The sequence below is a fragment of the Microtus oregoni genome, unplaced genomic scaffold, assembly GCF_018167655.1.
Source record: "Microtus oregoni isolate MIOR12 unplaced genomic scaffold, Mior012 000005F_ref0000423, whole genome shotgun sequence".
Taxonomy (NCBI): domain Eukaryota; kingdom Metazoa; phylum Chordata; class Mammalia; order Rodentia; family Cricetidae; genus Microtus; species Microtus oregoni.
This window is the reverse complement of record NW_024543064.1, coordinates 57,099,600-57,171,688: the sequence shown is the minus strand read 5'-3', so window position 1 is coordinate 57,171,688 and position 72,089 is coordinate 57,099,600.

The following is a 72,089-nucleotide window of genomic DNA, read 5'->3' as shown; positions in this document are numbered from 1 at the left end:
TCCATGGCCGTGGCACCTGGTGGGGCATAAATGTCAGTCAACACATTTTGCTCAAGCACTGTCGCCCCAAGAAGTAACAGCAACCCACCACGAGTTAAAGAAATGTGTGTAAACTCTGAGTACTAAAATGTAAGTCAGTCAGTCCTAGTGGCTTACACCTTTATTCGCAGCCTACAGAAATGAAGAGGCTGGACGTCATGAGTTGCAGGGCTGCCATTCTTCCCTAAATCGACACGGTCTGCATCAAACAAACAAAAGAGGAATGAGAGACTTAAGAAAACCCCAGTACCTATGCGAAATAATTGGTCTGAAATCACTTGAAAGCGTTTCAAAGCCTCAGTGTTTATTTAATTTTTCATCTAAAAACAACAGTAACAAACAGTTCTTGTTGACAATGTTTAGAGTAGGAAACAACCGAATTTTACGAGGTAAGATACTCTTTGTGTGCAGTCAGGTTCCAGGATTTGATAAGGCTCCAGGACACACCTTCTGGTGTTGCTTGAGATAATTCAATCTGGAAAAATTCTTGTCGCACTTGGCACAAGGGTGAAGACGCTGTCCCCCATGCTTTCTTTTGTGTCTTTGGAGGTCTCCAGAGCGGTAAAATTTCCACTGGCATCCAGGCTCACTGCACACATAGGCCTTCTCCCCAGTGTGCTTCTTCATGTGGTCTTTGAGGTGGAAAGACTTTGTGTAAGATTTCCCACAGCCCTGGTAGGTACACAAGAATCTCCCAGTGTCAGAATTCTTCTGGGTCCCGGGACTCTGAGTGTCCAGGTGTGACTTCTCCTGTGGAAGCTGTTCCAGGCCCGAAGGGATTTGTGAAAAGCTCTCTTGATTTTGACCTTTGGCCACAAAGGAACTGGCAGGGTATGTAGAACCATCCACATGTAAGGTTTGGTTTCCAGATGAAGTCTTCTCAACACTGTCACTTCTTCCTCCAACAGTGGGTGATGGCTTCTGACCTGAGCAGACATTCTCATCTACTGAGGTGGTCTTCACCTGACCCAAGGAATTGTCTTTCCATCTGGGAGTATTGTCCAAACCCTGGAAGAGGTTGCATGCCTCACTCCGTCTTGGGGAGGTGCCTCCATGTTGAATGATGTCCAATCCAGGAGTTTGAAGAAGATCGTCCCAGAGAGGCTGGCTACCCACTGGACTTGTCCTGTGTTGATGCGCCCAGAAATCCTGGTCACCTCTGTAGGCTGACATCTCATTCCTACTGTGGCTCTTTTCACCATCCTGGATTGACATTGGACCCCAGGATGGCATCTGGGCATAGTGGTTCATCTGGACATCGCCGTCTTTCTTCTTCAGTTCATCAAAAGCCTGATACCCTTCGGGAGTTACCATCTGATTCCCAGAGAACAGGATATCATGGGTAATCTGAGGATTCCAGGATCCTTGCTGAAATCCAGACAGGCTTTGCTCTACTTTCCACATTACGTAATACGCATCCTCGAAGTCCTGATCAATTTCCTCAGTGGTCCTGGGATAGTCGGACATCTTGACGAGCAAGTAGCTTTTCAGTCCTGGTAGCTTAATGTTCTCCTGGGTATTCCAGTATAAGACCCAGACAGCTACTTGGTGTTTGACCAAACCACACTGAGAAACCTCAGCTGGGTATTATTAGGACTTCAGACCTTCAGGGTGGCTGAAGATGTCGCTGGGTGAAAACGAAACCCAGCTCCAGGGCTCTCTGGCCCCCTTTTTATAGAGTTTACCCAGCAGTGGCCAGGGATTAAGAGAAGGAGCTTTGGCTGGCCACGCCCTTGTAGGGTGGAGCCACCATGCTAGATTTCTTAGGTAATAAGGTCTTTACCTAGGCTCTTAGAAGTCAGAGTGTCCTCTTCTTTAGCCAACTTCTCAGGGTGTTTTGACCGCAGGATATTTTGGAAATTTCCTGGAATCCTTGGCCACCCCAAATCTGGTCTCTCCCTTCTCTTGGAGGGAAGCCTGTTTAAAGGACCTGACGTTTTTTGATAAATCGGTTAGAGGCTGGAAAAGGGGAACTACTTTGGGCAACTCATCCAATGAATGAGTGCAATTCAAGAAAGAGTTCAAAGGGATTTGCTCCTCACTGGGTCCCCGAGTAGACACACCCAGAATGTGCTTTGCATGTCTAATTAGGACAAGGTCATGCAGTTTCCATTGCCATGACAGCTGTGATTAATAAGAATTCCTTCTGGTGTGAAATTCTCAGAATACAGCTGGGTCACATTGCATTGATAATAGAATTTGTCTTTGTTGGTTGATCTTATTTTTTTTAAAGAGGAATTTCTCCCTCTTTAGGCCAGGCTGCCTGCAAATTCACGCAGCACATGGTGCCCCAAAGTTGTACAACTGCATCCACAAAACTTGAGAGAGCCTGGGATCTAATTCCAGACAGAAAAAAAAAAAACATCATTAAGCATGGCTTCTTGGTGGCAGCCATTTCCTGGGTTGGCTCTCTTTGCTAGAGCGGAGCCCAACTCATTCAAGGGAAAATTCCTGACTCAGCTTTAGCTGCTAAAATCTGCAGCCCTTTTAAGAGACCCTGCCACAAGACACTTAAGTTTGCTTATGAATTGTGGACAGCATGTATCTTAGAGGTTTCAGGGACCTGGAATCTCCATGGAGTTGTGGCAATAAACATGGCTGTAGCTACTCCCTCTGTCATGAAGTGAATCTCTCAGAAACCTGAGGATGGTGTTGGATCAAGCCATCAAGCTCCAAGCTCTGATGCCAGCCATGAGGTTTATCAAATTAGAGACTAATGTGGTCAGAAAAAGAGAGACATACAGGAAAGATAGATTCAGAATATTTAACAAAGCCTCATTACAATTTACAGCTCAAAAATAGGTATAGGCTTGGGACAGAAAAGAAGAATGGTAAAGTGTTTAAAATTTAAAAGAAAGAAGTAGAGAAAGCAAGAAAGAAAGACAGAAAGTCATTGTTTGAGTGTGCTAGCAAGCACATCTTTCAGCCCAACACAAGAAAGACAGAGGCAGGCAGATCTCTCTGAGTGAAAGACAGCATGTTCCATAGTGTGCATCCCAGGACAGCCACAGAGGCACAAGCCCAATCCTGCCTCGAAAAGCCAAAAATTAAAAAATAAAAAAAATAAAAGAAACACAGTTTAAAATAAAGACACGTAAGCTATAAAATACCCAGAGAGTAAGGATACTGTATGCGATTGTGTTGCCTTGAAATTGTGCGATGGCTTTGGAAGGAGCAGTAGTTGCTAAAAGATACCTGATTATACACAGTGCTGCATTAGGTCAACATAGATATTTGGAACAGGACTTGACTTCAACATTTAAGTAAAAACGTATGTTCCAGCGAGGAGAGGTTTTGTTTTTGCTTGCGCAGGAAATGAAAGGCTGTAGATTCTTTCTGTGTTAGAGAAATCAGGTTTGTGATAGGAAGACCCCTTGAAGACCCTCTAAGAATATCAGATGGTCCAGATGATGTAACATTTCAGAGGATTTCTGCCGCGTTTTCCTCTGAGTTCTGCATCCAGAGCTCTTTCAAGATGGTGGGCTGAGAAGATCAAGCCTCACAGAATTTTCCCATCAGGATTTGACCATAATCTTAAAGGGTCTTTAGGTCCCCCTAAGTTGATCAGTGTCCCCAATCATCAAGAAGAAGCCTGCAAACCTCCATCCACGTTCCCAAAAACTGGATTATGGATGTCTGCCTTTCTTTAGAATCTTGGTTACAAGTTGTTATGGATTGTGGACAGCAGAAAAGATGACCATAGAGATTTGATTTAGAGCTCTTGGTTTTTTGCTATATTTTGTTTTGTTTTTTACATAAGTAATGGGTGGGGGAAGTGCTGTGGGACAATGCTATGTACCCTTTCAATTGTATTTTTTATTCAATTTTATATTTAAAAAATTCTGATTGGCTTGTAGCCAGGCAGAAAGGTTAAGCAGGCTAACAGTCAGGAAGTAGAGGTGGGACAGAGAGACCAGGAGAATGCTGGGAAGAGTAAAAACTCAGATTGAGGTCCTCTCCCAGATGCAGAGGACAGGGATGCTACTGCCTCGCCGACTTAGGTACCAAGCCACTTGGCTCACAGAGAAGAGAACAATGGGTAAATGGAAGATGGAAGTATTAATTAATAAGAATCCTGAGATTCAAGGCCAACCATTTTATGATTTATGCAGCGGTCCCTATGATTATTTGGGACTCCATGGCCGTGGCACCTGGTGGGGCATAAATGTCAGTCAACACATTTTGCTCAAGCACTGTCGCCCCAAGTAGTAACAGCAACCCACCACGAGTTAAAGAAATGTGTGTAAACTCTGAGTACTAAAATGTAAGTCAGTCAGTCCTAGTGGCTTACACCTTTATTCGCAGCCTACAGAAATGAAGAGGCTGGACGTCATGAGTTGCAGGGCTGCCATTCTTCCCTAAATCGACACGGTCTGCATCAAACAAACAAAAGAGGAATGAGAGACTTAAGAAAACCCCAGTACCTATGCGAAATAATTGGTCTGAAATCACTTGAAAGCGTTTCAAAGCCTCAGTGTTTATTTAATTTTTCATCTAAAAACAACAGTAACAAACAGTTCTTGTTGACAATGTTTAGAGTAGGAAACAACCGAATTTTACGAGGTAAGATACTCTTTGTGTGCAGTCAGGTTCCAGGATTTGATAAGGCTCCAGGACACACCTTCTGGTGTTGCTTGAGATAATTCAATCTGGAAAAATTCTTGTCGCACTTGGCACAAGGGTGAAGACGCTGTCCCCCATGCTTTCTTTTGTGTCTTTGGAGGTCTCCAGAGCGGTAAAATTTCCACTGGCATCCAGGCTCACTGCACACATAGGCCTTCTCCCCAGTGTGCTTCTTCATGTGGTCTTTGAGGTGGAAAGACTTTGTGTAAGATTTCCCACAGCCCTGGTAGGTACACAAGAATCTCCCAGTGTCAGAATTCTTCTGGGTCCCGGGACTCTGAGTGTCCAGGTGTGACTTCTCCTGTGGAAGCTGTTCCAGGCCCGAAGGGATTTGTGAAAAGCTCTCTTGATTTTGACCTTTGGCCACAAAGGAACTGGCAGGGTATGTAGAACCATCCACATGTAAGGTTTGCTTTCCAGATGAAGTCTTCTCAACACTGTCACTTCTTCCTCCAACAGTGGGTGATGGCTTCTGACCTGAGCAGACATTCTCATCTACTGAGGTGGTCTTCACCTGACCCAAGGAATTGTCTTTCCATCTGGGAGTATTGTCCAAACCCTGGAAGAGGTTGCATGCCTCACTCCGTCTTGGGGAGGTGCCTCCATGTTGAATGATGTCCAATCCAGGAGTTTGAAGAAGATCGTCCCAGAGAGGCTGGCTACCCACTGGACTTGTCCTGTGTTGATGCGCCCAGAAATCCTGGTCACCTCTGTAGGCTGACATCTCATTCCTACTGTGGCTCTTTTCACCATCCTGGATTGACATTGGACCCCAGGATGGCATCTGGGCATAGTGGTTCATCTGGACATCGCCGTCTTTCTTCTTCAGTTCATCAAAAGCCTGATACCCTTCGGGAGTTACCATCTGATTCCCAGAGAACAGGATATCATGGGTAATCTGAGGATTCCAGGATCCTTGCTGAAATCCAGACAGGCTTTGCTCTACTTTCCACATTACGTAATACGCATCCTCGAAGTCCTGATCAATTTCCTCAGTGGTCCTGGGATAGTCGGACATCTTGACGAGCAAGTAGCTTTTCAGTCCTGGTAGCTTAATGTTCTCCTGGGTATTCCAGTATAAGACCCAGACAGCTACTTGGTGTTTGACCAAACCACACTGAGAAACCTCAGCTGGGTATTATTAGGACTTCAGACCTTCAGGGTGGCTGAAGATGTCGCTGGGTGAAAACGAAACCCAGCTCCAGGGCTCTCTGGCCCCCTTTTTATAGAGTTTACCCAGCAGTGGCCAGGGATTAAGAGAAGGAGCTTTGGCTGGCCACGCCCTTGTAGGGTGGAGCCACCATGCTAGATTTCTTAGGTAATAAGGTCTTTACCTAGGCTCTTAGAAGTCAGAGTGTCCTCTTCTTTAGCCAACTTCTCAGGGTGTTTTGACCGCAGGATATTTTGGAAATTTCCTGGAATCCTTGGCCACCCCAAATCTGGTCTCTCCCTTCTCTTGGAGGGAAGCCTGTTTAAAGGACCTGACGTTTTTTGATAAATCGGTTAGAGGCTGGAAAAGGGGAACTACTTTGGGCAACTCATCCAATGAATGAGTGCAATTCAAGAAAGAGTTCAAAGGGATTTGCTCCTCACTGGGTCCCCGAGTAGACACACCCAGAATGTGCTTTGCATGTCTAATTAGGACAAGGTCATGCAGTTTCCATTGCCATGACAGCTGTGATTAATAAGAATTCCTTCTGGTGTGAAATTCTCAGAATACAGCTGGGTCACATTGCATTGATAATAGAATTTGTCTTTGTTGGTTGATCTTATTTTTTTTAAAGAGGAATTTCTCCCTCTTTAGGCCAGGCTGCCTGCAAATTCACGCAGCACATGGTGCCCCAAAGTTGTACAACTGCATCCACAAAACTTGAGAGAGCCTGGGATCTAATTCCAGACAGAAAAAAAAAAAACATCATTAAGCATGGCTTCTTGGTGGCAGCCATTTCCTGGGTTGGCTCTCTTTGCTAGAGCGGAGCCCAACTCATTCAAGGGAAAATTCCTGACTCAGCTTTAGCTGCTAAAATCTGCAGCCCTTTTAAGAGACCCTGCCACAAGACACTTAAGTTTGCTTATGAATTGTGGACAGCATGTATCTTAGAGGTTTCAGGGACCTGGAATCTCCATGGAGTTGTGGCAATAAACATGGCTGTAGCTACTCCCTCTGTCATGAAGTGAATCTCTCAGAAACCTGAGGATGGTGTTGGATCAAGCCATCAAGCTCCAAGCTCTGATGCCAGCCATGAGGTTTATCAAATTAGAGACTAATGTGGTCAGAAAAAGAGAGACATACAGGAAAGATAGATTCAGAATATTTAACAAAGCCTCATTACAATTTACAGCTCAAAAATAGGTATAGGCTTGGGACAGAAAAGAAGAATGGTAAAGTGTTTAAAATTTAAAAGAAAGAAGTAGAGAAAGCAAGAAAGAAAGACAGAAAGTCATTGTTTGAGTGTGCTAGCAAGCACATCTTTCAGCCCAACACAAGAAAGACAGAGGCAGGCAGATCTCTCTGAGTGAAAGACAGCATGTTCCATAGTGTGCATCCCAGGACAGCCACAGAGGCACAAGCCCAATCCTGCCTCGAAAAGCCAAAAATTAAAAAATAAAAAAAATAAAAGAAACACAGTTTAAAATAAAGACACGTAAGCTATAAAATACCCAGAGAGTAAGGATACTGTATGCGATTGTGTTGCCTTGAAATTGTGCGATGGCTTTGGAAGGAGCAGTAGTTGCTAAAAGATACCTGATTATACACAGTGCTGCATTAGGTCAACATAGATATTTGGAACAGGACTTGACTTCAACATTTAAGTAAAAACGTATGTTCCAGCGAGGAGAGGTTTTGTTTTTGCTTGCGCAGGAAATGAAAGGCTGTAGATTCTTTCTGTGTTAGAGAAATCAGGTTTGTGATAGGAAGACCCCTTGAAGACCCTCTAAGAATATCAGATGGTCCAGATGATGTAACATTTCAGAGGATTTCTGCCGCGTTTTCCTCTGAGTTCTGCATCCAGAGCTCTTTCAAGATGGTGGGCTGAGAAGATCAAGCCTCACAGAATTTTCCCATCAGGATTTGACCATAATCTTAAAGGGTCTTTAGGTCCCCCTAAGTTGATCAGTGTCCCCAATCATCAAGAAGAAGCCTGCAAACCTCCATCCACGTTCCCAAAAACTGGATTATGGATGTCTGCCTTTCTTTAGAATCTTGGTTACAAGTTGTTATGGATTGTGGACAGCAGAAAAGATGACCATAGAGATTTGATTTAGAGCTCTTGGTTTTTTGCTATATTTTGTTTTGTTTTTTACATAAGTAATGGGTGGGGGAAGTGCTGTGGGACAATGCTATGTACCCTTTCAATTGTATTTTTTATTCAATTTTATATTTAAAAAATTCTGATTGGCTTGTAGCCAGGCAGAAAGGTTAAGCAGGCTAACAGTCAGGAAGTAGAGGTGGGACAGAGAGACCAGGAGAATGCTGGGAAGAGTAAAAACTCAGATTGAGGTCCTCTCCCAGATGCAGAGGACAGGGATGCTACTGCCTCGCCGACTTAGGTACCAAGCCACTTGGCTCACAGAGAAGAGAACAATGGGTAAATGGAAGATGGAAGTATTAATTAATAAGAATCCTGAGATTCAAGGCCAACCATTTTATGATTTATGCAGCGGTCCCTATGATTATTTGGGACTCCATGGCCGTGGCACCTGGTGGGGCATAAATGTCAGTCAACACATTTTGCTCAAGCACTGTCGCCCCAAGTAGTAACAGCAACCCACCACGAGTTAAAGAAATGTGTGTAAACTCTGAGTACTAAAATGTAAGTCAGTCAGTCCTAGTGGCTTACACCTTTATTCGCAGCCTACAGAAATGAAGAGGCTGGACGTCATGAGTTGCAGGGCTGCCATTCTTCCCTAAATCGACACGGTCTGCATCAAACAAACAAAAGAGGAATGAGAGACTTAAGAAAACCCCAGTACCTATGCGAAATAATTGGTCTGAAATCACTTGAAAGCGTTTCAAAGCCTCAGTGTTTATTTAATTTTTCATCTAAAAACAACAGTAACAAACAGTTCTTGTTGACAATGTTTAGAGTAGGAAACAACCGAATTTTACGAGGTAAGATACTCTTTGTGTGCAGTCAGGTTCCAGGATTTGATAAGGCTCCAGGACACACCTTCTGGTGTTGCTTGAGATAATTCAATCTGGAAAAATTCTTGTCGCACTTGGCACAAGGGTGAAGACGCTGTCCCCCATGCTTTCTTTTGTGTCTTTGGAGGTCTCCAGAGCGGTAAAATTTCCACTGGCATCCAGGCTCACTGCACACATAGGCCTTCTCCCCAGTGTGCTTCTTCATGTGGTCTTTGAGGTGGAAAGACTTTGTGTAAGATTTCCCACAGCCCTGGTAGGTACACAAGAATCTCCCAGTGTCAGAATTCTTCTGGGTCCCGGGACTCTGAGTGTCCAGGTGTGACTTCTCCTGTGGAAGCTGTTCCAGGCCCGAAGGGATTTGTGAAAAGCTCTCTTGATTTTGACCTTTGGCCACAAAGGAACTGGCAGGGTATGTAGAACCATCCACATGTAAGGTTTGGTTTCCAGATGAAGTCTTCTCAACACTGTCACTTCTTCCTCCAACAGTGGGTGATGGCTTCTGACCTGAGCAGACATTCTCATCTACTGAGGTGGTCTTCACCTGACCCAAGGAATTGTCTTTCCATCTGGGAGTATTGTCCAAACCCTGGAAGAGGTTGCATGCCTCACTCCGTCTTGGGGAGGTGCCTCCATGTTGAATGATGTCCAATCCAGGAGTTTGAAGAAGATCGTCCCAGAGAGGCTGGCTACCCACTGGACTTGTCCTGTGTTGATGCGCCCAGAAATCCTGGTCACCTCTGTAGGCTGACATCTCATTCCTACTGTGGCTCTTTTCACCATCCTGGATTGACATTGGACCCCAGGATGGCATCTGGGCATAGTGGTTCATCTGGACATCGCCGTCTTTCTTCTTCAGTTCATCAAAAGCCTGATACCCTTCGGGAGTTACCATCTGATTCCCAGAGAACAGGATATCATGGGTAATCTGAGGATTCCAGGATCCTTGCTGAAATCCAGACAGGCTTTGCTCTACTTTCCACATTACGTAATACGCATCCTCGAAGTCCTGATCAATTTCCTCAGTGGTCCTGGGATAGTCGGACATCTTGACGAGCAAGTAGCTTTTCAGTCCTGGTAGCTTAATGTTCTCCTGGGTATTCCAGTATAAGACCCAGACAGCTACTTGGTGTTTGACCAAACCACACTGAGAAACCTCAGCTGGGTATTATTAGGACTTCAGACCTTCAGGGTGGCTGAAGATGTCGCTGGGTGAAAACGAAACCCAGCTCCAGGGCTCTCTGGCCCCCTTTTTATAGAGTTTACCCAGCAGTGGCCAGGGATTAAGAGAAGGAGCTTTGGCTGGCCACGCCCTTGTAGGGTGGAGCCACCATGCTAGATTTCTTAGGTAATAAGGTCTTTACCTAGGCTCTTAGAAGTCAGAGTGTCCTCTTCTTTAGCCAACTTCTCAGGGTGTTTTGACCGCAGGATATTTTGGAAATTTCCTGGAATCCTTGGCCACCCCAAATCTGGTCTCTCCCTTCTCTTGGAGGGAAGCCTGTTTAAAGGACCTGACGTTTTTTGATAAATCGGTTAGAGGCTGGAAAAGGGGAACTACTTTGGGCAACTCATCCAATGAATGAGTGCAATTCAAGAAAGAGTTCAAAGGGATTTGCTCCTCACTGGGTCCCCGAGTAGACACACCCAGAATGTGCTTTGCATGTCTAATTAGGACAAGGTCATGCAGTTTCCATTGCCATGACAGCTGTGATTAATAAGAATTCCTTCTGGTGTGAAATTCTCAGAATACAGCTGGGTCACATTGCATTGATAATAGAATTTGTCTTTGTTGGTTGATCTTATTTTTTTTAAAGAGGAATTTCTCCCTCTTTAGGCCAGGCTGCCTGCAAATTCACGCAGCACATGGTGCCCCAAAGTTGTACAACTGCATCCACAAAACTTGAGAGAGCCTGGGATCTAATTCCAGACAGAAAAAAAAAAAACATCATTAAGCATGGCTTCTTGGTGGCAGCCATTTCCTGGGTTGGCTCTCTTTGCTAGAGCGGAGCCCAACTCATTCAAGGGAAAATTCCTGACTCAGCTTTAGCTGCTAAAATCTGCAGCCCTTTTAAGAGACCCTGCCACAAGACACTTAAGTTTGCTTATGAATTGTGGACAGCATGTATCTTAGAGGTTTCAGGGACCTGGAATCTCCATGGAGTTGTGGCAATAAACATGGCTGTAGCTACTCCCTCTGTCATGAAGTGAATCTCTCAGAAACCTGAGGATGGTGTTGGATCAAGCCATCAAGCTCCAAGCTCTGATGCCAGCCATGAGGTTTATCAAATTAGAGACTAATGTGGTCAGAAAAAGAGAGACATACAGGAAAGATAGATTCAGAATATTTAACAAAGCCTCATTACAATTTACAGCTCAAAAATAGGTATAGGCTTGGGACAGAAAAGAAGAATGGTAAAGTGTTTAAAATTTAAAAGAAAGAAGTAGAGAAAGCAAGAAAGAAAGACAGAAAGTCATTGTTTGAGTGTGCTAGCAAGCACATCTTTCAGCCCAACACAAGAAAGACAGAGGCAGGCAGATCTCTCTGAGTGAAAGACAGCATGTTCCATAGTGTGCATCCCAGGACAGCCACAGAGGCACAAGCCCAATCCTGCCTCGAAAAGCCAAAAATTAAAAAATAAAAAAAATAAAAGAAACACAGTTTAAAATAAAGACACGTAAGCTATAAAATACCCAGAGAGTAAGGATACTGTATGCGATTGTGTTGCCTTGAAATTGTGCGATGGCTTTGGAAGGAGCAGTAGTTGCTAAAAGATACCTGATTATACACAGTGCTGCATTAGGTCAACATAGATATTTGGAACAGGACTTGACTTCAACATTTAAGTAAAAACGTATGTTCCAGCGAGGAGAGGTTTTGTTTTTGCTTGCGCAGGAAATGAAAGGCTGTAGATTCTTTCTGTGTTAGAGAAATCAGGTTTGTGATAGGAAGACCCCTTGAAGACCCTCTAAGAATATCAGATGGTCCAGATGATGTAACATTTCAGAGGATTTCTGCCGCGTTTTCCTCTGAGTTCTGCATCCAGAGCTCTTTCAAGATGGTGGGCTGAGAAGATCAAGCCTCACAGAATTTTCCCATCAGGATTTGACCATAATCTTAAAGGGTCTTTAGGTCCCCCTAAGTTGATCAGTGTCCCCAATCATCAAGAAGAAGCCTGCAAACCTCCATCCACGTTCCCAAAAACTGGATTATGGATGTCTGCCTTTCTTTAGAATCTTGGTTACAAGTTGTTATGGATTGTGGACAGCAGAAAAGATGACCATAGAGATTTGATTTAGAGCTCTTGGTTTTTTGCTATATTTTGTTTTGTTTTTTACATAAGTAATGGGTGGGGGAAGTGCTGTGGGACAATGCTATGTACCCTTTCAATTGTATTTTTTATTCAATTTTATATTTAAAAAATTCTGATTGGCTTGTAGCCAGGCAGAAAGGTTAAGCAGGCTAACAGTCAGGAAGTAGAGGTGGGACAGAGAGACCAGGAGAATGCTGGGAAGAGTAAAAACTCAGATTGAGGTCCTCTCCCAGATGCAGAGGACAGGGATGCTACTGCCTCGCCGACTTAGGTACCAAGCCACTTGGCTCACAGAGAAGAGAACAATGGGTAAATGGAAGATGGAAGTATTAATTAATAAGAATCCTGAGATTCAAGGCCAACCATTTTATGATTTATGCAGCGGTCCCTATGATTATTTGGGACTCCATGGCCGTGGCACCTGGTGGGGCATAAATGTCAGTCAACACATTTTGCTCAAGCACTGTCGCCCCAAGTAGTAACAGCAACCCACCACGAGTTAAAGAAATGTGTGTAAACTCTGAGTACTAAAATGTAAGTCAGTCAGTCCTAGTGGCTTACACCTTTATTCGCAGCCTACAGAAATGAAGAGGCTGGACGTCATGAGTTGCAGGGCTGCCATTCTTCCCTAAATCGACACGGTCTGCATCAAACAAACAAAAGAGGAATGAGAGACTTAAGAAAACCCCAGTACCTATGCGAAATAATTGGTCTGAAATCACTTGAAAGCGTTTCAAAGCCTCAGTGTTTATTTAATTTTTCATCTAAAAACAACAGTAACAAACAGTTCTTGTTGACAATGTTTAGAGTAGGAAACAACCGAATTTTATGAGGTAAGATACTCTTTGTGTGCAGTCAGGTTCCAGGATTTGATAAGGCTCCAGGACACACCTTCTGGTGTTGCTTGAGATAATTCAATCTGGAAAAATTCTTGTCGCACTTGGCACAAGGGTGAAGACGCTGTCCCCCATGCTTTCTTTTGTGTCTTTGGAGGTCTCCAGAGCGGTAAAATTTCCACTGGCATCCAGGCTCACTGCACACATAGGCCTTCTCCCCAGTGTGCTTCTTCATGTGGTCTTTGAGGTGGAAAGACTTTGTGTAAGATTTCCCACAGCCCTGGTAGGTACACAAGAATCTCCCAGTGTCAGAATTCTTCTGGGTCCCGGGACTCTGAGTGTCCAGGTGTGACTTCTCCTGTGGAAGCTGTTCCAGGCCCGAAGGGATTTGTGAAAAGCTCTCTTGATTTTGACCTTTGGCCACAAAGGAACTGGCAGGGTATGTAGAACCATCCACATGTAAGGTTTGGTTTCCAGATGAAGTCTTCTCAACACTGTCACTTCTTCCTCCAACAGTGGGTGATGGCTTCTGACCTGAGCAGACATTCTCATCTACTGAGGTGGTCTTCACCTGACCCAAGGAATTGTCTTTCCATCTGGGAGTATTGTCCAAACCCTGGAAGAGGTTGCATGCCTCACTCCGTCTTGGGGAGGTGCCTCCATGTTGAATGATGTCCAATCCAGGAGTTTGAAGAAGATCGTCCCAGAGAGGCTGGCTACCCACTGGACTTGTCCTGTGTTGATGCGCCCAGAAATCCTGGTCACCTCTGTAGGCTGACATCTCATTCCTACTGTGGCTCTTTTCACCATCCTGGATTGACATTGGACCCCAGGATGGCATCTGGGCATAGTGGTTCATCTGGACATCGCCGTCTTTCTTCTTCAGTTCATCAAAAGCCTGATACCCTTCGGGAGTTACCATCTGATTCCCAGAGAACAGGATATCATGGGTAATCTGAGGATTCCAGGATCCTTGCTGAAATCCAGACAGGCTTTGCTCTACTTTCCACATTACGTAATACGCATCCTCGAAATCCTGATCAATTTCCTCAGTGGTCCTGGGATAGTCGGACATCTTGACGAGCAAGTAGCTTTTCAGTCCTGGTAGCTTAATGTTCTCCTGGGTATTCCAGTATAAGACCCAGACAGCTACTTGGTGTTTGACCAAACCACACTGAGAAACCTCAGCTGGGTATTATTAGGACTTCAGACCTTCAGGGTGGCTGAAGATGTCGCTGGGTGAAAACGAAACCCAGCTCCAGGGCTCTCTGGCCCCCTTTTTATAGAGTTTACCCAGCAGTGGCCAGGGATTAAGAGAAGGAGCTTTGGCTGGCCACGCCCTTGTAGGGTGGAGCCACCATGCTAGATTTCTTAGGTAATAAGGTCTTTACCTAGGCTCTTAGAAGTCAGAGTGTCCTCTTCTTTAGCCAACTTCTCAGGGTGTTTTGACCGCAGGATATTTTGGAAATTTCCTGGAATCCTTGGCCACCCCAAATCTGGTCTCTCCCTTCTCTTGGAGGGAAGCCTGTTTAAAGGACCTGACGTTTTTTGATAAATCGGTTAGAGGCTGGAAAAGGGGAACTACTTTGGGCAACTCATCCAATGAATGAGTGCAATTCAAGAAAGAGTTCAAAGGGATTTGCTCCTCACTGGGTCCCCGAGTAGACACACCCAGAATGTGCTTTGCATGTCTAATTAGGACAAGGTCATGCAGTTTCCATTGCCATGACAGCTGTGATTAATAAGAATTCCTTCTGGTGTGAAATTCTCAGAATACAGCTGGGTCACATTGCATTGATAATAGAATTTGTCTTTGTTGGTTGATCTTATTTTTTTTAAAGAGGAATTTCTCCCTCTTTAGGCCAGGCTGCCTGCAAATTCACGCAGCACATGGTGCCCCAAAGTTGTACAACTGCATCCACAAAACTTGAGAGAGCCTGGGATCTAATTCCAGACAGAAAAAAAAAAAAACATCATTAAGCATGGCTTCTTGGTGGCAGCCATTTCCTGGGTTGGCTCTCTTTGCTAGAGCGGAGCCCAACTCATTCAAGGGAAAATTCCTGACTCAGCTTTAGCTGCTAAAATCTGCAGCCCTTTTAAGAGACCCTGCCACAAGACACTTAAGGTTGCTTATGAATTGTGGACAGCATGTATCTTAGAGGTTTCAGGGACCTGGAATCTCCATGGAGTTGTGGCAATAAACATGGCTGTAGCTACTCCCTCTGTCATGAAGTGAATCTCTCAGAAACCTGAGGATGGTGTTGGATCAAGCCATCAAGCTCCAAGCTCTGATGCCAGCCATGAGGTTTATCAAATTAGAGACTAATGTGGTCAGAAAAAGAGAGACATACAGGAAAGATAGATTCAGAATATTTAACAAAGCCTCATTACAATTTACAGCTCAAAAATAGGTATAGGCTTGGGACAGAAAAGAAGAATGGTAAAGTGTTTAAAATTTAAAAGAAAGAAGTAGAGAAAGCAAGAAAGAAAGACAGAAAGTCATTGTTTGAGTGTGCTAGCAAGCACATCTTTCAGCCCAACACAAGAAAGACAGAGGCAGGCAGATCTCTCTGAGTGAAAGACAGCATGTTCCATAGTGTGCATCCCAGGACAGCCACAGAGGCACAAGCCCAATCCTGCCTCGAAAAGCCAAAAATTAAAAAATAAAAAAAATAAAAGAAACACAGTTTAAAATAAAGACACGTAAGCTATAAAATACCCAGAGAGTAAGGATACTGTATGCGATTGTGTTGCCTTGAAATTGTGCGATGGCTTTGGAAGGAGCAGTAGTTGCTAAAAGATACCTGATTATACACAGTGCTGCATTAGGTCAACATAGATATTTGGAACAGGACTTGACTTCAACATTTAAGTAAAAACGTATGTTCCAGCGAGGAGAGGTTTTGTTTTTGCTTGCGCAGGAAATGAAAGGCTGTAGATTCTTTCTGTGTTAGAGAAATCAGGTTTGTGATAGGAAGACCCCTTGAAGACCCTCTAAGAATATCAGATGGTCCAGATGATGTAACATTTCAGAGGATTTCTGCCGCGTTTTCCTCTGAGTTCTGCATCCAGAGCTCTTTCAAGATGGTGGGCTGAGAAGATCAAGCCTCACAGAATTTTCCCATCAGGATTTGACCATAATCTTAAAGGGTCTTTAGGTCCCCCTAAGTTGATCAGTGTCCCCAATCATCAAGAAGAAGCCTGCAAACCTCCATCCACGTTCCCAAAAACTGGATTATGGATGTCTGCCTTTCTTTAGAATCTTGGTTACAAGTTGTTATGGATTGTGGACAGCAGAAAAGATGACCATAGAGATTTGATTTAGAGCTCTTGGTTTTTTGCTATATTTTGTTTTGTTTTTTACATAAGTAATGGGTGGGGGAAGTGCTGTGGGACAATGCTATGTACCCTTTCAATTGTATTTTTTATTCAATTTTATATTTAAAAAATTCTGATTGGCTTGTAGCCAGGCAGAAAGGTTAAGCAGGCTAACAGTCAGGAAGTAGAGGTGGGACAGAGAGACCAGGAGAATGCTGGGAAGAGTAAAAACTCAGATTGAGGTCCTCTCCCAGATGCAGAGGACAGGGATGCTACTGCCTCGCCGACTTAGGTACCAAGCCACTTGGCTCACAGAGAAGAGAACAATGGGTAAATGGAAGATGGAAGTATTAATTAATAAGAATCCTGAGATTCAAGGCCAACCATTTTATGATTTATGCAGCGGTCCCTATGATTATTTGGGACTCCATGGCCGTGGCACCTGGTGGGGCATAAATGTCAGTCAACACATTTTGCTCAAGCACTGTCGCCCCAAGAAGTAACAGCAACCCACCACGAGTTAAAGAAATGTGTGTAAACTCTGAGTACTAAAATGTAAGTCAGTCAGTCCTAGTGGCTTACACCTTTATTCGCAGCCTACAGAAATGAAGAGGCTGGACGTCATGAGTTGCAGGGCTGCCATTCTTCCCTAAATCGACACGGTCTGCATCAAACAAACAAAAGAGGAATGAGAGACTTAAGAAAACCCCAGTACCTATGCGAAATAATTGGTCTGAAATCACTTGAAAGCGTTTCAAAGCCTCAGTGTTTATTTAATTTTTCATCTAAAAACAACAGTAACAAACAGTTCTTGTTGACAATGTTTAGAGTAGGAAACAACCGAATTTTACGAGGTAAGATACTCTTTGTGTGCAGTCAGGTTCCAGGATTTGATAAGGCTCCAGGACACACCTTCTGGTGTTGCTTGAGATAATTCAATCTGGAAAAATTCTTGTCGCACTTGGCACAAGGGTGAAGACGCTGTCCCCCATGCTTTCTTTTGTGTCTTTGGAGGTCTCCAGAGCGGTAAAATTTCCACTGGCATCCAGGCTCACTGCACACATAGGCCTTCTCCCCAGTGTGCTTCTTCATGTGGTCTTTGAGGTGGAAAGACTTTGTGTAAGATTTCCCACAGCCCTGGTAGGTACACAAGAATCTCCCAGTGTCAGAATTCTTCTGGGTCCCGGGACTCTGAGTGTCCAGGTGTGACTTCTCCTGTGGAAGCTGTTCCAGGCCCGAAGGGATTTGTGAAAAGCTCTCTTGATTTTGACCTTTGGCCACAAAGGAACTGGCAGGGTATGTAGAACCATCCACATGTAAGGTTTGGTTTCCAGATGAAGTCTTCTCAACACTGTCACTTCTTCCTCCAACAGTGGGTGATGGCTTCTGACCTGAGCAGACATTCTCATCTACTGAGGTGGTCTTCACCTGACCCAAGGAATTGTCTTTCCATCTGGGAGTATTGTCCAAACCCTGGAAGAGGTTGCATGCCTCACTCCGTCTTGGGGAGGTGCCTCCATGTTGAATGATGTCCAATCCAGGAGTTTGAAGAAGATCGTCCCAGAGAGGCTGGCTACCCACTGGACTTGTCCTGTGTTGATGCGCCCAGAAATCCTGGTCACCTCTGTAGGCTGACATCTCATTCCTACTGTGGCTCTTTTCACCATCCTGGATTGACATTGGACCCCAGGATGGCATCTGGGCATAGTGGTTCATCTGGACATCGCCGTCTTTCTTCTTCAGTTCATCAAAAGCCTGATACCCTTCGGGAGTTACCATCTGATTCCCAGAGAACAGGATATCATGGGTAATCTGAGGATTCCAGGATCCTTGCTGAAATCCAGACAGGCTTTGCTCTACTTTCCACATTACGTAATACGCATCCTCGAAGTCCTGATCAATTTCCTCAGTGGTCCTGGGATAGTCGGACATCTTGACGAGCAAGTAGCTTTTCAGTCCTGGTAGCTTAATGTTCTCCTGGGTATTCCAGTATAAGACCCAGACAGCTACTTGGTGTTTGACCAAACCACACTGAGAAACCTCAGCTGGGTATTATTAGGACTTCAGACCTTCAGGGTGGCTGAAGATGTCGCTGGGTGAAAACGAAACCCAGCTCCAGGGCTCTCTGGCCCCCTTTTTATAGAGTTTACCCAGCAGTGGCCAGGGATTAAGAGAAGGAGCTTTGGCTGGCCACGCCCTTGTAGGGTGGAGCCACCATGCTAGATTTCTTAGGTAATAAGGTCTTTACCTAGGCTCTTAGAAGTCAGAGTGTCCTCTTCTTTAGCCAACTTCTCAGGGTGTTTTGACCGCAGGATATTTTGGAAATTTCCTGGAATCCTTGGCCACCCCAAATCTGGTCTCTCCCTTCTCTTGGAGGGAAGCCTGTTTAAAGGACCTGACGTTTTTTGATAAATCGGTTAGAGGCTGGAAAAGGGGAACTACTTTGGGCAACTCATCCAATGAATGAGTGCAATTCAAGAAAGAGTTCAAAGGGATTTGCTCCTCACTGGGTCCCCGAGTAGACACACCCAGAATGTGCTTTGCATGTCTAATTAGGACAAGGTCATGCAGTTTCCATTGCCATGACAGCTGTGATTAATAAGAATTCCTTCTGGTGTGAAATTCTCAGAATACAGCTGGGTCACATTGCATTGATAATAGAATTTGTCTTTGTTGGTTGATCTTATTTTTTTTAAAGAGGAATTTCTCCCTCTTTAGGCCAGGCTGCCTGCAAATTCACGCAGCACATGGTGCCCCAAAGTTGTACAACTGCATCCACAAAACTTGAGAGAGCCTGGGATCTAATTCCAGACAGAAAAAAAAAAAAAAACATCATTAAGCATGGCTTCTTGGTGGCAGCCATTTCCTGGGTTGGCTCTCTTTGCTAGAGCGGAGCCCAACTCATTCAAGGGAAAATTCCTGACTCAGCTTTAGCTGCTAAAATCTGCAGCCCTTTTAAGAGACCCTGCCACAAGACACTTAAGTTTGCTTATGAATTGTGGACAGCATGTATCTTAGAGGTTTCAGGGACCTGGAATCTCCATGGAGTTGTGGCAATAAACATGGCTGTAGCTACTCCCTCTGTCATGAAGTGAATCTCTCAGAAACCTGAGGATGGTGTTGGATCAAGCCATCAAGCTCCAAGCTCTGATGCCAGCCATGAGGTTTATCAAATTAGAGACTAATGTGGTCAGAAAAAGAGAGACATACAGGAAAGATAGATTCAGAATATTTAACAAAGCCTCATTACAATTTACAGCTCAAAAATAGGTATAGGCTTGGGACAGAAAAGAAGAATGGTAAAGTGTTTAAAATTTAAAAGAAAGAAGTAGAGAAAGCAAGAAAGAAAGACAGAAAGTCATTGTTTGAGTGTGCTAGCAAGCACATCTTTCAGCCCAACACAAGAAAGACAGAGGCAGGCAGATCTCTCTGAGTGAAAGACAGCATGTTCCATAGTGTGCATCCCAGGACAGCCACAGAGGCACAAGCCCAATCCTGCCTCGAAAAGCCAAAAATTAAAAAATAAAAAAAATAAAAGAAACACAGTTTAAAATAAAGACACGTAAGCTATAAAATACCCAGAGAGTAAGGATACTGTATGCGATTGTGTTGCCTTGAAATTGTGCGATGGCTTTGGAAGGAGCAGTAGTTGCTAAAAGATACCTGATTATACACAGTGCTGCATTAGGTCAACATAGATATTTGGAACAGGACTTGACTTCAACATTTAAGTAAAAACGTATGTTCCAGCGAGGAGAGGTTTTGTTTTTGCTTGCGCAGGAAATGAAAGGCTGTAGATTCTTTCTGTGTTAGAGAAATCAGGTTTGTGATAGGAAGACCCCTTGAAGACCCTCTAAGAATATCAGATGGTCCAGATGATGTAACATTTCAGAGGATTTCTGCCGCGTTTTCCTCTGAGTTCTGCATCCAGAGCTCTTTCAAGATGGTGGGCTGAGAAGATCAAGCCTCACAGAATTTTCCCATCAGGATTTGACCATAATCTTAAAGGGTCTTTAGGTCCCCCTAAGTTGATCAGTGTCCCCAATCATCAAGAAGAAGCCTGCAAACCTCCATCCACGTTCCCAAAAACTGGATTATGGATGTCTGCCTTTCTTTAGAATCTTGGTTACAAGTTGTTATGGATTGTGGACAGCAGAAAAGATGACCATAGAGATTTGATTTAGAGCTCTTGGTTTTTTGCTATATTTTGTTTTGTTTTTTACATAAGTAATGGGTGGGGGAAGTGCTGTGGGACAATGCTATGTACCCTTTCAATTGTATTTTTTATTCAATTTTATATTTAAAAAATTCTGATTGGCTTGTAGCCAGGCAGAAAGGTTAAGCAGGCTAACAGTCAGGAAGTAGAGGTGGGACAGAGAGACCAGGAGAATGCTGGGAAGAGTAAAAACTCAGATTGAGGTCCTCTCCCAGATGCAGAGGACAGGGATGCTACTGCCTCGCCGACTTAGGTACCAAGCCACTTGGCTCACAGAGAAGAGAACAATGGGTAAATGGAAGATGGAAGTATTAATTAATAAGAATCCTGAGATTCAAGGCCAACCATTTTATGATTTATGCAGCGGTCCCTATGATTATTTGGGACTCCATGGCCGTGGCACCTGGTGGGGCATAAATGTCAGTCAACACATTTTGCTCAAGCACTGTCGCCCCAAGAAGTAACAGCAACCCACCACGAGTTAAAGAAATGTGTGTAAACTCTGAGTACTAAAATGTAAGTCAGTCAGTCCTAGTGGCTTACACCTTTATTCGCAGCCTACAGAAATGAAGAGGCTGGACGTCATGAGTTGCAGGGCTGCCATTCTTCCCTAAATCGACACGGTCTGCATCAAACAAACAAAAGAGGAATGAGAGACTTAAGAAAACCCCAGTACCTATGCGAAATAATTGGTCTGAAATCACTTGAAAGCGTTTCAAAGCCTCAGTGTTTATTTAATTTTTCATCTAAAAACAACAGTAACAAACAGTTCTTGTTGACAATGTTTAGAGTAGGAAACAACCGAATTTTACGAGGTAAGATACTCTTTGTGTGCAGTCAGGTTCCAGGATTTGATAAGGCTCCAGGACACACCTTCTGGTGTTGCTTGAGATAATTCAATCTGGAAAAATTCTTGTCGCACTTGGCACAAGGGTGAAGACGCTGTCCCCCATGCTTTCTTTTGTGTCTTTGGAGGTCTCCAGAGCGGTAAAATTTCCACTGGCATCCAGGCTCACTGCACACATAGGCCTTCTCCCCAGTGTGCTTCTTCATGTGGTCTTTGAGGTGGAAAGACTTTGTGTAAGATTTCCCACAGCCCTGGTAGGTACACAAGAATCTCCCAGTGTCAGAATTCTTCTGGGTCCCGGGACTCTGAGTGTCCAGGTGTGACTTCTCCTGTGGAAGCTGTTCCAGGCCCGAAGGGATTTGTGAAAAGCTCTCTTGATTTTGACCTTTGGCCACAAAGGAACTGGCAGGGTATGTAGAACCATCCACATGTAAGGTTTGGTTTCCAGATGAAGTCTTCTCAACACTGTCACTTCTTCCTCCAACAGTGGGTGATGGCTTCTGACCTGAGCAGACATTCTCATCTACTGAGGTGGTCTTCACCTGACCCAAGGAATTGTCTTTCCATCTGGGAGTATTGTCCAAACCCTGGAAGAGGTTGCATGCCTCACTCCGTCTTGGGGAGGTGCCTCCATGTTGAATGATGTCCAATCCAGGAGTTTGAAGAAGATCGTCCCAGAGAGGCTGGCTACCCACTGGACTTGTCCTGTGTTGATGCGCCCAGAAATCCTGGTCACCTCTGTAGGCTGACATCTCATTCCTACTGTGGCTCTTTTCACCATCCTGGATTGACATTGGACCCCAGGATGGCATCTGGGCATAGTGGTTCATCTGGACATCGCCGTCTTTCTTCTTCAGTTCATCAAAAGCCTGATACCCTTCGGGAGTTACCATCTGATTCCCAGAGAACAGGATATCATGGGTAATCTGAGGATTCCAGGATCCTTGCTGAAATCCAGACAGGCTTTGCTCTACTTTCCACATTACGTAATACGCATCCTCGAAGTCCTGATCAATTTCCTCAGTGGTCCTGGGATAGTCGGACATCTTGACGAGCAAGTAGCTTTTCAGTCCTGGTAGCTTAATGTTCTCCTGGGTATTCCAGTATAAGACCCAGACAGCTACTTGGTGTTTGACCAAACCACACTGAGAAACCTCAGCTGGGTATTATTAGGACTTCAGACCTTCAGGGTGGCTGAAGATGTCGCTGGGTGAAAACGAAACCCAGCTCCAGGGCTCTCTGGCCCCCTTTTTATAGAGTTTACCCAGCAGTGGCCAGGGATTAAGAGAAGGAGCTTTGGCTGGCCACGCCCTTGTAGGGTGGAGCCACCATGCTAGATTTCTTAGGTAATAAGGTCTTTACCTAGGCTCTTAGAAGTCAGAGTGTCCTCTTCTTTAGCCAACTTCTCAGGGTGTTTTGACCGCAGGATATTTTGGAAATTTCCTGGAATCCTTGGCCACCCCAAATCTGGTCTCTCCCTTCTCTTGGAGGGAAGCCTGTTTAAAGGACCTGACGTTTTTTGATAAATCGGTTAGAGGCTGGAAAAGGGGAACTACTTTGGGCAACTCATCCAATGAATGAGTGCAATTCAAGAAAGAGTTCAAAGGGATTTGCTCCTCACTGGGTCCCCGAGTAGACACACCCAGAATGTGCTTTGCATGTCTAATTAGGACAAGGTCATGCAGTTTCCATTGCCATGACAGCTGTGATTAATAAGAATTCCTTCTGGTGTGAAATTCTCAGAATACAGCTGGGTCACATTGCATTGATAATAGAATTTGTCTTTGTTGGTTGATCTTATTTTTTTTAAAGAGGAATTTCTCCCTCTTTAGGCCAGGCTGCCTGCAAATTCACGCAGCACATGGTGCCCCAAAGTTGTACAACTGCATCCACAAAACTTGAGAGAGCCTGGGATCTAATTCCAGACAGAAAAAAAAAAAAAACATCATTAAGCATGGCTTCTTGGTGGCAGCCATTTCCTGGGTTGGCTCTCTTTGCTAGAGCGGAGCCCAACTCATTCAAGGGAAAATTCCTGACTCAGCTTTAGCTGCTAAAATCTGCAGCCCTTTTAAGAGACCCTGCCACAAGACACTTAAGGTTGCTTATGAATTGTGGACAGCATGTATCTTAGAGGTTTCAGGGACCTGGAATCTCCATGGAGTTGTGGCAATAAACATGGCTGTAGCTACTCCCTCTGTCATGAAGTGAATCTCTCAGAAACCTGAGGATGGTGTTGGATCAAGCCATCAAGCTCCAAGCTCTGATGCCAGCCATGAGGTTTATCAAATTAGAGACTAATGTGGTCAGAAAAAGAGAGACATACAGGAAAGATAGATTCAGAATATTTAACAAAGCCTCATTACAATTTACAGCTCAAAAATAGGTATAGGCTTGGGACAGAAAAGAAGAATGGTAAAGTGTTTAAAATTTAAAAGAAAGAAGTAGAGAAAGCAAGAAAGAAAGACAGAAAGTCATTGTTTGAGTGTGCTAGCAAGCACATCTTTCAGCCCAACACAAGAAAGACAGAGGCAGGCAGATCTCTCTGAGTGAAAGACAGCATGTTCCATAGTGTGCATCCCAGGACAGCCACAGAGGCACAAGCCCAATCCTGCCTCGAAAAGCCAAAAATTAAAAAATAAAAAAAATAAAAGAAACACAGTTTAAAATAAAGACACGTAAGCTATAAAATACCCAGAGAGTAAGGATACTGTATGCGATTGTGTTGCCTTGAAATTGTGCGATGGCTTTGGAAGGAGCAGTAGTTGCTAAAAGATACCTGATTATACACAGTGCTGCATTAGGTCAACATAGATATTTGGAACAGGACTTGACTTCAACATTTAAGTAAAAACGTATGTTCCAGCGAGGAGAGGTTTTGTTTTTGCTTGCGCAGGAAATGAAAGGCTGTAGATTCTTTCTGTGTTAGAGAAATCAGGTTTGTGATAGGAAGACCCCTTGAAGACCCTCTAAGAATATCAGATGGTCCAGATGATGTAACATTTCAGAGGATTTCTGCCGCGTTTTCCTCTGAGTTCTGCATCCAGAGCTCTTTCAAGATGGTGGGCTGAGAAGATCAAGCCTCACAGAATTTTCCCATCAGGATTTGACCATAATCTTAAAGGGTCTTTAGGTCCCCCTAAGTTGATCAGTGTCCCCAATCATCAAGAAGAAGCCTGCAAACCTCCATCCACGTTCCCAAAAACTGGATTATGGATGTCTGCCTTTCTTTAGAATCTTGGTTACAAGTTGTTATGGATTGTGGACAGCAGAAAAGATGACCATAGAGATTTGATTTAGAGCTCTTGGTTTTTTGCTATATTTTGTTTTGTTTTTTACATAAGTAATGGGTGGGGGAAGTGCTGTGGGACAATGCTATGTACCCTTTCAATTGTATTTTTTATTCAATTTTATATTTAAAAAATTCTGATTGGCTTGTAGCCAGGCAGAAAGGTTAAGCAGGCTAACAGTCAGGAAGTAGAGGTGGGACAGAGAGACCAGGAGAATGCTGGGAAGAGTAAAAACTCAGATTGAGGTCCTCTCCCAGATGCAGAGGACAGGGATGCTACTGCCTCGCCGACTTAGGTACCAAGCCACTTGGCTCACAGAGAAGAGAACAATGGGTAAATGGAAGATGGAAGTATTAATTAATAAGAATCCTGAGATTCAAGGCCAACCATTTTATGATTTATGCAGCGGTCCCTATGATTATTTGGGACTCCATGGCCGTGGCACCTGGTGGGGCATAAATGTCAGTCAACACATTTTGCTCAAGCACTGTCGCCCCAAGTAGTAACAGCAACCTACCACGAGTTAAAGAAATGTGTGTAAACTCTGAGTACTAAAATGTAAGTCAGTCAGTCCTAGTGGCTTACACCTTTATTCGCAGCGTACAGAAATGAAGAGGCTGGACGTCATGAGTTGCAGGGCTGCCATTCTTCCCTAAATCGACACGGTCTGCATCAAACAAACAAAAGAGGAATGAGAGACTTAAGAAAACCCCAGTACCTATGCGAAATAATTGGTCTGAAATCACTTGAAAGCGTTTCAAAGCCTCAGTGTTTATTTAATTTTTCATCTAAAAACAACAGTAACAAACAGTTCTTGTTGACAATGTTTAGAGTAGGAAACAACCGAATTTTACGAGGTAAGATACTCTTTGTGTGCAGTCAGGTTCCAGGATTTGATAAGGCTCCAGGACACACCTTCTGGTGTTGCTTGAGATAATTCAATCTGGAAAAATTCTTGTCGCACTTGGCACAAGGGTGAAGACGCTGTCCCCCATGCTTTCTTTTGTGTCTTTGGAGGTCTCCAGAGCGGTAAAATTTCCACTGGCATCCAGGCTCACTGCACACATAGGCCTTCTCCCCAGTGTGCTTCTTCATGTGGTCTTTGAGGTGGAAAGACTTTGTGTAAGATTTCCCACAGCCCTGGTAGGTACACAAGAATCTCCCAGTGTCAGAATTCTTCTGGGTCCCGGGACTCTGAGTGTCCAGGTGTGACTTCTCCTGTGGAAGCTGTTCCAGGCCCGAAGGGATTTGTGAAAAGCTCTCTTGATTTTGACCTTTGGCCACAAAGGAACTGGCAGGGTATGTAGAACCATCCACATGTAAGGTTTGGTTTCCAGATGAAGTCTTCTCAACACTGTCACTTCTTCCTCCAACAGTGGGTGATGGCTTCTGACCTGAGCAGACATTCTCATCTACTGAGGTGGTCTTCACCTGACCCAAGGAATTGTCTTTCCATCTGGGAGTATTGTCCAAACCCTGGAAGAGGTTGCATGCCTCACTCCGTCTTGGGGAGGTGCCTCCATGTTGAATGATGTCCAATCCAGGAGTTTGAAGAAGATCGTCCCAGAGAGGCTGGCTACCCACTGGACTTGTCCTGTGTTGATGCGCCCAGAAACCCTGGTCACCTCTGTAGGCTGACATCTCATTCCTACTGTGGCTCTTTTCACCATCCTGGATTGACATTGGACCCCAGGATGGCATCTGGGCATAGTGGTTCATCTGGACATCGCCGTCTTTCTTCTTCAGTTCATCAAAAGCCTGATACCCTTCGGGAGTTACCATCTGATTCCCAGAGAACAGGATATCATGGGTAATCTGAGGATTCCAGGATCCTTGCTGAAATCCAGACAGGCTTTGCTCTACTTTCCACATTACGTAATACGCATCCTCGAAGTCCTGATCAATTTCCTCAGTGGTCCTGGGATAGTCGGACATCTTGACGAGCAAGTAGCTTTTCAGTCCTGGTAGCTTAATGTTCTCCTGGGTATTCCAGTATAAGACCCAGACAGCTACTTGGTGTTTGACCAAACCACACTGAGAAACCTCAGCTGGGTATTATTAGGACTTCAGACCTTCAGGGTGGCTGAAGATGTCGCTGGGTGAAAACGAAACCCAGCTCCAGGGCTCTCTGGCCCCCTTTTTATAGAGTTTACCCAGCAGTGGCCAGGGATTAAGAGAAGGAGCTTTGGCTGGCCACGCCCTTGTAGGGTGGAGCCACCATGCTAGATTTCTTAGGTAATAAGGTCTTTACCTAGGCTCTTAGAAGTCAGAGTGTCCTCTTCTTTAGCCAACTTCTCAGGGTGTTTTGACCGCAGGATATTTTGGAAATTTCCTGGAATCCTTGGCCACCCCAAATCTGGTCTCTCCCTTCTCTTGGAGGGAAGCCTGTTTAAAGGACTTGACGTTTTTTGATAAATCGGTTAGAGGCTGGAAAAGGGGAACTACTTTGGGCAACTCATCCAATGAATGAGTGCAATTCAAGAAAGAGTTCAAAGGGATTTGCTCCTCACTGGGTCCCCGAGTAGACACACCCAGAATGTGCTTTGCATGTCTAATTAGGACAAGGTCATGCAGTTTCCATTGCCATGACAGCTGTGATTAATAAGAATTCCTTCTGGTGTGAAATTCTCAGAATACAGCTGGGTCACATTGCATTGATAATAGAATTTGTCTTTGTTGGTTGATCTTATTTTTTTTAAAGAGGAATTTCTCCCTCTTTAGGCCAGGCTGCCTGCAAATTCACGCAGCACATGGTGCCCCAAAGTTGTACAACTGCATCCACAAAACTTGAGAGAGCCTGGGATCTAATTCCAGACAGAAAAAAAAAAAAACATCATTAAGCATGGCTTCTTGGTGGCAGCCATTTCCTGGGTTGGCTCTCTTTGCTAGAGCGGAGCCCAACTCATTCAAGGGAAAATTCCTGACTCAGCTTTAGCTGCTAAAATCTGCAGCCCTTTTAAGAGACCCTGCCACAAGACACTTAAGTTTGCTTATGAATTGTGGACAGCATGTATCTTAGAGGTTTCAGGGACCTGGAATCTCCATGGAGTTGTGGCAATAAACATGGCTGTAGCTACTCCCTCTGTCATGAAGTGAATCTCTCAGAAACCTGAGGATGGTGTTGGATCAAGCCATCAAGCTCCAAGCTCTGATGCCAGCCATGAGGTTTATCAAATTAGAGACTAATGTGGTCAGAAAAAGAGAGACATACAGGAAAGATAGATTCAGAATATTTAACAAAGCCTCATTACAATTTACAGCTCAAAAATAGGTATAGGCTTGGGACAGAAAAGAAGAATGGTAAAGTGTTTAAAATTTAAAAGAAAGAAGTAGAGAAAGCAAGAAAGAAAGACAGAAAGTCATTGTTTGAGTGTGCTAGCAAGCACATCTTTCAGCCCAACACAAGAAAGACAGAGGCAGGCAGATCTCTCTGAGTGAAAGACAGCATGTTCCATAGTGTGCATCCCAGGACAGCCACAGAGGCACAAGCCCAATCCTGCCTCGAAAAGCCAAAAATTAAAAAATAAAAAAAATAAAAGAAACACAGTTTAAAATAAAGACACGTAAGCTATAAAATACCCAGAGAGTAAGGATACTGTATGCGATTGTGTTGCCTTGAAATTGTGCGATGGCTTTGGAAGGAGCAGTAGTTGCTAAAAGATACCTGATTATACACAGTGCTGCATTAGGTCAACATAGATATTTGGAACAGGACTTGACTTCAACATTTAAGTAAAAACGTATGTTCCAGCGAGGAGAGGTTTTGTTTTTGCTTGCGCAGGAAATGAAAGGCTGTAGATTCTTTCTGTGTTAGAGAAATCAGGTTTGTGATAGGAAGACCCCTTGAAGACCCTCTAAGAATATCAGATGGTCCAGATGATGTAACATTTCAGAGGATTTCTGCCGCGTTTTCCTCTGAGTTCTGCATCCAGAGCTCTTTCAAGATGGTGGGCTGAGAAGATCAAGCCTCACAGAATTTTCCCATCAGGATTTGACCATAATCTTAAAGGGTCTTTAGGTCCCCCTAAGTTGATCAGTGTCCCCAATCATCAAGAAGAAGCCTGCAAACCTCCATCCACGTTCCCAAAAACTGGATTATGGATGTCTGCCTTTCTTTAGAATCTTGGTTACAAGTTGTTATGGATTGTGGACAGCAGAAAAGATGACCATAGAGATTTGATTTAGAGCTCTTGGTTTTTTGCTATATTTTGTTTTGTTTTTTACATAAGTAATGGGTGGGGGAAGTGCTGTGGGACAATGCTATGTACCCTTTCAATTGTATTTTTTATTCAATTTTATATTTAAAAAATTCTGATTGGCTTGTAGCCAGGCAGAAAGGTTAAGCAGGCTAACAGTCAGGAAGTAGAGGTGGGACAGAGAGACCAGGAGAATGCTGGGAAGAGTAAAAACTCAGATTGAGGTCCTCTCCCAGATGCAGAGGACAGGGATGCTACTGCCTCGCCGACTTAGGTACCAAGCCACTTGGCTCACAGAGAAGAGAACAATGGGTAAATGGAAGATGGAAGTATTAATTAATAAGAATCCTGAGATTCAAGGCCAACCATTTTATGATTTATGCAGCGGTCCCTATGATTATTTGGGACTCCATGGCCGTGGCACCTGGTGGGGCATAAATGTCAGTCAACACATTTTGCTCAAGCACTGTCGCCCCAAGAAGTAACAGCAACCCACCACGAGTTAAAGAAATGTGTGTAAACTCTGAGTACTAAAATGTAAGTCAGTCAGTCCTAGTGGCTTACACCTTTATTCGCAGCCTACAGAAATGAAGAGGCTGGACGTCATGAGTTGCAGGGCTGCCATTCTTCCCTAAATCGACACGGTCTGCATCAAACAAACAAAAGAGGAATGAGAGACTTAAGAAAACCCCAGTACCTATGCGAAATAATTGGTCTGAAATCACTTGAAAGCGTTTCAAAGCCTCAGTGTTTATTTAATTTTTCATCTAAAAACAACAGTAACAAACAGTTCTTGTTGACAATGTTTAGAGTAGGAAACAACCGAATTTTACGAGGTAAGATACTCTTTGTGTGCAGTCAGGTTCCAGGATTTGATAAGGCTCCAGGACACACCTTCTGGTGTTGCTTGAGATAATTCAATCTGGAAAAATTCTTGTCGCACTTGGCACAAGGGTGAAGACGCTGTCCCCCATGCTTTCTTTTGTGTCTTTGGAGGTCTCCAGAGCGGTAAAATTTCCACTGGCATCCAGGCTCACTGCACACATAGGCCTTCTCCCCAGTGTGCTTCTTCATGTGGTCTTTGAGGTGGAAAGACTTTGTGTAAGATTTCCCACAGCCCTGGTAGGTACACAAGAATCTCCCAGTGTCAGAATTCTTCTGGGTCCCGGGACTCTGAGTGTCCAGGTGTGACTTCTCCTGTGGAAGCTGTTCCAGGCCCGAAGGGATTTGTGAAAAGCTCTCTTGATTTTGACCTTTGGCCACAAAGGAACTGGCAGGGTATGTAGAACCATCCACATGTAAGGTTTGGTTTCCAGATGAAGTCTTCTCAACACTGTCACTTCTTCCTCCAACAGTGGGTGATGGCTTCTGACCTGAGCAGACATTCTCATCTACTGAGGTGGTCTTCACCTGACCCAAGGAATTGTCTTTCCATCTGGGAGTATTGTCCAAACCCTGGAAGAGGTTGCATGCCTCACTCCGTCTTGGGGAGGTGCCTCCATGTTGAATGATGTCCAATCCAGGAGTTTGAAGAAGATCGTCCCAGAGAGGCTGGCTACCCACTGGACTTGTCCTGTGTTGATGCGCCCAGAAATCCTGGTCACCTCTGTAGGCTGACATCTCATTCCTACTGTGGCTCTTTTCACCATCCTGGATTGACATTGGACCCCAGGATGGCATCTGGGCATAGTGGTTCATCTGGACATCGCCGTCTTTCTTCTTCAGTTCATCAAAAGCCTGATACCCTTCGGGAGTTACCATCTGATTCCCAGAGAACAGGATATCATGGGTAATCTGAGGATTCCAGGATCCTTGCTGAAATCCAGACAGGCTTTGCTCTACTTTCCACATTACGTAATACGCATCCTCGAAGTCCTGATCAATTTCCTCAGTGGTCCTGGGATAGTCGGACATCTTGACGAGCAAGTAGCTTTTCAGTCCTGGTAGCTTAATGTTCTCCTGGGTATTCCAGTATAAGACCCAGACAGCTACTTGGTGTTTGACCAAACCACACTGAGAAACCTCAGCTGGGTATTATTAGGACTTCAGACCTTCAGGGTGGCTGAAGATGTCGCTGGGTGAAAACGAAACCCAGCTCCAGGGCTCTCTGGCCCCCTTTTTATAGAGTTTACCCAGCAGTGGCCAGGGATTAAGAGAAGGAGCTTTGGCTGGCCACGCCCTTGTAGGGTGGAGCCACCATGCTAGATTTCTTAGGTAATAAGGTCTTTACCTAGGCTCTTAGAAGTCAGAGTGTCCTCTTCTTTAGCCAACTTCTCAGGGTGTTTTGACCGCAGGATATTTTGGAAATTTCCTGGAATCCTTGGCCACCCCAAATCTGGTCTCTCCCTTCTCTTGGAGGGAAGCCTGTTTAAAGGACCTGACGTTTTTTGATAAATCGGTTAGAGGCTGGAAAAGGGGAACTACTTTGGGCAACTCATCCAATGAATGAGTGCAATTCAAGAAAGAGTTCAAAGGGATTTGCTCCTCACTGGGTCCCCGAGTAGACACACCCAGAATGTGCTTTGCATGTCTAATTAGGACAAGGTCATGCAGTTTCCATTGCCATGACAGCTGTGATTAATAAGAATTCCTTCTGGTGTGAAATTCTCAGAATACAGCTGGGTCACATTGCATTGATAATAGAATTTGTCTTTGTTGGTTGATCTTATTTTTTTTAAAGAGGAATTTCTCCCTCTTTAGGCCAGGCTGCCTGCAAATTCACGCAGCACATGGTGCCCCAAAGTTGTACAACTGCATCCACAAAACTTGAGAGAGCCTGGGATCTAATTCCAGACAGAAAAAAAAAAAAACATCATTAAGCATGGCTTCTTGGTGGCAGCCATTTCCTGGGTTGGCTCTCTTTGCTAGAGCGGAGCCCAACTCATTCAAGGGAAAATTCCTGACTCAGCTTTAGCTGCTAAAATCTGCAGCCCTTTTAAGAGACCCTGCCACAAGACACTTAAGGTTGCTTATGAATTGTGGACAGCATGTATCTTAGAGGTTTCAGGGACCTGGAATCTCCATGGAGTTGTGGCAATAAACATGGCTGTAGCTACTCCCTCTGTCATGAAGTGAATCTCTCAGAAACCTGAGGATGGTGTTGGATCAAGCCATCAAGCTCCAAGCTCTGATGCCAGCCATGAGGTTTATCAAATTAGAGACTAATGTGGTCAGAAAAAGAGAGACATACAGGAAAGATAGATTCAGAATATTTAACAAAGCCTCATTACAATTTACAGCTCAAAAATAGGTATAGGCTTGGGACAGAAAAGAAGAATGGTAAAGTGTTTAAAATTTAAAAGAAAGAAGTAGAGAAAGCAAGAAAGAAAGACAGAAAGTCATTGTTTGAGTGTGCTAGCAAGCACATCTTTCAGCCCAACACAAGAAAGACAGAGGCAGGCAGATCTCTCTGAGTGAAAGACAGCATGTTCCATAGTGTGCATCCCAGGACAGCCACAGAGGCACAAGCCCAATCCTGCCTCGAAAAGCCAAAAATTAAAAAATAAAAAAAATAAAAGAAACACAGTTTAAAATAAAGACACGTAAGCTATAAAATACCCAGAGAGTAAGGATACTGTATGCGATTGTGTTGCCTTGAAATTGTGCGATGGCTTTGGAAGGAGCAGTAGTTGCTAAAAGATACCTGATTATACACAGTGCTGCATTAGGTCAACATAGATATTTGGAACAGGACTTGACTTCAACATTTAAGTAAAAACGTATGTTCCAGCGAGGAGAGGTTTTGTTTTTGCTTGCGCAGGAAATGAAAGGCTGTAGATTCTTTCTGTGTTAGAGAAATCAGGTTTGTGATAGGAAGACCCCTTGAAGACCCTCTAAGAATATCAGATGGTCCAGATGATGTAACATTTCAGAGGATTTCTGCCGCGTTTTCCTCTGAGTTCTGCATCCAGAGCTCTTTCAAGATGGTGGGCTGAGAAGATCAAGCCTCACAGAATTTTCCCATCAGGATTTGACCATAATCTTAAAGGGTCTTTAGGTCCCCCTAAGTTGATCAGTGTCCCCAATCATCAAGAAGAAGCCTGCAAACCTCCATCCACGTTCCCAAAAACTGGATTATGGATGTCTGCCTTTCTTTAGAATCTTGGTTACAAGTTGTTATGGATTGTGGACAGCAGAAAAGATGACCATAGAGATTTGATTTAGAGCTCTTGGTTTTTTGCTATATTTTGTTTTGTTTTTTACATAAGTAATGGGTGGGGGAAGTGCTGTGGGACAATGCTATGTACCCTTTCAATTGTATTTTTTATTCAATTTTATATTTAAAAAATTCTGATTGGCTTGTAGCCAGGCAGAAAGGTTAAGCAGGCTAACAGTCAGGAAGTAGAGGTGGGACAGAGAGACCAGGAGAATGCTGGGAAGAGTAAAAACTCAGATTGAGGTCCTCTCCCAGATGCAGAGGACAGGGATGCTACTGCCTCGCCGACTTAGGTACCAAGCCACTTGGCTCACAGAGAAGAGAACAATGGGTAAATGGAAGATGGAAGTATTAATTAATAAGAATCCTGAGATTCAAGGCCAACCATTTTATGATTTATGCAGCGGTCCCTATGATTATTTGGGACTCCATGGCCGTGGCACCTGGTGGGGCATAAATGTCAGTCAACACATTTTGCTCAAGCACTGTCGCCCCAAGAAGTAACAGCAACCCACCACGAGTTAAAGAAATGTGTGTAAACTCTGAGTACTAAAATGTAAGTCAGTCAGTCCTAGTGGCTTACACCTTTATTCGCAGCGTACAGAAATGAAGAGGCTGGACGTCATGAGTTGCAGGGCTGCCATTCTTCCCTAAATCGACACGGTCTGCATCAAACAAACAAAAGAGGAATGAGAGACTTAAGAAAACCCCAGTACCTATGCGAAATAATTGGTCTGAAATCACTTGAAAGCGTTTCAAAGCCTCAGTGTTTATTTAATTTTTCATCTAAAAACAACAGTAACAAACAGTTCTTGTTGACAATGTTTAGAGTAGGAAACAACCGAATTTTACGAGGTAAGATACTCTTTGTGTGCAGTCAGGTTCCAGGATTTGATAAGGCTCCAGGACACACCTTCTGGTGTTGCTTGAGATAATTCAATCTGGAAAAATTCTTGTCGCACTTGGCACAAGGGTGAAGACGCTGTCCCCCATGCTTTCTTTTGTGTCTTTGGAGGTCTCCAGAGCGGTAAAATTTCCACTGGCATCCAGGCTCACTGCACACATAGGCCTTCTCCCCAGTGTGCTTCTTCATGTGGTCTTTGAGGTGGAAAGACTTTGTGTAAGATTTCCCACAGCCCTGGTAGGTACACAAGAATCTCCCAGTGTCAGAATTCTTCTGGGTCCCGGGACTCTGAGTGTCCAGGTGTGACTTCTCCTGTGGAAGCTGTTCCAGGCCCGAAGGGATTTGTGAAAAGCTCTCTTGATTTTGACCTTTGGCCACAAAGGAACTGGCAGGGTATGTAGAACCATCCACATGTAAGGTTTGGTTTCCAGATGAAGTCTTCTCAACACTGTCACTTCTTCCTCCAACAGTGGGTGATGGCTTCTGACCTGAGCAGACATTCTCATCTACTGAGGTGGTCTTCACCTGACCCAAGGAATTGTCTTTCCATCTGGGAGTATTGTCCAAACCCTGGAAGAGGTTGCATGCCTCACTCCGTCTTGGGGAGGTGCCTCCATGTTGAATGATGTCCAATCCAGGAGTTTGAAGAAGATCGTCCCAGAGAGGCTGGCTACCCACTGGACTTGTCCTGTGTTGATGCGCCCAGAAATCCTGGTCACCTCTGTAGGCTGACATCTCATTCCTACTGTGGCTCTTTTCACCATCCTGGATTGACATTGGACCCCAGGATGGCATCTGGGCATAGTGGTTCATCTGGACATCGCCGTCTTTCTTCTTCAGTTCATCAAAAGCCTGATACCCTTCGGGAGTTACCATCTGATTCCCAGAGAACAGGATATCATGGGTAATCTGAGGATTCCAGGATCCTTGCTGAAATCCAGACAGGCTTTGCTCTACTTTCCACATTACGTAATACGCATCCTCGAAGTCCTGATCAATTTCCTCAGTGGTCCTGGGATAGTCGGACATCTTGACGAGCAAGTAGCTTTTCAGTCCTGGTAGCTTAATGTTCTCCTGGGTATTCCAGTATAAGACCCAGACAGCTACTTGGTGTTTGACCAAACCACACTGAGAAACCTCAGCTGGGTATTATTAGGACTTCAGACCTTCAGGGTGGCTGAAGATGTCGCTGGGTGAAAACGAAACCCAGCTCCAGGGCTCTCTGGCCCCCTTTTTATAGAGTTTACCCAGCAGTGGCCAGGGATTAAGAGAAGGAGCTTTGGCTGGCCACGCCCTTGTAGGGTGGAGCCACCATGCTAGATTTCTTAGGTAATAAGGTCTTTACCTAGGCTCTTAGAAGTCAGAGTGTCCTCTTCTTTAGCCAACTTCTCAGGGTGTTTTGACCGCAGGATATTTTGGAAATTTCCTGGAATCCTTGGCCACCCCAAATCTGGTCTCTCCCTTCTCTTGGAGGGAAGCCTGTTTAAAGGACTTGACGTTTTTTGATAAATCGGTTAGAGGCTGGAAAAGGGGAACTACTTTGGGCAACTCATCCAATGAATGAGTGCAATTCAAGAAAGAGTTCAAAGGGATTTGCTCCTCACTGGGTCCCCGAGTAGACACACCCAGAATGTGCTTTGCATGTCTAATTAGGACAAGGTCATGCAGTTTCCATTGCCATGACAGCTGTGATTAATAAGAATTCCTTCTGGTGTGAAATTCTCAGAATACAGCTGGGTCACATTGCATTGATAATAGAATTTGTCTTTGTTGGTTGATCTTATTTTTTTAAAAGAGGAATTTCTCCCTCTTTAGGCCAGGCTGCCTGCAAATTCACGCAGCACATGGTGCCCCAAAGTTGTACAACTGCATCCACAAAACTTGAGAGAGCCTGGGATCTAATTCCAGACAGAAAAAAAAAAAAACATCATTAAGCATGGCTTCTTGGTGGCAGCCATTTCCTGGGTTGGCTCTCTTTGCTAGAGCGGAGCCCAACTCATTCAAGGGAAAATTCCTGACTCAGCTTTAGCTGCTAAAATCTGCAGCCCTTTTAAGAGACCCTGCCACAAGACACTTAAGTTTGCTTATGAATTGTGGACAGCATGTATCTTAGAGGTTTCAGGGACCTGGAATCTCCATGGAGTTGTGGCAATAAACATGGCTGTAGCTACTCCCTCTGTCATGAAGTGAATCTCTCAGAAACCTGAGGATGGTGTTGGATCAAGCCATCAAGCTCCAAGCTCTGATGCCAGCCATGAGGTTTATCAAATTAGAGACTAATGTGGTCAGAAAAAGAGAGACATACAGGAAAGATAGATTCAGAATATTTAACAAAGCCTCATTACAATTTACAGCTCAAAAATAGGTATAGGCTTGGGACAGAAAAGAAGAATGGTAAAGTGTTTAAAATTTAAAAGAAAGAAGTAGAGAAAGCAAGAAAGAAAGACAGAAAGTCATTGTTTGAGTGTGCTAGCAAGCACATCTTTCAGCCCAACACAAGAAAGACAGAGGCAGGCAGATCTCTCTGAGTGAAAGACAGCATGTTCCATAGTGTGCATCCCAGGACAGCCACAGAGGCACAAGCCCAATCCTGCCTCGAAAAGCCAAAAATTAAAAAATAAAAAAAATAAAAGAAACACAGTTTAAAATAAAGACACGTAAGCTATAAAATACCCAGAGAGTAAGGATACTGTATGCGATTGTGTTGCCTTGAAATTGTGCGATGGCTTTGGAAGGAGCAGTAGTTGCTAAAAGATACCTGATTATACACAGTGCTGCATTAGGTCAACATAGATATTTGGAACAGGACTTGACTTCAACATTTAAGTAAAAACGTATGTTCCAGCGAGGAGAGGTTTTGTTTTTGCTTGCGCAGGAAATGAAAGGCTGTAGATTCTTTCTGTGTTAGAGAAATCAGGTTTGTGATAGGAAGACCCCTTGAAGACCCTCTAAGAATATCAGATGGTCCAGATGATGTAACATTTCAGAGGATTTCTGCCGCGTTTTCCTCTGAGTTCTGCATCCAGAGCTCTTTCAAGATGGTGGGCTGAGAAGATCAAGCCTCACAGAATTTTCCCATCAGGATTTGACCATAATCTTAAAGGGTCTTTAGGTCCCCCTAAGTTGATCAGTGTCCCCAATCATCAAGAAGAAGCCTGCAAACCTCCATCCACGTTCCCAAAAACTGGATTATGGATGTCTGCCTTTCTTTAGAATCTTGGTTACAAGTTGTTATGGATTGTGGACAGCAGAAAAGATGACCATAGAGATTTGATTTAGAGCTCTTGGTTTTTTGCTATATTTTGTTTTGTTTTTTACATAAGTAATGGGTGGGGGAAGTGCTGTGGGACAATGCTATGTACCCTTTCAATTGTATTTTTTATTCAATTTTATATTTAAAAAATTCTGATTGGCTTGTAGCCAGGCAGAAAGGTTAAGCAGGCTAACAGTCAGGAAGTAGAGGTGGGACAGAGAGACCAGGAGAATGCTGGGAAGAGTAAAAACTCAGATTGAGGTCCTCTCCCAGATGCAGAGGACAGGGATGCTACTGCCTCGCCGACTTAGGTACCAAGCCACTTGGCTCACAGAGAAGAGAACAATGGGTAAATGGAAGATGGAAGTATTAATTAATAAGAATCCTGAGATTCAAGGCCAACCATTTTATGATTTATGCAGCGGTCCCTATGATTATTTGGGACTCCATGGCCGTGGCACCTGGTGGGGCATAAATGTCAGTCAACACATTTTGCTCAAGCACTGTCGCCCCAAGAAGTAACAGCAACCCACCACGAGTTAAAGAAATGTGTGTAAACTCTGAGTACTAAAATGTAAGTCAGTCAGTCCTAGTGGCTTACACCTTTATTCGCAGCCTACAGAAATGAAGAGGCTGGACGTCATGAGTTGCAGGGCTGCCATTCTTCCCTAAATCGACACGGTCTGCATCAAACAAACAAAAGAGGAATGAGAGACTTAAGAAAACCCCAGTACCTATGCGAAATAATTGGTCTGAAATCACTTGAAAGCGTTTCAAAGCCTCAGTGTTTATTTAATTTTTCATCTAAAAACAACAGTAACAAACAGTTCTTGTTGACAATGTTTAGAGTAGGAAACAACCGAATTTTACGAGGTAAGATACTCTTTGTGTGCAGTCAGGTTCCAGGATTTGATAAGGCTCCAGGACACACCTTCTGGTGTTGCTTGAGATAATTCAATCTGGAAAAATTCTTGTCGCACTTGGCACAAGGGTGAAGACGCTGTCCCCCATGCTTTCTTTTGTGTCTTTGGAGGTCTCCAGAGCGGTAAAATTTCCACTGGCATCCAGGCTCACTGCACACATAGGCCTTCTCCCCAGTGTGCTTCTTCATGTGGTCTTTGAGGTGGAAAGACTTTGTGTAAGATTTCCCACAGCCCTGGTAGGTACACAAGAATCTCCCAGTGTCAGAATTCTTCTGGGTCCCGGGACTCTGAGTGTCCAGGTGTGACTTCTCCTGTGGAAGCTGTTCCAGGCCCGAAGGGATTTGTGAAAAGCTCTCTTGATTTTGACCTTTGGCCACAAAGGAACTGGCAGGGTATGTAGAACCATCCACATGTAAGGTTTGGTTTCCAGATGAAGTCTTCTCAACACTGTCACTTCTTCCTCCAACAGTGGGTGATGGCTTCTGACCTGAGCAGACATTCTCATCTACTGAGGTGGTCTTCACCTGACCCAAGGAATTGTCTTTCCATCTGGGAGTATTGTCCAAACCCTGGAAGAGGTTGCATGCCTCACTCCGTCTTGGGGAGGTGCCTCCATGTTGAATGATGTCCAATCCAGGAGTTTGAAGAAGATCGTCCCAGAGAGGCTGGCTACCCACTGGACTTGTCCTGTGTTGATGCGCCCAGAAATCCTGGTCACCTCTGTAGGCTGACATCTCATTCCTACTGTGGCTCTTTTCACCATCCTGGATTGACATTGGACCCCAGGATGGCATCTGGGCATAGTGGTTCATCTGGACATCGCCGTCTTTCTTCTTCAGTTCATCAAAAGCCTGATACCCTTCGGGAGTTACCATCTGATTCCCAGAGAACAGGATATCATGGGTAATCTGAGGATTCCAGGATCCTTGCTGAAATCCAGACAGGCTTTGCTCTACTTTCCACATTACGTAATACGCATCCTCGAAGTCCTGATCAATTTCCTCAGTGGTCCTGGGATAGTCGGACATCTTGACGAGCAAGTAGCTTTTCAGTCCTGGTAGCTTAATGTTCTCCTGGGTATTCCAGTATAAGACCCAGACAGCTACTTGGTGTTTGACCAAACCACACTGAGAAACCTCAGCTGGGTATTATTAGGACTTCAGACCTTCAGGGTGGCTGAAGATGTCGCTGGGTGAAAACGAAACCCAGCTCCAGGGCTCTCTGGCCCCCTTTTTATAGAGTTTACCCAGCAGTGGCCAGGGATTAAGAGAAGGAGCTTTGGCTGGCCACGCCCTTGTAGGGTGGAGCCACCATGCTAGATTTCTTAGGTAATAAGGTCTTTACCTAGGCTCTTAGAAGTCAGAGTGTCCTCTTCTTTAGCCAACTTCTCAGGGTGTTTTGACCGCAGGATATTTTGGAAATTTCCTGGAATCCTTGGCCACCCCAAATCTGGTCTCTCCCTTCTCTTGGAGGGAAGCCTGTTTAAAGGACCTGACGTTTTTTGATAAATCGGTTAGAGGCTGGAAAAGGGGAACTACTTTGGGCAACTCATCCAATGAATGAGTGCAATTCAAGAAAGAGTTCAAAGGGATTTGCTCCTCACTGGGTCCCCGAGTAGACACACCCAGAATGTGCTTTGCATGTCTAATTAGGACAAGGTCATGCAGTTTCCATTGCCATGACAGCTGTGATTAATAAGAATTCCTTCTGGTGTGAAATTCTCAGAATACAGCTGGGTCACATTGCATTGATAATAGAATTTGTCTTTGTTGGTTGATCTTATTTTTTTTAAAGAGGAATTTCTCCCTCTTTAGGCCAGGCTGCCTGCAAATTCACGCAGCACATGGTGCCCCAAAGTTGTACAACTGCATCCACAAAACTTGAGAGAGCCTGGGATCTAATTCCAGACAGAAAAAAAAAAAAAAAAACATCATTAAGCATGGCTTCTTGGTGGCAGCCATTTCCTGGGTTGGCTCTCTTTGCTAGAGCGGAGCCCAACTCATTCAAGGGAAAATTCCTGACTCAGCTTTAGCTGCTAAAATCTGCAGCCCTTTTAAGAGACCCTGCCACAAGACACTTAAGGTTGCTTATGAATTGTGGACAGCATGTATCTTAGAGGTTTCAGGGACCTGGAATCTCCATGGAGTTGTGGCAATAAACATGGCTGTAGCTACTCCCTCTGTCATGAAGTGAATCTCTCAGAAACCTGAGGATGGTGTTGGATCAAGCCATCAAGCTCCAAGCTCTGATGCCAGCCATGAGGTTTATCAAATTAGAGACTAATGTGGTCAGAAAAAGAGAGACATACAGGAAAGATAGATTCAGAATATTTAACAAAGCCTCATTACAATTTACAGCTCAAAAATAGGTATAGGCTTGGGACAGAAAAGAAGAATGGTAAAGTGTTTAAAATTTAAAAGAAAGAAGTAGAGAAAGCAAGAAAGAAAGACAGAAAGTCATTGTTTGAGTGTGCTAGCAAGCACATCTTTCAGCCCAACACAAGAAAGACAGAGGCAGGCAGATCTCTCTGAGTGAAAGACAGCATGTTCCATAGTGTGCATCCCAGGACAGCCACAGAGGCACAAGCCCAATCCTGCCTCGAAAAGCCAAAAATTAAAAAATAAAAAAAATAAAAGAAACACAGTTTAAAATAAAGACACGTAAGCTATAAAATACCCAGAGAGTAAGGATACTGTATGCGATTGTGTTGCCTTGAAATTGTGCGATGGCTTTGGAAGGAGCAGTAGTTGCTAAAAGATACCTGATTATACACAGTGCTGCATTAGGTCAACATAGATATTTGGAACAGGACTTGACTTCAACATTTAAGTAAAAACGTATGTTCCAGCGAGGAGAGGTTTTGTTTTTGCTTGCGCAGGAAATGAAAGGCTGTAGATTCTTTCTGTGTTAGAGAAATCAGGTTTGTGATAGGAAGACCCCTTGAAGACCCTCTAAGAATATCAGATGGTCCAGATGATGTAACATTTCAGAGGATTTCTGCCGCGTTTTCCTCTGAGTTCTGCATCCAGAGCTCTTTCAAGATGGTGGGCTGAGAAGATCAAGCCTCACAGAATTTTCCCATCAGGATTTGACCATAATCTTAAAGGGTCTTTAGGTCCCCCTAAGTTGATCAGTGTCCCCAATCATCAAGAAGAAGCCTGCAAACCTCCATCCACGTTCCCAAAAACTGGATTATGGATGTCTGCCTTTCTTTAGAATCTTGGTTACAAGTTGTTATGGATTGTGGACAGCAGAAAAGATGACCATAGAGATTTGATTTAGAGCTCTTGGTTTTTTTCTATATTTTGTTTTGTTTTTTACATAAGTAATGGGTGGGGGAAGTGCTGTGGGACAATGCTATGTACCCTTTCAATTGTATTATTTATTCAATTTTATATTTAAAAAATTCTGATTGGCTTGTAGCCAGGCAGAAAGGTTAAGCAGGCTAACAGTCAGGAAGTAGAGGTGGGACAGAGAGACCAGGAGAATGCTGGGAAGAGTAAAAACTCAGATTGAGGTCCTCTCCCAGATGCAGAGGACAGGGATGCTACTGCCTCGCCGACTTAGGTACCAAGCCACTTGGCTCACAGAGAAGAGAACAATGGGTAAATGGAAGATGGAAGTATTAATTAATAAGAATCCTGAGATTCAAGGCCAACCATTTTATGATTTATGCAGCGGTCCCTATGATTATTTGGGACTCCATGGCCGTGGCACCTGGTGGGGCATAAATGTCAGTCAACACATTTTGCTCAAGCACTGTCGCCCCAAGTAGTAACAGCAACCCACCACGAGTTAAAGAAATGTGTGTAAACTCTGAGTACTAAAATGTAAGTCAGTCAGTCCTAGTGGCTTACACCTTTATTCGCAGCGTACAGAAATGAAGAGGCTGGACGTCATGAGTTGCAGGGCTGCCATTCTTCCCTAAATCGACACGGTCTGCATCAAACAAACAAAAGAGGAATGAGAGACTTAAGAAAACCCCAGTACCTATGCGAAATAATTGGTCTGAAATCACTTGAAAGCGTTTCAAAGCCTCAGTGTTTATTTAATTTTTCATCTAAAAACAACAGTAACAAACAGTTCTTGTTGACAATGTTTAGAGTAGGAAACAACCGAATTTTACGAGGTAAGATACTCTTTGTGTGCAGTCAGGTTCCAGGATTTGATAAGGCTCCAGGACACACCTTCTGGTGTTGCTTGAGATAATTCAATCTGGAAAAATTCTTGTCGCACTTGGCACAAGGGTGAAGACGCTGTCCCCCATGCTTTCTTTTGTGTCTTTGGAGGTCTCCAGAGCGGTAAAATTTCCACTGGCATCCAGGCTCACTGCACACATAGGCCTTCTCCCCAGTGTGCTTCTTCATGTGGTCTTTGAGGTGGAAAGACTTTGTGTAAGATTTCCCACAGCCCTGGTAGGTACACAAGAATCTCCCAGTGTCAGAATTCTTCTGGGTCCCGGGACTCTGAGTGTCCAGGTGTGACTTCTCCTGTGGAAGCTGTTCCAGGCCCGAAGGGATTTGTGAAAAGCTCTCTTGATTTTGACCTTTGGCCACAAAGGAACTGGCAGGGTATGTAGAACCATCCACATGTAAGGTTTGGTTTCCAGATGAAGTCTTCTCAACACTGTCACTTCTTCCTCCAACAGTGGGTGATGGCTTCTGACCTGAGCAGACATTCTCATCTACTGAGGTGGTCTTCACCTGACCCAAGGAATTGTCTTTCCATCTGGGAGTATTGTCCAAACCCTGGAAGAGGTTGCATGCCTCACTCCGTCTTGGGGAGGTGCCTCCATGTTGAATGATGTCCAATCCAGGAGTTTGAAGAAGATCGTCCCAGAGAGGCTGGCTACCCACTGGACTTGTCCTGTGTTGATGCGCCCAGAAATCCTGGTCACCTCTGTAGGCTGACATCTCATTCCTACTGTGGCTCTTTTCACCATCCTGGATTGACATTGGACCCCAGGATGGCATCTGGGCATAGTGGTTCATCTGGACATCGCCGTCTTTCTTCTTCAGTTCATCAAAAGCCTGATACCCTTCGGGAGTTACCATCTGATTCCCAGAGAACAGGATATCATGGGTAATCTGAGGATTCCAGGATCCTTGCTGAAATCCAGACAGGCTTTGCTCTACTTTCCACATTACGTAATACGCATCCTCGAAGTCCTGATCAATTTCCTCAGTGGTCCTGGGATAGTCGGACATCTTGACGAGCAAGTAGCTTTTCAGTCCTGGTAGCTTAATGTTCTCCTGGGTATTCCAGTATAAGACCCAGACAGCTACTTGGTGTTTGACCAAACCACACTGAGAAACCTCAGCTGGGTATTATTAGGACTTCAGACCTTCAGGGTGGCTGAAGATGTCGCTGGGTGAAAACGAAACCCAGCTCCAGGGCTCTCTGGCCCCCTTTTTATAGAGTTTACCCAGCAGTGGCCAGGGATTAAGAGAAGGAGCTTTGGCTGGCCACGCCCTTGTAGGGTGGAGCCACCATGCTAGATTTCTTAGGTAATAAGGTCTTTACCTAGGCTCTTAGAAGTCAGAGTGTCCTCTTCTTTAGCCAACTTCTCAGGGTGTTTTGACCGCAGGATATTTTGGAAATTTCCTGGAATCCTTGGCCACCCCAAATCTGGTCTCTCCCTTCTCTTGGAGGGAAGCCTGTTTAAAGGACCTGACGTTTTTTGATAAATCGGTTAGAGGCTGGAAAAGGGGAACTACTTTGGGCAACTCATCCAATGAATGAGTGCAATTCAAGAAAGAGTTCAAAGGGATTTGCTCCTCACTGGGTCCCCGAGTAGACACACCCAGAATGTGCTTTGCATGTCTAATTAGGACAAGGTCATGCAGTTTCCATTGCCATGACAGCTGTGATTAATAAGAATTCCTTCTGGTGTGAAATTCTCAGAATACAGCTGGGTCACATTGCATTGATAATAGAATTTGTCTTTGTTGGTTGATCTTATTTTTTTTAAAGAGGAATTTCTCCCTCTTTAGGCCAGGCTGCCTGCAAATTCACGCAGCACATGGTGCCCCAAAGTTGTACAACTGCATCCACAAAACTTGAGAGAGCCTGGGATCTAATTCCAGACAGAAAAAAAAAAAACATCATTTAGCATGGCTTCTTGGTGGCAGCCATTTCCTGGGTTGGCTCTCTTTGCTAGAGCGGAGCCCAACTCATTCAAGGGAAAATTCCTGACTCAGCTTTAGCTGCTAAAATCTGCAGCCCTTTTAAGAGACCCTGCCACAAGACACTTAAGGTTGCTTATGAATTGTGGACAGCATGTATCTTAGAGGTTTCAGGGACCTGGAATCTCCATGGAGTTGTGGCAATAAACATGGCTGTAGCTACTCCCTCTGTCATGAAGTGAATCTCTCAGAAACCTGAGGATGGTGTTGGATCAAGCCATCAAGCTCCAAGCTCTGATGCCAGCCATGAGGTTTATCAAATTAGAGACTAATGTGGTCAGAAAAAGAGAGACATACAGGAAAGATAGATTCAGAATATTTAACAAAGCCTCATTACAATTTACAGCTCAAAAATAGGTATAGGCTTGGGACAGAAAAGAAGAATGGTAAAGTGTTTAAAATTTAAAAGAAAGAAGTAGAGAAAGCAAGAAAGAAAGACAGAAAGTCATTGTTTGAGTGTGCTAGCAAGCACATCTTTCAGCCCAACACAAGAAAGACAGAGGCAGGCAGATCTCTCTGAGTGAAAGACAGCATGTTCCATAGTGTGCATCCCAGGACAGCCACAGAGGCACAAGCCCAATCCTGCCTCGAAAAGCCAAAAATTAAAAAATAAAAAAAATAAAAGAAACACAGTTTAAAATAAAGACACGTAAGCTATAAAATACCCAGAGAGTAAGGATACTGTATGCGATTGTGTTGCCTTGAAATTGTGCGATGGCTTTGGAAGGAGCAGTAGTTGCTAAAAGATACCTGATTATACACAGTGCTGCATTAGGTCAACATAGATATTTGGAACAGGACTTGACTTCAACATTTAAGTAAAAACGTATGTTCCAGCGAGGAGAGGTTTTGTTTTTGCTTGCGCAGGAAATGAAAGGCTGTAGATTCTTTCTGTGTTAGAGAAATCAGGTTTGTGATAGGAAGACCCCTTGAAGACCCTCTAAGAATATCAGATGGTCCAGATGATGTAACATTTCAGAGGATTTCTGCCGCGTTTTCCTCTGAGTTCTGCATCCAGAGCTCTTTCAAGATGGTGGGCTGAGAAGATCAAGCCTCACAGAATTTTCCCATCAGGATTTGACCATAATCTTAAAGGGTCTTTAGGTCCCCCTAAGTTGATCAGTGTCCCCAATCATCAAGAAGAAGCCTGCAAACCTCCATCCACGTTCCCAAAAACTGGATTATGGATGTCTGCCTTTCTTTAGAATCTTGGTTACAAGTTGTTATGGATTGTGGACAGCAGAAAAGATGACCATAGAGATTTGATTTAGAGCTCTTGGTTTTTTGCTATATTTTGTTTTGTTTTTTACATAAGTAATGGGTGGGGGAAGTGCTGTGGGACAATGCTATGTACCCTTTCAATTGTATTTTTTATTCAATTTTATATTTAAAAAATTCTGATTGGCTTGTAGCCAGGCAGAAAGGTTAAGCAGGCTAACAGTCAGGAAGTAGAGGTGGGACAGAGAGACCAGGAGAATGCTGGGAAGAGTAAAAACTCAGATTGAGGTCCTCTCCCAGATGCAGAGGACAGGGATGCTACTGCCTCGCCGACTTAGGTACCAAGCCACTTGGCTCACAGAGAAGAGAACAATGGGTAAATGGAAGATGGAAGTATTAATTAATAAGAATCCTGAGATTCAAGGCCAACCATTTTATGATTTATGCAGCGGTCCCTATGATTATTTGGGACTCCATGGCCGTGGCACCTGGTGGGGCATAAATGTCAGTCAACACATTTTGCTCAAGCACTGTCGCCCCAAGAAGTAACAGCAACCCACCACGAGTTAAAGAAATGTGTGTAAACTCTGAGTACTAAAATGTAAGTCAGTCAGTCCTAGTGGCTTACACCTTTATTCGCAGCCTACAGAAATGAAGAGGCTGGACGTCATGAGTTGCAGGGCTGCCATTCTTCCCTAAATCGACACGGTCTGCATCAAACAAACAAAAGAGGAATGAGAGACTTAAGAAAACCCCAGTACCTATGCGAAATAATTGGTCTGAAATCACTTGAAAGCGTTTCAAAGCCTCAGTGTTTATTTAATTTTTCATCTAAAAACAACAGTAACAAACAGTTCTTGTTGACAATGTTTAGAGTAGGAAACAACCGAATTTTACGAGGTAAGATACTCTTTGTGTGCAGTCAGGTTCCAGGATTTGATAAGGCTCCAGGACACACCTTCTGGTGTTGCTTGAGATAATTCAATCTGGAAAAATTCTTGTCGCACTTGGCACAAGGGTGAAGACGCTGTCCCCCATGCTTTCTTTTGTGTCTTTGGAGGTCTCCAGAGCGGTAAAATTTCCACTGGCATCCAGGCTCACTGCACACATAGGCCTTCTCCCCAGTGTGCTTCTTCATGTGGTCTTTGAGGTGGAAAGACTTTGTGTAAGATTTCCCACAGCCCTGGTAGGTACACAAGAATCTCCCAGTGTCAGAATTCTTCTGGGTCCCGGGACTCTGAGTGTCCAGGTGTGACTTCTCCTGTGGAAGCTGTTCCAGGCCCGAAGGGATTTGTGAAAAGCTCTCTTGATTTTGACCTTTGGCCACAAAGGAACTGGCAGGGTATGTAGAACCATCCACATGTAAGGTTTGGTTTCCAGATGAAGTCTTCTCAACACTGTCACTTCTTCCTCCAACAGTGGGTGATGGCTTCTGACCTGAGCAGACATTCTCATCTACTGAGGTGGTCTTCACCTGACCCAAGGAATTGTCTTTCCATCTGGGAGTATTGTCCAAACCCTGGAAGAGGTTGCATGCCTCACTCCGTCTTGGGGAGGTGCCTCCATGTTGAATGATGTCCAATCCAGGAGTTTGAAGAAGATCGTCCCAGAGAGGCTGGCTACCCACTGGACTTGTCCTGTGTTGATGCGCCCAGAAATCCTGGTCACCTCTGTAGGCTGACATCTCATTCCTACTGTGGCTCTTTTCACCATCCTGGATTGACATTGGACCCCAGGATGGCATCTGGGCATAGTGGTTCATCTGGACATCGCCGTCTTTCTTCTTCAGTTCATCAAAAGCCTGATACCCTTCGGGAGTTACCATCTGATTCCCAGAGAACAGGATATCATGGGTAATCTGAGGATTCCAGGATCCTTGCTGAAATCCAGACAGGCTTTGCTCTACTTTCCACATTACGTAATACGCATCCTCGAAGTCCTGATCAATTTCCTCAGTGGTCCTGGGATAGTCGGACATCTTGACGAGCAAGTAGCTTTTCAGTCCTGGTAGCTTAATGTTCTCCTGGGTATTCCAGTATAAGACCCAGACAGCTACTTGGTGTTTGACCAAACCACACTGAGAAACCTCAGCTGGGTATTATTAGGACTTCAGACCTTCAGGGTGGCTGAAGATGTCGCTGGGTGAAAACGAAACCCAGCTCCAGGGCTCTCTGGCCCCCTTTTTATAGAGTTTACCCAGCAGTGGCCAGGGATTAAGAGAAGGAGCTTTGGCTGGCCACGCCCTTGTAGGGTGGAGCCACCATGCTAGATTTCTTAGGTAATAAGGTCTTTACCTAGGCTCTTAGAAGTCAGAGTGTCCTCTTCTTTAGCCAACTTCTCAGGGTGTTTTGACCGCAGGATATTTTGGAAATTTCCTGGAATCCTTGGCCACCCCAAATCTGGTCTCTCCCTTCTCTTGGAGGGAAGCCTGTTTAAAGGACCTGACGTTTTTTGATAAATCGGTTAGAGGCTGGAAAAGGGGAACTACTTTGGGCAACTCATCCAATGAATGAGTGCAATTCAAGAAAGAGTTCAAAGGGATTTGCTCCTCACTGGGTCCCCGAGTAGACACACCCAGAATGTGCTTTGCATGTCTAATTAGGACAAGGTCATGCAGTTTCCATTGCCATGACAGCTGTGATTAATAAGAATTCCTTCTGGTGTGAAATTCTCAGAATACAGCTGGGTCACATTGCATTGATAATAGAATTTGTCTTTGTTGGTTGATCTTATTTTTTTTAAAGAGGAATTTCTCCCTCTTTAGGCCAGGCTGCCTGCAAATTCACGCAGCACATGGTGCCCCAAAGTTGTACAACTGCATCCACAAAACTTGAGAGAGCCTGGGATCTAATTCCAGACAGAAAAAAAAAAAACATCATTTAGCATGGCTTCTTGGTGGCAGCCATTTCCTGGGTTGGCTCTCTTTGCTAGAGCGGAGCCCAACTCATTCAAGGGAAAATTCCTGACTCAGCTTTAGCTGCTAAAATCTGCAGCCCTTTTAAGAGACCCTGCCACAAGACACTTAAGGTTGCTTATGAATTGTGGACAGCATGTATCTTAGAGGTTTCAGGGACCTGGAATCTCCATGGAGTTGTGGCAATAAACATGGCTGTAGCTACTCCCTCTGTCATGAAGTGAATCTCTCAGAAACCTGAGGATGGTGTTGGATCAAGCCATCAAGCTCCAAGCTCTGATGCCAGCCATGAGGTTTATCAAATTAGAGACTAATGTGGTCAGAAAAAGAGAGACATACAGGAAAGATAGATTCAGAATATTTAACAAAGCCTCATTACAATTTACAGCTCAAAAATAGGTATAGGCTTGGGACAGAAAAGAAGAATGGTAAAGTGTTTAAAATTTAAAAGAAAGAAGTAGAGAAAGCAAGAAAGAAAGACAGAAAGTCATTGTTTGAGTGTGCTAGCAAGCACATCTTTCAGCCCAACACAAGAAAGACAGAGGCAGGCAGATCTCTCTGAGTGAAAGACAGCATGTTCCATAGTGTGCATCCCAGGACAGCCACAGAGGCACAAGCCCAATCCTGCCTCGAAAAGCCAAAAATTAAAAAATAAAAAAAATAAAAGAAACACAGTTTAAAATAAAGACACGTAAGCTATAAAATACCCAGAGAGTAAGGATACTGTATGCGATTGTGTTGCCTTGAAATTGTGCGATGGCTTTGGAAGGAGCAGTAGTTGCTAAAAGATACCTGATTATACACAGTGCTGCATTAGGTCAACATAGATATTTGGAACAGGACTTGACTTCAACATTTAAGTAAAAACGTATGTTCCAGCGAGGAGAGGTTTTGTTTTTGCTTGCGCAGGAAATGAAAGGCTGTAGATTCTTTCTGTGTTAGAGAAATCAGGTTTGTGATAGGAAGACCCCTTGAAGACCCTCTAAGAATATCAGATGGTCCAGATGATGTAACATTTCAGAGGATTTCTGCCGCGTTTTCCTCTGAGTTCTGCATCCAGAGCTCTTTCAAGATGGTGGGCTGAGAAGATCAAGCCTCACAGAATTTTCCCATCAGGATTTGACCATAATCTTAAAGGGTCTTTAGGTCCCCCTAAGTTGATCAGTGTCCCCAATCATCAAGAAGAAGCCTGCAAACCTCCATCCACGTTCCCAAAAACTGGATTATGGATGTCTGCCTTTCTTTAGAATCTTGGTTACAAGTTGTTATGGATTGTGGACAGCAGAAAAGATGACCATAGAGATTTGATTTAGAGCTCTTGGTTTTTTGCTATATTTTGTTTTGTTTTTTACATAAGTAATGGGTGGGGGAAGTGCTGTGGGACAATGCTATGTACCCTTTCAATTGTATTTTTTATTCAATTTTATATTTAAAAAATTCTGATTGGCTTGTAGCCAGGCAGAAAGGTTAAGCAGGCTAACAGTCAGGAAGTAGAGGTGGGACAGAGAGACCAGGAGAATGCTGGGAAGAGTAAAAACTCAGATTGAGGTCCTCTCCCAGATGCAGAGGACAGGGATGCTACTGCCTCGCCGACTTAGGTACCAAGCCACTTGGCTCACAGAGAAGAGAACAATGGGTAAATGGAAGATGGAAGTATTAATTAATAAGAATCCTGAGATTCAAGGCCAACCATTTTATGATTTATGCAGCGGTCCCTATGATTATTTGGGACTCCATGGCCGTGGCACCTGGTGGGGCATAAATGTCAGTCAACACATTTTGCTCAAGCACTGTCGCCCCAAGTAGTAACAGCAACCCACCACGAGTTAAAGAAATGTGTGTAAACTCTGAGTACTAAAATGTAAGTCAGTCAGTCCTAGTGGCTTACACCTTTATTCGCAGCCTACAGAAATGAAGAGGCTGGACGTCATGAGTTGCAGGGCTGCCATTCTTCCCTAAATCGACACGGTCTGCATCAAACAAACAAAAGAGGAATGAGAGACTTAAGAAAACCCCAGTACCTATGCGAAATAATTGGTCTGAAATCACTTGAAAGCGTTTCAAAGCCTCAGTGTTTATTTAATTTTTCATCTAAAAACAACAGTAACAAACAGTTCTTGTTGACAATGTTTAGAGTAGGAAACAACCGAATTTTACGAGGTAAGATACTCTTTGTGTGCAGTCAGGTTCCAGGATTTGATAAGGCTCCAGGACACACCTTCTGGTGTTGCTTGAGATAATTCAATCTGGAAAAATTCTTGTCGCACTTGGCACAAGGGTGAAGACGCTGTCCCCCATGCTTTCTTTTGTGTCTTTGGAGGTCTCCAGAGCGGTAAAATTTCCACTGGCATCCAGGCTCACTGCACACATAGGCCTTCTCCCCAGTGTGCTTCTTCATGTGGTCTTTGAGGTGGAAAGACTTTGTGTAAGATTTCCCACAGCCCTGGTAGGTACACAAGAATCTCCCAGTGTCAGAATTCTTCTGGGTCCCGAGACTCTGAGTGTCCAGGTGTGACTTCTCCTGTGGAAGCTGTTCCAGGCCCGAAGGGATTTGTGAAAAACTCTCTTGATTTTGACCTTTGGCCACAAAGGAACTGGCAGGGTATGTAGAACCATCCACATGTAAGGTTTGGTTTCCAGATGAAGTCTTCTCAACACTGTCACTTCTTCCTCCAACAGTGGGTGATGGCTTCTGACCTGAGCAGACATTCTCATCTACTGAGGTGGTCTTCACCTGACCCAAGGAATTGTCTTTCCATCTGGGAGTATTGTCCAAACCCTGGAAGAGGTTGCATGCCTCACTCCGTCTTGGGGAGGTGCCTCCATGTTGAATGATGTCCAATCCAGGAGTTTGAAGAAGATCGTCCCAGAGAGGCTGGCTACCCACTGGACTTGTCCTGTGTTGATGCGCCCAGAAATCCTGGTCACCTCTGTAGGCTGACATCTCATTCCTACTGTGGCTCTTTTCACCATCCTGGATTGACATTGGACCCCAGGATGGCATCTGGGCATAGTGGTTCATCTGGACATCGCCGTCTTTCTTCTTCAGTTCATCAAAAGCCTGATACCCTTCGGGAGTTACCATCTGATTCCCAGAGAACAGGATATCATGGGTAATCTGAGGATTCCAGGATCCTTGCTGAAATCCAGACAGGCTTTGCTCTACTTTCCACATTACGTAATACGCATCCTCGAAGTCCTGATCAATTTCCTCAGTGGTCCTGGGATAGTCGGACATCTTGACGAGCAAGTAGCTTTTCAGTCCTGGTAGCTTAATGTTCTCCTGGGTATTCCAGTATAAGACCCAGACAGCTACTTGGTGTTTGACCAAACCACACTGAGAAACCTCAGCTGGGTATTATTAGGACTTCAGACCTTCAGGGTGGCTGAAGATGTCGCTGGGTGAAAACGAAACCCAGCTCCAGGGCTCTCTGGCCCCCTTTTTATAGAGTTTACCCAGCAGTGGCCAGGGATTAAGAGAAGGAGCTTTGGCTGGCCACGCCCTTGTAGGGTGGAGCCACCATGCTAGATTTCTTAGGTAATAAGGTCTTTACCTAGGCTCTTAGAAGTCAGAGTGTCCTCTTCTTTAGCCAACTTCTCAGGGTGTTTTGACCGCAGGATATTTTGGAAATTTCCTGGAATCCTTGGCCACCCCAAATCTGGTCTCTCCCTTCTCTTGGAGGGAAGCCTGTTTAAAGGACCTGACGTTTTTTGATAAATCGGTTAGAGGCTGGAAAAGGGGAACTACTTTGGGCAACTCATCCAATGAATGAGTGCAATTCAAGAAAGAGTTCAAAGGGATTTGCTCCTCACTGGGTCCCCGAGTAGACACACCCAGAATGTGCTTTGCATGTCTAATTAGGACAAGGTCATGCAGTTTCCATTGCCATGACAGCTGTGATTAATAAGAATTCCTTCTGGTGTGAAATTCTCAGAATACAGCTGGGTCACATTGCATTGATAATAGAATTTGTCTTTGTTGGTTGATCTTATTTTTTTTAAAGAGGAATTTCTCCCTCTTTAGGCCAGGCTGCCTGCAAATTCACGCAGCACATGGTGCCCCAAAGTTGTACAACTGCATCCACAAAACTTGAGAGAGCCTGGGATCTAATTCCAGACAGAAAAAAAAAAAAAACATCATTAAGCATGGCTTCTTGGTGGCAGCCATTTCCTGGGTTGGCTCTCTTTGCTAGAGCGGAGCCCAACTCATTCAAGGGAAAATTCCTGACTCAGCTTTAGCTGCTAAAATCTGCAGCCCTTTTAAGAGACCCTGCCACAAGACACTTAAGGTTGCTTATGAATTGTGGACAGCATGTATCTTAGAGGTTTCAGGGACCTGGAATCTCCATGGAGTTGTGGCAATAAACATGGCTGTAGCTACTCCCTCTGTCATGAAGTGAATCTCTCAGAAACCTGAGGATGGTGTTGGATCAAGCCATCAAGCTCCAAGCTCTGATGCCAGCCATGAGGTTTATCAAATTAGAGACTAATGTGGTCAGAAAAAGAGAGACATACAGGAAAGATAGATTCAGAATATTTAACAAAGCCTCATTACAATTTACAGCTCAAAAATAGGTATAGGCTTGGGACAGAAAAGAAGAATGGTAAAGTGTTTAAAATTTAAAAGAAAGAAGTAGAGAAAGCAAGAAAGAAAGACAGAAAGTCATTGTTTGAGTGTGCTAGCAAGCACATCTTTCAGCCCAACACAAGAAAGACAGAGGCAGGCAGATCTCTCTGAGTGAAAGACAGCATGTTCCATAGTGTGCATCCCAGGACAGCCACAGAGGCACAAGCCCAATCCTGCCTCGAAAAGCCAAAAATTAAAAAATAAAAAAAATAAAAGAAACACAGTTTAAAATAAAGACACGTAAGCTATAAAATACCCAGAGAGTAAGGATACTGTATGCGATTGTGTTGCCTTGAAATTGTGCGATGGCTTTGGAAGGAGCAGTAGTTGCTAAAAGATACCTGATTATACACAGTGCTGCATTAGGTCAACATAGATATTTGGAACAGGACTTGACTTCAACATTTAAGTAAAAACGTATGTTCCAGCGAGGAGAGGTTTTGTTTTTGCTTGCGCAGGAAATGAAAGGCTGTAGATTCTTTCTGTGTTAGAGAAATCAGGTTTGTGATAGGAAGACCCCTTGAAGACCCTCTAAGAATATCAGATGGTCCAGATGATGTAACATTTCAGAGGATTTCTGCCGCGTTTTCCTCTGAGTTCTGCATCCAGAGCTCTTTCAAGATGGTGGGCTGAGAAGATCAAGCCTCACAGAATTTTCCCATCAGGATTTGACCATAATCTTAAAGGGTCTTTAGGTCCCCCTAAGTTGATCAGTGTCCCCAATCATCAAGAAGAAGCCTGCAAACCTCCATCCACGTTCCCAAAAACTGGATTATGGATGTCTGCCTTTCTTTAGAATCTTGGTTACAAGTTGTTATGGATTGTGGACAGCAGAAAAGATGACCATAGAGATTTGATTTAGAGCTCTTGGTTTTTTGCTATATTTTGTTTTGTTTTTTACATAAGTAATGGGTGGGGGAAGTGCTGTGGGACAATGCTATGTACCCTTTCAATTGTATTTTTTATTCAATTTTATATTTAAAAAATTCTGATTGGCTTGTAGCCAGGCAGAAAGGTTAAGCAGGCTAACAGTCAGGAAGTAGAGGTGGGACAGAGAGACCAGGAGAATGCTGGGAAGAGTAAAAACTCAGATTGAGGTCCTCTCCCAGATGCAGAGGACAGGGATGCTACTGCCTCGCCGACTTAGGTACCAAGCCACTTGGCTCACAGAGAAGAGAACAATGGGTAAATGGAAGATGGAAGTATTAATTAATAAGAATCCTGAGATTCAAGGCCAACCATTTTATGATTTATGCAGCGGTCCCTATGATTATTTGGGACTCCATGGCCGTGGCACCTGGTGGGGCATAAATGTCAGTCAACACATTTTGCTCAAGCACTGTCGCCCCAAGTAGTAACAGCAACCCACCACGAGTTAAAGAAATGTGTGTAAACTCTGAGTACTAAAATGTAAGTCAGTCAGTCCTAGTGGCTTACACCTTTATTCGCAGCCTACAGAAATGAAGAGGCTGGACGTCATGAGTTGCAGGGCTGCCATTCTTCCCTAAATCGACACGGTCTGCATCAAACAAACAAAAGAGGAATGAGAGACTTAAGAAAACCCCAGTACCTATGCGAAATAATTGGTCTGAAATCACTTGAAAGCGTTTCAAAGCCTCAGTGTTTATTTAATTTTTCATCTAAAAACAACAGTAACAAACAGTTCTTGTTGACAATGTTTAGAGTAGGAAACAACCGAATTTTACGAGGTAAGATACTCTTTGTGTGCAGTCAGGTTCCAGGATTTGATAAGGCTCCAGGACACACCTTCTGGTGTTGCTTGAGATAATTCAATCTGGAAAAATTCTTGTCGCACTTGGCACAAGGGTGAAGACGCTGTCCCCCATGCTTTCTTTTGTGTCTTTGGAGGTCTCCAGAGCGGTAAAATTTCCACTGGCATCCAGGCTCACTGCACACATAGGCCTTCTCCCCAGTGTGCTTCTTCATGTGGTCTTTGAGGTGGAAAGACTTTGTGTAAGATTTCCCACAGCCCTGGTAGGTACACAAGAATCTCCCAGTGTCAGAATTCTTCTGGGTCCCAGGACTCTGAGTGTCCAGGTGTGACTTCTCCTGTGGAAGCTGTTCCAGGCCCGAAGGGATTTGTGAAAAGCTCTCTTGATTTTGATCTTTGGCCACAAAGGAACTGGCAGGGTATGTAGAACCATCCACATGTAAGGTTTGGTTTCCAGATGAAGTCTTCTCAACACTGTCACTTCTTCCTCCAACAGTGGGTGATGGCTTCTGACCTGAGCAGACATTCTCATCTACTGAGGTGGTCTTCACCTGACCCAAGGAATTGTCTTTCCATCTGGGAGTATTGTCCAAACCCTGGAAGAGGTTGCATGCCTCACTCCGTCTTGGGGAGGTGCCTCCATGTTGAATGATGTCCAATCCAGGAGTTTGAAGAAGATCGTCCCAGAGAGGCTGGCTACCCACTGGACTTGTCCTGTGTTGATGCGCCCAGAAATCCTGGTCACCTCTGTAGGCTGACATCTCATTCCTACTGTGGCTCTTTTCACCATCCTGGATTGACATTGGACCCCAGGATGGCATCTGGGCATAGTGGTTCATCTGGACATCGCCGTCTTTCTTCTTCAGTTCATCAAAAGCCTGATACCCTTCGGGAGTTACCATCTGATTCCCAGAGAACAGGATATCATGGGTAATCTGAGGATTCCAGGATCCTTGCTGAAATCCAGACAGGCTTTGCTCTACTTTCCACATTACGTAATACGCATCCTCGAAGTCCTGATCAATTTCCTCAGTGGTCCTGGGATAGTCGGACATCTTGACGAGCAAGTAGCTTTTCAGTCCTGGTAGCTTAATGTTCTCCTGGGTATTCCAGTATAAGACCCAGACAGCTACTTGGTGTTTGACCAAACCACACTGAGAAACCTCAGCTGGGTATTATTAGGACTTCAGACCTTCAGGGTGGCTGAAGATGTCGCTGGGTGAAAACGAAACCCAGCTCCAGGGCTCTCTGGCCCCCTTTTTATAGAGTTTACCCAGCAGTGGCCAGGGATTAAGAGAAGGAGCTTTGGCTGGCCACGCCCTTGTAGGGTGGAGCCACCATGCTAGATTTCTTAGGTAATAAGGTCTTTACCTAGGCTCTTAGAAGTCAGAGTGTCCTCTTCTTTAGCCAACTTCTCAGGGTGTTTTGACCGCAGGATATTTTGGAAATTTCCTGGAATCCTTGGCCACCCCAAATCTGGTCTCTCCCTTCTCTTGGAGGGAAGCCTGTTTAAAGGACCTGACGTTTTTTGATAAATCGGTTAGAGGCTGGAAAAGGGGAACTACTTTGGGCAACTCATCCAATGAATGAGTGCAATTCAAGAAAGAGTTCAAAGGGATTTGCTCCTCACTGGGTCCCCGAGTAGACACACCCAGAATGTGCTTTGCATGTCTAATTAGGACAAGGTCATGCAGTTTCCATTGCCATGACAGCTGTGATTAATAAGAATTCCTTCTGGTGTGAAATTCTCAGAATACAGCTGGGTCACATTGCATTGATAATAGAATTTGTCTTTGTTGGTTGATCTTATTTTTTTTAAAGAGGAATTTCTCCCTCTTTAGGCCAGGCTGCCTGCAAATTAACGCAGCACATGGTGCCCCAAAGTTGTACAACTGCATCCACAAAACTTGAGAGAGCCTGGGATCTAATTCCAGACAGAAAAAAAAAAAAAAAACATCATTAAGCATGGCTTCTTGGTGGCAGCCATTTCCTGGGTTGGCTCTCTTTGCTAGAGCGGAGCCCAACTCATTCAAGGGAAAATTCCTGACTCAGCTTTAGCTGCTAAAATCTGCAGCCCTTTTAAGAGACCCTGCCACAAGACACTTAAGGTTGCTTATGAATTGTGGACAGCATGTATCTTAGAGGTTTCAGGGACCTGGAATCTCCATGGAGTTGTGGCAATAAACATGGCTGTAGCTACTCCCTCTGTCATGAAGTGAATCTCTCAGAAACCTGAGGATGGTGTTGGATCAAGCCATCAAGCTCCAAGCTCTGATGCCAGCCATGAGGTTTATCAAATTAGAGACTAATGTGGTCAGAAAAAGAGAGACATACAGGAAAGATAGATTCAGAATATTTAACAAAGCCTCATTACAATTTACAGCTCAAAAATAGGTATAGGCTTGGGACAGAAAAGAAGAATGGTAAAGTGTTTAAAATTTAAAAGAAAGAAGTAGAGAAAGCAAGAAAGAAAGACAGAAAGTCATTGTTTGAGTGTGCTAGCAAGCACATCTTTCAGCCCAACACAAGAAAGACAGAGGCAGGCAGATCTCTCTGAGTGAAAGACAGCATGTTCCATAGTGTGCATCCCAGGACAGCCACAGAGGCACAAGCCCAATCCTGCCTCGAAAAGCCAAAAATTAAAAAATAAAAAAAATAAAAGAAACACAGTTTAAAATAAAGACACGTAAGCTATAAAATACCCAGAGAGTAAGGATACTGTATGCGATTGTGTTGCCTTGAAATTGTGCGATGGCTTTGGAAGGAGCAGTAGTTGCTAAAAGATACCTGATTATACACAGTGCTGCATTAGGTCAACATAGATATTTGGAACAGGACTTGACTTCAACATTTAAGTAAAAACGTATGTTCCAGCGAGGAGAGGTTTTGTTTTTGCTTGCGCAGGAAATGAAAGGCTGTAGATTCTTTCTGTGTTAGAGAAATCAGGTTTGTGATAGGAAGACCCCTTGAAGACCCTCTAAGAATATCAGATGGTCCAGATGATGTAACATTTCAGAGGATTTCTGCCGCGTTTTCCTCTGAGTTCTGCATCCAGAGCTCTTTCAAGATGGTGGGCTGAGAAGATCAAGCCTCACAGAATTTTCCCATCAGGATTTGACCATAATCTTAAAGGGTCTTTAGGTCCCCCTAAGTTGATCAGTGTCCCCAATCATCAAGAAGAAGCCTGCAAACCTCCATCCACGTTCCCAAAAACTGGATTATGGATGTCTGCCTTTCTTTAGAATCTTGGTTACAAGTTGTTATGGATTGTGGACAGCAGAAAAGATGACCATAGAGATTTGATTTAGAGCTCTTGGTTTTTTGCTATATTTTGTTTTGTTTTTTACATAAGTAATGGGTGGGGGAAGTGCTGTGGGACAATGCTATGTACCCTTTCAATTGTATTTTTTATTCAATTTTATATTTAAAAAATTCTGATTGGCTTGTAGCCAGGCAGAAAGGTTAAGCAGGCTAACAGTCAGGAAGTAGAGGTGGGACAGAGAGACCAGGAGAATGCTGGGAAGAGTAAAAACTCAGATTGAGGTCCTCTCCCAGATGCAGAGGACAGGGATGCTACTGCCTCGCCGACTTAGGTACCAAGCCACTTGGCTCACAGAGAAGAGAACAATGGGTAAATGGAAGATGGAAGTATTAATTAATAAGAATCCTGAGATTCAAGGCCAACCATTTTATGATTTATGCAGCGGTCCCTATGATTATTTGGGACTCCATGGCCGTGGCACCTGGTGGGGCATAAATGTCAGTCAACACATTTTGCTCAAGCACTGTCGCCCCAAGTAGTAACAGCAACCCACCACGAGTTAAAGAAATGTGTGTAAACTCTGAGTACTAAAATGTAAGTCAGTCAGTCCTAGTGGCTTACACCTTTATTCGCAGCCTACAGAAATGAAGAGGCTGGACGTCATGAGTTGCAGGGCTGCCATTCTTCCCTAAATCGACACGGTCTGCATCAAACAAACAAAAGAGGAATGAGAGACTTAAGAAAACCCCAGTACCTATGCGAAATAATTGGTCTGAAATCACTTGAAAGCGTTTCAAAGCCTCAGTGTTTATTTAATTTTTCATCTAAAAACAACAGTAACAAACAGTTCTTGTTGACAATGTTTAGAGTAGGAAACAACCGAATTTTACGAGGTAAGATACTCTTTGTGTGCAGTCAGGTTCCAGGATTTGATAAGGCTCCAGGACACACCTTCTGGTGTTGCTTGAGATAATTCAATCTGGAAAAATTCTTGTCGCACTTGGCACAAGGGTGAAGACGCTGTCCCCCATGCTTTCTTTTGTGTCTTTGGAGGTCTCCAGAGCGGTAAAATTTCCACTGGCATCCAGGCTCACTGCACACATAGGCCTTCTCCCCAGTGTGCTTCTTCATGTGGTCTTTGAGGTGGAAAGACTTTGTGTAAGATTTCCCACAGCCCTGGTAGGTACACAAGAATCTCCCAGTGTCAGAATTCTTCTGGGTCCCGGGACTCTGAGTGTCCAGGTGTGACTTCTCCTGTGGAAGCTGTTCCAGGCCCGAAGGGATTTGTGAAAAGCTCTCTTGATTTTGACCTTTGGCCACAAAGGAACTGGCAGGGTATGTAGAACCATCCACATGTAAGGTTTGGTTTCCAGATGAAGTCTTCTCAACACTGTCACTTCTTCCTCCAACAGTGGGTGATGGCTTCTGACCTGAGCAGACATTCTCATCTACTGAGGTGGTCTTCACCTGACCCAAGGAATTGTCTTTCCATCTGGGAGTATTGTCCAAACCCTGGAAGAGGTTGCATGCCTCACTCCGTCTTGGGGAGGTGCCTCCATGTTGAATGATGTCCAATCCAGGAGTTTGAAGAAGATCGTCCCAGAGAGGCTGGCTACCCACTGGACTTGTCCTGTGTTGATGCGCCCAGAAATCCTGGTCACCTCTGTAGGCTGACATCTCATTCCTACTGTGGCTCTTTTCACCATCCTGGATTGACATTGGACCCCAGGATGGCATCTGGGCATAGTGGTTCATCTGGACATCGCCGTCTTTCTTCTTCAGTTCATCAAAAGCCTGATACCCTTCGGGAGTTACCATCTGATTCCCAGAGAACAGGATATCATGGGTAATCTGAGGATTCCAGGATCCTTGCTGAAATCCAGACAGGCTTTGCTCTACTTTCCACATTACGTAATACGCATCCTCGAAGTCCTGATCAATTTCCTCAGTGGTCCTGGGATAGTCGGACATCTTGACGAGCAAGTAGCTTTTCAGTCCTGGTAGCTTAATGTTCTCCTGGGTATTCCAGTATAAGACCCAGACAGCTACTTGGTGTTTGACCAAACCACACTGAGAAACCTCAGCTGGGTATTATTAGGACTTCAGACCTTCAGGGTGGCTGAAGATGTCGCTGGGTGAAAACGAAACCCAGCTCCAGGGCTCTCTGGCCCCCTTTTTATAGAGTTTACCCAGCAGTGGCCAGGGATTAAGAGAAGGAGCTTTGGCTGGCCACGCCCTTGTAGGGTGGAGCCACCATGCTAGATTTCTTAGGTAATAAGGTCTTTACCTAGGCTCTTAGAAGTCAGAGTGTCCTCTTCTTTAGCCAACTTCTCAGGGTGTTTTGACCGCAGGATATTTTGGAAATTTCCTGGAATCCTTGGCCACCCCAAATCTGGTCTCTCCCTTCTCTTGGAGGGAAGCCTGTTTAAAGGACCTGACGTTTTTTGATAAATCGGTTAGAGGCTGGAAAAGGGGAACTACTTTGGGCAACTCATCCAATGAATGAGTGCAATTCAAGAAAGAGTTCAAAGGGATTTGCTCCTCACTGGGTCCCCGAGTAGACACACCCAGAATGTGCTTTGCATGTCTAATTAGGACAAGGTCATGCAGTTTCCATTGCCATGACAGCTGTGATTAATAAGAATTCCTTCTGGTGTGAAATTCTCAGAATACAGCTGGGTCACATTGCATTGATAATAGAATTTGTCTTTGTTGGTTGATCTTATTTTTTTTAAAGAGGAATTTCTCCCTCTTTAGGCCAGGCTGCCTGCAAATTAACGCAGCACATGGTGCCCCAAAGTTGTACAACTGCATCCACAAAACTTGAGAGAGCCTGGGATCTAATTCCAGACAGAAAAAAAAAAAAAAAACATCATTAAGCATGGCTTCTTGGTGGCAGCCATTTCCTGGGTTGGCTCTCTTTGCTAGAGCGGAGCCCAACTCATTCAAGGGAAAATTCCTGACTCAGCTTTAGCTGCTAAAATCTGCAGCCCTTTTAAGAGACCCTGCCACAAGACACTTAAGGTTGCTTATGAATTGTGGACAGCATGTATCTTAGAGGTTTCAGGGACCTGGAATCTCCATGGAGTTGTGGCAATAAACATGGCTGTAGCTACTCCCTCTGTCATGAAGTGAATCTCTCAGAAACCTGAGGATGGTGTTGGATCAAGCCATCAAGCTCCAAGCTCTGATGCCAGCCATGAGGTTTATCAAATTAGAGACTAATGTGGTCAGAAAAAGAGAGACATACAGGAAAGATAGATTCAGAATATTTAACAAAGCCTCATTACAATTTACAGCTCAAAAATAGGTATAGGCTTGGGACAGAAAAGAAGAATGGTAAAGTGTTTAAAATTTAAAAGAAAGAAGTAGAGAAAGCAAGAAAGAAAGACAGAAAGTCATTGTTTGAGTGTGCTAGCAAGCACATCTTTCAGCCCAACACAAGAAAGACAGAGGCAGGCAGATCTCTCTGAGTGAAAGACAGCATGTTCCATAGTGTGCATCCCAGGACAGCCACAGAGGCACAAGCCCAATCCTGCCTCGAAAAGCCAAAAATTAAAAAATAAAAAAAATAAAAGAAACACAGTTTAAAATAAAGACACGTAAGCTATAAAATACCCAGAGAGTAAGGATACTGTATGCGATTGTGTTGCCTTGAAATTGTGCGATGGCTTTGGAAGGAGCAGTAGTTGCTAAAAGATACCTGATTATACACAGTGCTGCATTAGGTCAACATAGATATTTGGAACAGGACTTGACTTCAACATTTAAGTAAAAACGTATGTTCCAGCGAGGAGAGGTTTTGTTTTTGCTTGCGCAGGAAATGAAAGGCTGTAGATTCTTTCTGTGTTAGAGAAATCAGGTTTGTGATAGGAAGACCCCTTGAAGACCCTCTAAGAATATCAGATGGTCCAGATGATGTAACATTTCAGAGGATTTCTGCCGCGTTTTCCTCTGAGTTCTGCATCCAGAGCTCTTTCAAGATGGTGGGCTGAGAAGATCAAGCCTCACAGAATTTTCCCATCAGGATTTGACCATAATCTTAAAGGGTCTTTAGGTCCCCCTAAGTTGATCAGTGTCCCCAATCATCAAGAAGAAGCCTGCAAACCTCCATCCACGTTCCCAAAAACTGGATTATGGATGTCTGCCTTTCTTTAGAATCTTGGTTACAAGTTGTTATGGATTGTGGACAGCAGAAAAGATGACCATAGAGATTTGATTTAGAGCTCTTGGTTTTTTGCTATATTTTGTTTTGTTTTTTACATAAGTAATGGGTGGGGGAAGTGCTGTGGGACAATGCTATGTACCCTTTCAATTGTATTTTTTATTCAATTTTATATTTAAAAAATTCTGATTGGCTTGTAGCCAGGCAGAAAGGTTAAGCAGGCTAACAGTCAGGAAGTAGAGGTGGGACAGAGAGACCAGGAGAATGCTGGGAAGAGTAAAAACTCAGATTGAGGTCCTCTCCCAGATGCAGAGGACAGGGATGCTACTGCCTCGCCGACTTAGGTACCAAGCCACTTGGCTCACAGAGAAGAGAACAATGGGTAAATGGAAGATGGAAGTATTAATTAATAAGAATCCTGAGATTCAAGGCCAACCATTTTATGATTTATGCAGCGGTCCCTATGATTATTTGGGACTCCATGGCCGTGGCACCTGGTGGGGCATAAATGTCAGTCAACACATTTTGCTCAAGCACTGTCGCCCCAAGTAGTAACAGCAACCCACCACGAGTTAAAGAAATGTGTGTAAACTCTGAGTACTAAAATGTAAGTCAGTCAGTCCTAGTGGCTTACACCTTTATTCGCAGCCTACAGAAATGAAGAGGCTGGACGTCATGAGTTGCAGGGCTGCCATTCTTCCCTAAATCGACACGGTCTGCATCAAACAAACAAAAGAGGAATGAGAGACTTAAGAAAACCCCAGTACCTATGCGAAATAATTGGTCTGAAATCACTTGAAAGCGTTTCAAAGCCTCAGTGTTTATTTAATTTTTCATCTAAAAACAACAGTAACAAACAGTTCTTGTTGACAATGTTTAGAGTAGGAAACAACCGAATTTTACGAGGTAAGATACTCTTTGTGTGCAGTCAGGTTCCAGGATTTGATAAGGCTCCAGGACACACCTTCTGGTGTTGCTTGAGATAATTCAATCTGGAAAAATTCTTGTCGCACTTGGCACAAGGGTGAAGACGCTGTCCCCCATGCTTTCTTTTGTGTCTTTGGAGGTCTCCAGAGCGGTAAAATTTCCACTGGCATCCAGGCTCACTGCACACATAGGCCTTCTCCCCAGTGTGCTTCTTCATGTGGTCTTTGAGGTGGAAAGACTTTGTGTAAGATTTCCCACAGCCCTGGTAGGTACACAAGAATCTCCCAGTGTCAGAATTCTTCTGGGTCCCGGGACTCTGAGTGTCCAGGTGTGACTTCTCCTGTGGAAGCTGTTCCAGGCCCGAAGGGATTTGTGAAAAGCTCTCTTGATTTTGACCTTTGGCCACAAAGGAACTGGCAGGGTATGTAGAACCATCCACATGTAAGGTTTGGTTTCCAGATGAAGTCTTCTCAACACTGTCACTTCTTCCTCCAACAGTGGGTGATGGCTTCTGACCTGAGCAGACATTCTCATCTACTGAGGTGGTCTTCACCTGACCCAAGGAATTGTCTTTCCATCTGGGAGTATTGTCCAAACCCTGGAAGAGGTTGCATGCCTCACTCCGTCTTGGGGAGGTGCCTCCATGTTGAATGATGTCCAATCCAGGAGTTTGAAGAAGATCGTCCCAGAGAGGCTGGCTACCCACTGGACTTGTCCTGTGTTGATGCGCCCAGAAATCCTGGTCACCTCTGTAGGCTGACATCTCATTCCTACTGTGGCTCTTTTCACCATCCTGGATTGACATTGGACCCCAGGATGGCATCTGGGCATAGTGGTTCATCTGGACATCGCCGTCTTTCTTCTTCAGTTCATCAAAAGCCTGATACCCTTCGGGAGTTACCATCTGATTCCCAGAGAACAGGATATCATGGGTAATCTGAGGATTCCAGGATCCTTGCTGAAATCCAGACAGGCTTTGCTCTACTTTCCACATTACGTAATACGCATCCTCGAAGTCCTGATCAATTTCCTCAGTGGTCCTGGGATAGTCGGACATCTTGACGAGCAAGTAGCTTTTCAGTCCTGGTAGCTTAATGTTCTCCTGGGTATTCCAGTATAAGACCCAGACAGCTACTTGGTGTTTGACCAAACCACACTGAGAAACCTCAGCTGGGTATTATTAGGACTTCAGACCTTCAGGGTGGCTGAAGATGTCGCTGGGTGAAAACGAAACCCAGCTCCAGGGCTCTCTGGCCCCCTTTTTATAGAGTTTACCCAGCAGTGGCCAGGGATTAAGAGAAGGAGCTTTGGCTGGCCACGCCCTTGTAGGGTGGAGCCACCATGCTAGATTTCTTAGGTAATAAGGTCTTTACCTAGGCTCTTAGAAGTCAGAGTGTCCTCTTCTTTAGCCAACTTCTCAGGGTGTTTTGACCGCAGGATATTTTGGAAATTTCCTGGAATCCTTGGCCACCCCAAATCTGGTCTCTCCCTTCTCTTGGAGGGAAGCCTGTTTAAAGGACCTGACGTTTTTTGATAAATCGGTTAGAGGCTGGAAAAGGGGAACTACTTTGGGCAACTCATCCAATGAATGAGTGCAATTCAAGAAAGAGTTCAAAGGGATTTGCTCCTCACTGGGTCCCCGAGTAGACACACCCAGAATGTGCTTTGCATGTCTAATTAGGACAAGGTCATGCAGTTTCCATTGCCATGACAGCTGTGATTAATAAGAATTCCTTCTGGTGTGAAATTCTCAGAATACAGCTGGGTCACATTGCATTGATAATAGAATTTGTCTTTGTTGGTTGATCTTATTTTTTTTAAAGAGGAATTTCTCCCTCTTTAGGCCAGGCTGCCTGCAAATTAACGCAGCACATGGTGCCCCAAAGTTGTACAACTGCATCCACAAAACTTGAGAGAGCCTGGGATCTAATTCCAGACAGAAAAAAAAAAAAAAAACATCATTAAGCATGGCTTCTTGGTGGCAGCCATTTCCTGGGTTGGCTCTCTTTGCTAGAGCGGAGCCCAACTCATTCAAGGGAAAATTCCTGACTCAGCTTTAGCTGCTAAAATCTGCAGCCCTTTTAAGAGACCCTGCCACAAGACACTTAAGGTTGCTTATGAATTGTGGACAGCATGTATCTTAGAGGTTTCAGGGACCTGGAATCTCCATGGAGTTGTGGCAATAAACATGGCTGTAGCTACTCCCTCTGTCATGAAGTGAATCTCTCAGAAACCTGAGGATGGTGTTGGATCAAGCCATCAAGCTCCAAGCTCTGATGCCAGCCATGAGGTTTATCAAATTAGAGACTAATGTGGTCAGAAAAAGAGAGACATACAGGAAAGATAGATTCAGAATATTTAACAAAGCCTCATTACAATTTACAGCTCAAAAATAGGTATAGGCTTGGGACAGAAAAGAAGAATGGTAAAGTGTTTAAAATTTAAAAGAAAGAAGTAGAGAAAGCAAGAAAGAAAGACAGAAAGTCATTGTTTGAGTGTGCTAGCAAGCACATCTTTCAGCCCAACACAAGAAAGACAGAGGCAGGCAGATCTCTCTGAGTGAAAGACAGCATGTTCCATAGTGTGCATCCCAGGACAGCCACAGAGGCACAAGCCCAATCCTGCCTCGAAAAGCCAAAAATTAAAAAATAAAAAAAATAAAAGAAACACAGTTTAAAATAAAGACACGTAAGCTATAAAATACCCAGAGAGTAAGGATACTGTATGCGATTGTGTTGCCTTGAAATTGTGCGATGGCTTTGGAAGGAGCAGTAGTTGCTAAAAGATACCTGATTATACACAGTGCTGCATTAGGTCAACATAGATATTTGGAACAGGACTTGACTTCAACATTTAAGTAAAAACGTATGTTCCAGCGAGGAGAGGTTTTGTTTTTGCTTGCGCAGGAAATGAAAGGCTGTAGATTCTTTCTGTGTTAGAGAAATCAGGTTTGTGATAGGAAGACCCCTTGAAGACCCTCTAAGAATATCAGATGGTCCAGATGATGTAACATTTCAGAGGATTTCTGCCGCGTTTTCCTCTGAGTTCTGCATCCAGAGCTCTTTCAAGATGGTGGGCTGAGAAGATCAAGCCTCACAGAATTTTCCCATCAGGATTTGACCATAATCTTAAAGGGTCTTTAGGTCCCCCTAAGTTGATCAGTGTCCCCAATCATCAAGAAGAAGCCTGCAAACCTCCATCCACGTTCCCAAAAACTGGATTATGGATGTCTGCCTTTCTTTAGAATCTTGGTTACAAGTTGTTATGGATTGTGGACAGCAGAAAAGATGACCATAGAGATTTGATTTAGAGCTCTTGGTTTTTTGCTATATTTTGTTTTGTTTTTTACATAAGTAATGGGTGGGGGAAGTGCTGTGGGACAATGCTATGTACCCTTTCAATTGTATTTTTTATTCAATTTTATATTAAAAAAAATCTGGTTGGCTATTTGCCAGGCAGAAAGGTTAAGCAGGCTAACAGTCAGGAAGTAGAGGTGGGACAGAGAGACCAGGAGAATGCTGGGAAGAGTAAAAACTCAGATTGAGGTCCTCTCCCAGATGCAGAGGACAGGGATGCTACTGCCTCGCCGACTTAGGTACCAAGCCACTTGGCTCACAGAGAAGAGAACAATGGGTAAATGGAAGATGGAAGTATTAATTAATAAGAATCCTGAGATTCAAGGCCAACCATTTTATGATTTATGCAGCGGTCCCTATGATTATTTGGGACTCCATGGCAGTGGCACCTGGTGGAGCATAAATGTCAGTCAACACATTTTGCTCAAGCACTGTCACCCCAAGAAGTAACAGCAACCCACCACGAGTTAAAGAAATGTGTGTAAACTCTGAGTACTAAAATGTAAGTCAGTCAGTCCTAGTGGCTTACACCTTTATTCGCAGCCTACAGAAATGAAGAGGCTGGACGTCATGAGTTGCAGGGCTGCCATTCTTCCCTAAATCGACACGGTCTGCATCAAACAAACAAAAGAGGAATGAGAGACTTAAGAAAACCCCAGTACCTATGCGAAATAATTGGTCTGAAATCACTTGAAAGCGTTTCAAAGCCTCAGTGTTTATTTAATTTTTCATCTAAAAACAACAGTAACAAACAGTTCTTGTTGACAATGTTTAGAGTAGGAAACAACCGAATTTTACGAGGTAAGATACTCTTTGTGTGCAGTCAGGTTCCAGGATTTGATAAGGCTCCAGGACACACCTTCTGGTGTTGCTTGAGATAATTCAATCTGTAAAAATTCTTGTCGCACTTGGCACAAGGGTGAAGACGCTGTCCCCCATGCTTTCTTTTGTGTCTTTGGAGGTCTCCAGAGCGGTAAAATTTCCACTGGCATCCAGGCTCACTGCACACATAGGCCTTCTCCCCAGTGTGCTTCTTCATGTGGTCTTTGAGGTGGAAAGACTTTGTGTAAGATTTCCCACAGCCCTGGTAGGTACACAAGAATCTCCCAGTGTCAGAATTCTTCTGGGTCCCGGGACTCTGAGTGTCCAGGTGTGACTTCTCCTGTGGAAGCTGTTCCAGGCCCGAAGGGATTTGTGAAAAGCTCTCTTGATTTTGACCTTTGGCCACAAAGGAACTGGCAGGGTATGTAGAACCATCCACATGTAAGGTATGGTTTCCAGATGAAATCTTCTCAACACTGTCACTTCTTCCTCCAACAGTGGGTGATGGCTTCTGACCTGAGCAGACATTCTCATCTACTGAGGTGGTCTTCACCTGACCCAAGGAATTGTCTTTCCATCTGGGAGTATTGTCCAAACCCTGGAAGAGGTTGCATGCCTCACTCCGTCTTGGGGAGGTGCCTCCATGTTGAATGATGTCCAATCCAGGAGTTTGAAGAAGATCGTCCCAGAGAGGCTGGCTACCCACTGGACTTGTCCTGTGTTGATGCGCCCAGAAATCCTGGTCACCTCTGTAGGCTGACATCTCATTCCTACTGTGGCTCTTTTCACCATCCTGGATTGACATTGGACCCCAGGATGGCATCTGGGCATAGTGGTTCATCTGGACATCGCCGTCTTTCTTCTTCAGTTCATCAAAAGCCTGATACCCTTCGGGAGTTACCATCTGATTCCCAGAGAACAGGATATCATGGGTAATCTGAGGATTCCAGGATCCTTGCTGAAATCCAGACAGGCTTTGCTCTACTTTCCACATTACGTAATACACATCCTCGAAGTCCTGATCAATTTCCTCAGTGGTCCTGGGATAGTCGGACATCTTGACGAGCAAGTAGCTTTTCAGTCCTGGTAGCTTAATGTTCTCCTGGGTATTCCAGTATAAGACCCAGACAGCTACTTGGTGTTTGACCAAACCACACTGAGAAACCTCAGCTGGGTATTATTAGGACTTCAGACCTTCAGGGTGGCTGAAGATGTCGCTGGGTGAAAACGAAACCCAGCTCCAGGGCTCTCTGGCCCCCTTTTTATAGAGTTTACCCAGCAGTGGCCAGGGATTAAGAGAAGGAGCTTTGGCTGGCCACGCCCTTGTAGGGTGGAGCCACCATGCTAGATTTCTTAGGTAATAAGGTCTTTACCTAGGCTCTTAGAAGTCAGAGTGTCCTCTTCTTTAGCCAACTTCTCAGGGTGTTTTGACCGCAGGATATTTTGGAAATTTCCTGGAATCCTTGGCCACCCCAAATCTGGTCTCTCCCTTCTCTTGGAGGGAAGCCTGTTTAAAGGACCTGACGTTTTTTGATAAATCGGTTAGAGGCTGGAAAAGGGGAACTACTTTGGGCAACTCATCCAATGAATGAGTGCAATTCAAGAAAGAGTTCAAAGGGATTTGCTCCTCACTGGGTCCCCGAGTAGACACACCCAGAATGTGCTTTGCATGTCTAATTAGGACAAGGTCATGCAGTTTCCATTGCCATGACAGCTGTGATTAATAAGAATTCCTTCTGGTGTGAAATTCTCAGAATACAGCTGGGTCACATTGCATTGATAATAGAATTTGTCTTTGTTGGTTGATCTTATTTTTTTTAAAGAGGAATTTCTCCCTCTTTAGGCCAGGCTGCCTGCAAATTCACGCAGCACATGGTGCCCCAAAGTTGTACAACTGCATCCACAAAACTTGAGAGAGCCTGGGATCTAATTCCAGACAGAAAAAAAAAAACATCATTAAGCATGGCTTCTTGGTGGCAGCCATTTCCTGGGTTGGCTCTCTTTGCTAGAGCGGAGCCCAACTCATTCAAGGGAAAATTCCTGACTCAGCTTTAGCTGCTAAAATCTGCAGCCCTTTTAAGAGACCCTGCCACAAGACACTTAAGGTTGCTTATGAATTGTGGACAGCATGTATCTTAGAGGTTTCAGGGACCTGGAAACTCCATGGAGTTGTGGCAATAAACATGGCTGTAGCTACTCCCTCTGTCATGAAGTGAATCTCTCAGAAACCTGAGGATGGTGTTGGATCAAGCCATCAAGCTCCAAGCTCTGATGCCAGCCATGAGGTTTATCAAATTAGAGACTAATGTGGTCAGAAAAAGAGAGACATACAGGAAAGATAGATTCAGAATATTTAACAAAGCCTCATTACAATTTACAGCTCAAAAATAGGTATAGGCTTGGGACAGAAAAGAAGAATGGTAAAGTGTTTAAAATTTAAAAGAAAGAAGTAGAGAAAGCAAGAAAGAAAGACAGAAAGTCATTGTTTGAGTGTGCTAGCAAGCACATCTTTCAGCCCAACACAAGAAAGACAGAGGCAGGCAGATCTCTCTGAGTGAAAGACAGCATGTTCCATAGTGTGCATCCCAGGACAGCCACAGAGGCACAAGCCCAATCCTGCCTCGAAAAGCCAAAAATTAAAAAATAAAAAAAATAAAAGAAACACAGTTTAAAATAAAGACACGTAAGCTATAAAATACCCAGAGAGTAAGGATACTGTATGCGATTGTGTTGCCTTGAAATTGTGTGATGGCTTTGGAAGGAGCAGTAGTTGCTAAAAGAAACCTGATTATACACACTGCTGCATTAGGTCAACATAGATATTTGGAACAGGACTTGACTTCAACATTTAAGTAAAAACGTATGTTCCAGTGAGGAGAGGTTTTGTTTTTGCTTGCACAGGAAATGAAAGGCTGTAGATTCTTTCTGTGTTAGAGAAATCAGGTTTGTGATAGGAAGACCCCTTGAAGACCCTCTAAGAATATCAGATGGTCCAGATGATGTAACATTTCAGAGGATTTCTGCCGCGTTTTCCTCTGAGTTCTGCATCCAGAGCTCTTTCAAGATGGTGGGCTGAGAAGATCAAGCCTCACAGAATTTTCCCATCAGGACTTGACCATAATCTTAAAGGGTCTTTAGGTCCCCCTAAGTTGATCAGTGTCCCCAATCATCAAGAAGAAGCCTGCAAACCTCCATCCACGTTCCCAAAAACTGGATTATGGATGTCTGCCTTTCTTTAGAATCTTGGTTACAAGTTGTTATGGATTGTGGACAGCAGAAAAGATGACCATAGAGATTTGATTTAGAGCTTTTTTTTTTTGCTATATTTTGTTTTGTTTTTTACATAAGTAATGGGTGGGGGAAGTGCTGTGGGACAATGCTATGTACCCTTTCAATTGTATTTTTTATTCAATTTTATATTAAAAAAAATCTGGTTGGCTATTTGCCAGGCAGAAAGGTTAAGCAGGCTAACAGTCAGGAAGTAGAGGTGGGACAGAGAGACCAGGAGAATGCTGGGAAGAGTAAAAACTCAGATTGAGGTCCTCTCCCAGATGCAGAGGACAGGGATGCTACTGCCTCGCCGACTTAGGTACCAAGCCACTTGGCTCACAGAGAAGAGAACAATGGGTAAATGGAAGATGGAAGTATTAATTAATAAGAATCCTGAGATTCAAGGCCAACCATTTTATGATTTATGCAGCGGTCCCTATGATTATTTGGGACTCCATGGCCGTGGCACCTGGTGGGGCATACATGTCAGTCAACACATTTTGCTCAAGCACTGTCGTCCCAAGTAGTAACAGCAACCCACCACGAGTTAAAGAAATGTGTGTAAACTCTGAGTACTAAAATGTAAGTCAGTCAGTCCTAGTGGCTTACACCTTTATTCGCAGCCTACAGAAATGAAGAGGCTGGACGTCATGAGTTGCAGGGCTGCCATTCTTCCCTAAATCGACACGGTCTGCATCAAACAAACAAAAGAGGAATGAGAGACTTAAGAAAACCCCAGTACCTATGCGAAATAATTGGTCTGAAATCACTTGAAAGCGTTTCAAAGCCTCAGTGTTTATTTAATTTTTCATCTAAAAACAACAGTAACAAACAGTTCTTGTTGACAATGTTTAGAGTAGGAAACAACCGAATTTTACGAGGTAAGATACTCTTTGTGTGCAGTCAGGTTCCAGGATTTGATAAGGCTCCAGGACACACCTTCTGGTGTTGCTTGAGATAATTCAATCTGTAAAAATTCTTGTCGCACTTGGCACAAGGGTGAAGACGCTGTCCCCCATGCTTTCTTTTGTGTCTTTGGAGGTCTCCAGAGCGGTAAAATTTCCACTGGCATCCAGGCTCACTGCACACATAGGCCTTCTCCCCAGTGTGCTTCTTCATGTGGTCTTTGAGGTGGAAAGACTTTGTGTAAGATTTCCCACAGCCCTGGTAGGTACACAAGAATCTCCCAGTGTCAGAATTCTTCTGGGTCCCGGGACTCTGAGTGTCCAGGTGTGACTTCTCCTGTGGAAGCTGTTCCAGGCCCGAAGGGATTTGTGAAAAGCTCTCTTGATTTTGACCTTTGGCCACAAAGGAACTGGCAGGGTATGTAGAACCATCCACATGTAAGGTTTGGTTTCCAGATGAAATCTTCTCAACACTGTCACTTCTTCCTCCAACAGTGGGTGATGGCTTCTGACCTGAGCAGACATTCTCATCTACTGAGGTGGTCTTCACCTGACCCAAGGAATTGTCTTTCCATCTGGGAGTATTGTCCAAACCCTGGAAGAGGTTGCATGCCTCACTCCGTCTTGGGGAGGTGCCTCCATGTTGAATGATG